The sequence below is a fragment of the Notolepis coatsorum genome (assembly GCF_963971535.1).
Source record: "Notolepis coatsorum genome assembly, chromosome: 4".
Classification (NCBI taxonomy): domain Eukaryota; kingdom Metazoa; phylum Chordata; class Actinopteri; order Aulopiformes; family Paralepididae; genus Notolepis; species Notolepis coatsorum.
Genome location: NC_140168.1, coordinates 73,265,531 through 73,337,619, shown reverse-complemented (window position 1 = coordinate 73,337,619; position 72,089 = coordinate 73,265,531). Strand labels below are relative to the sequence as shown.

At 43.8% G+C, this 72,089-nt stretch overlaps 3 protein-coding genes across 4 annotated transcripts; 1 reads left to right on the top strand and 2 right to left on the bottom strand.

Moving 5' to 3' along the window:
• Positions 1 to 14,216: 14,216 nt before the first annotated feature.
• On the top strand, positions 14,217 to 52,172 carry LOC311227530 (SH2 domain-containing protein 2A). 2 transcript variants are annotated; one of them, XM_084313238.1, is made up of 10 exons: positions 14,217 to 14,295; positions 23,109 to 23,284; positions 30,814 to 30,989; positions 36,461 to 36,550; positions 36,842 to 37,043; positions 39,321 to 39,455; positions 46,330 to 46,435; positions 46,897 to 47,139; positions 49,013 to 49,173; positions 51,284 to 52,172. In XM_084313238.1, the coding sequence occupies exons 1-10, from the start codon at positions 14,268 to 14,270 to the stop codon at positions 51,437 to 51,439; spliced, it is 1,473 nt and encodes a 490-aa protein (XP_084169364.1). In that variant the 5' UTR covers positions 14,217 to 14,267; the 3' UTR covers positions 51,440 to 52,172. The 2 variants fall into 2 exon arrangements, with proteins under 2 accessions (XP_084169364.1, XP_084169363.1); XM_084313237.1 differs by having other exon boundaries at positions 49,010 to 49,173.
• LOC311226967 (collagenase 3-like) lies at positions 23,780 to 25,725 on the bottom strand. The gene has a single exon (XM_084312440.1). The coding sequence runs from the start codon at positions 25,693 to 25,695 to the stop codon at positions 24,178 to 24,180; it is 1,518 nt and encodes a 505-aa protein (XP_084168566.1). The 5' UTR covers positions 25,696 to 25,725; the 3' UTR covers positions 23,780 to 24,177.
• Positions 52,173 to 56,202: 4,030 nt separating the features above from the next.
• ssr2 (signal sequence receptor, beta) lies at positions 56,203 to 65,194 on the bottom strand. The gene is made up of 6 exons (XM_084311698.1): positions 65,117 to 65,194; positions 63,411 to 63,568; positions 58,809 to 58,907; positions 57,542 to 57,650; positions 57,191 to 57,268; positions 56,203 to 56,349 (listed from the first exon to the last, which is right to left on the bottom strand). The coding sequence occupies exons 1-6, from the start codon at positions 65,165 to 65,167 to the stop codon at positions 56,239 to 56,241; spliced, it is 606 nt and encodes a 201-aa protein (XP_084167824.1). The 5' UTR covers positions 65,168 to 65,194; the 3' UTR covers positions 56,203 to 56,238.
• Positions 65,195 to 72,089: the final 6,895 nt, after the last annotated feature.

Genomic DNA, 72,089 nt, shown 5'->3' with positions numbered 1-72,089 from the left:
GGCTTGGCCCTGACTGGCTCAGCAGAAAAGTCAACAAACCCTCTAAACCAATCAAGTGGGAAAAAGGAGGGGTTTATCCGACACCCCCTCCCGAAAAACACACCTTCTATCCCTACACACAGAAAACAACCGTAGCCATTTTGAAAACCTCCGGTAGAACAAAATATATAGCATAAGCTAATACAATGTTAGCTACCCACAAAGTGTAAAAGGGTTTACAACAAAACACAAGTCGCCTGTGCGTGAATCCCATACCCGCAGCCTATGCTACACATAGGAAGACGTTGAACGAGAGTAATGGCTAGGCCATGAAAAGTGTGTACGAGCATTACTGCAACTAACAACACAGCGTTGTGAACACATATACTTAGTTAAAGCAATGGAATACCACCAGTTCTAATTGCATGTGGAGCATCAAGCTAATAGAACCTATTACCGAGTGTAAGTTGCAGACCTTGCTTAAAAACTCGTAACACAACACAACTCATTCCCCCAACGTAACAGGGTAGATTCATAAAACACAACCCCACCACATGATTTGTATTGAAGAAACACACAGTTTGTTCGGCCAAACACAGTCCCCCTTATGTCAGGGAACTTTTTATTAATAAATAAATACGTGTTCAAGGCACAAAATCATAGAGGGGCCGGGGAGGGTGTAGAGGAGGGGACACAGAGGGGGAAAAGTCACTCTCAACGGCGCCTGCCACCTCGCGCCGCTCGAGTCTTGCCACCCCGGGGAGCCCCGGAGGGACGATAGGTAACAGTCTGCTGGACACGACGATCCCTACCGTCTCCTCCGGTCTGGGATGGGCCGGCGGTGGCCGAAGCGCCGCTTCTTCCCCTGGCCCTCTTGGCAGGGCCAGCAGTGGCGGTGGAGGCAGTGGTAGCGGCGACGGAGACAGCTCGACGTCGCGGAATCCTTCTGCCCCCACCGGCAAGGACGGGAGGCGGAAAATGGGGTTGGAGAATGGACCTCTCCTCTGCCATCTCTCTGCATGTTGAGGTCATCAATAGCAGGGCCTTCCCGAACAGGCCAGCGTCGGAGAGGGCGGCCGTCAGAAGAGGGGTTCTCTTCCGTTCCGGCACACGGGCCTGCTCCAGCCAAAGATGACGCTGGCCCAGGGTGGCCAGGGCGCGCACTTTCCCCATGGCTATGGCTAGCACCTGGGAGAGGTGCAGCACAGCTCCCGCAGCCTGGGTGATCTGATCGCACCTCACCTCGTTCAGATCCGCGCCGCCCGTCATTATCCCCGATACAAATCTAGCCAGGTGGGCGATGTTAGAGGCCGCAGCCAGCGACTGTGTACCGGCGATGAATGACTGGTCACCCCAATAAGCCAATCGCCTAGCCGACCTCCCCTGGAGGACCGGCTTGCATAGGGGCTCCCACACCATATCCGGACAGAGGAGCGCGGCCATCGGATTGTCAAGCCGAGGTACACCCTCCCCCATACCTTTGACCAACCTCGACACCCGCGTAACTGGTACGTAGGCGGGAGTTAGTCCCATGATGTTGGAGACCGCCTGACCCCGACGAACATAGGCCCCCATCGATGGGAAAAATGGGTAGACAACGTCCACCCCTCTCACCGGGGGACGCTGCCAGGGATGGCCTATGAGGTCATCAGGGACAGGTGCAGGCAATGGCTGCGGCAGCGGCACACCGTTTGCAGCGGCGGCTACCGCCATGAGCTCGGGGAACAAGGCCCGCAGTTCCCCCTGCGGACCCTCCTCCACCGACCCCGCATCCCTCGCATACAGCAGGCTGCGACTGGTCAAGGAGCCACAATCCGATGCGGCTGACAGTAGGGCATCCTGTCGATGAGGCCAAGGTGGTTCCCCGACATCCTCGAACAAGGCGCCCCGTGGAGCCATTTCTCCCCCCTCCGGGGTCTCCGGAGGAGGGATACTCCCATCCACGGGACCATCATACAAGAACCCGTCCGCCTCCTCCATGAAGTCTTCAGTTTCCATCAGAAATCCAGAGTCGGACGCGGCCTCGCTGGTCTCCAGCAATTCCCCAAACCCAGGCCGTTCGCGTCTGCACGCCACCATGTTACGACGTGAGCGAGCAGACGCAAAAAGTTTTCGTCGCAAATCCTCTGGCTCTAAGACAATCCCCCGTTCATCAACGGGCGATTCCCCAGAAACAGAGGAACCAGAGTCGAGATCAGGCCATCGCCGGAGCGACGGCACCGAACCCTCGGCTCGTCGGTGAGGAAAACTATCCACCGGCAGTCTCCCGGGCTGGGTCAGCAACCACGAGAGTGGCAACAGCCCAGCACCGGAACGCACGACGGAGGCGGGAATGGAGAATCGGTGGTGAAGAGTAGGTCTAGCAGGTCTACTCTCCGCGGAATACATTATGACCCAAACCTTTTTCTTATACAAACAAGTGAGAGAAGAAAAAGGTTAGGCACAATGTAAACCTAGTCACAACTCTTTTCAACTATCAACGACACGTCAAGTGGGGTACTACCGAGGCACTTCCTTGTGGTGAAAGCGAGAAGGAGGAGAGCAGGTGACCACACACCTGCTTATGAAGGTAAGCTGATGAGGGGTGTGGTCAGACTAATATTGGTATTAGAGGTATATTTGTGGTTTATTCAGTGCGCGTGCACGTACGTGAGATAGTGCAGTGTGATGCCAAGCTAAGCCACTAACGATACAGAACAGCCAGGTCTGAACCAGAGAGTAAACCTCAATAGTTCACACAGACACGCTTGTTGATTGATTGATTGATTGATTGAAAACTTTATTAACAGATTGGAGAATGGGTACAGTACAGTACAGCTCAATACATACAATTGTTAAGGGGATGCAGACCAGAGAAAGACTTTCGTCTTGTTTACATCAGGGTCCCCCATTTTCAATTCATCGTAACATATATGACATATATGACATACAGATAGACAGTACTGATACATCTATACATTTATGACATACCAGATTTGCAAATACAGTACTGTTTGTGATACGAAATGAGGCCAGAAAAAATGTAGAAACTGTAGATTGGAGGAGGTTGGGTAGGTGGGGGGGGGGGTACTGTACATTGGAGGTGGTTGGGTGGGTGGGGGGGAGGTTGGGTAGGAGTGGGGGGAGGTTGATTAAGGAGGGGTGGGTGGGGGACACTACAACTGTACAAGCAAAACTGTACATTGGAATATTGACAAGACCATACTTGGTAATTTTTACTGTACATTGTGTTAGGACATTTACAGGGGCCAGTTTCGAATTGCAGTCTCTCGTAGGTGTTTTTTGAGAGTGTTTTTGAAAGTGGGTAGTGATTCACATTCCTTTACAGCTTTGGGTAGGGCGTTCCACATTGATGTGGCATAATTGCTAAACGTGTTTAGTCCCTTGTTTGAGCCGAATCTGGGTTTAACATGATTTGTGGAGCTCCCTCTGGTGTTGTGATCGTGGTATTCACTGACCTTTGGGAAGTATTTTGACATGTACATGGGTACCTTGGTCGTGTAGTGTATCTTGTAGACCAGGCCCATTGCAAGTTGCTGTACTCTGTCGTCTACTCTAAGCCATCCTAGGTTGTCAAAGTGGGCAGCGGTGAGGTGGGTTCTAGGAGTAAGGTCAAGCAGTAGTCTGACCAGTTTGTTTTGAGATGTTTGTAATTTTGTTTTTAGCGCCTTTGAGGTGCTTTGGTACCATGAGGTGCAAGCATAGTCGTAGTACCCTTGAATGAGTGCTCCTGCCAGAGTCTTAAGGGTATTCTTGTTTACCAGTGAGGAGATCCGGTACAAGAATCGAGTTCGTTGGTTGACTTTTTTTATTACATTGGATGCCATTTTGCCATGTTGTCCATGGAATACATCCAGGTGATGAAAAATTTTTTTTAAGGTTAGATCCCTTTGGTTTTTGGCTTTAGGAGATCATGGAAAAACATATTATGTAAACTCTTAAAATGAGTGATATTCTCAACATGTCCTCGTAATCTCCATTATACTCTAGGCTCCGTTTTCCATACTAACTCTGAACTCTGTTGCCTATACTCAATAATGTATCACAACTCATTCAACTGCTATACCCTGTGTAATCATAATAACTACCATACCTCAGCCTATAGTCTCTATACCATATAATACTCTATAGCCATGTACAACACTGTAAATATATGACATGCATTGTAATGCATTGTATTATGCATGAGTAATATGCTAATATAATGTATATATATATATTTGATTAGCATATTACTCAGTGCACAGTAGTGTACCTACCATATTAAATGACGTTTTACCTTACTTACACTGGTTTTATTTTAATTAATTTTAATTTGGGGTGTCTCTTTCTCATTTGTTGGCCACGACAACAGACTATGGAGCCTGGGGGTGCTAAAATATATTAGATTCGATTACAATTGATTGTCATCATACAGCATGTACACTGTACAGTGCAATATACAATTTACAAGTGATTAAATGTTATATATATAGGCCTATATAACAAGCCACTGAATATGCTAAACTGATGTATGTGTACTGTACAGTATAATTGTATAATGTACAGATATAAACTTACTGTAGTAGCCATACTACTAGCCAGCCAGTGGATAATGAGTGGTATGGGATAATAAATACAGACTAGATAATAATGTATATCTGTAGGCCTATACTGATATCGTGCACGGGCCGGGGATATATGCAGATATCCAACAATTGATATACTGTGTATATATGCAACCTGAACAAGGTAAATGTGAACATTTATCCTAAACTCAGCCCGACTATTACTGCAACACAACCGAACATCACTGACAAGACACTGGACTGCAGGCGACGGTTATAAAATAACTGCTTTAACATGATAATATTATTATTATTAAATGCGAACCTACTGTTGTCGTAGAAATTGTTCCGGGTAAACGGGGACCTGATTAATCCCAAAAATAAAAATATGGAGGAAAAAATGTGTCTGTAATTGTAAAAAATAAAAGCTCGTTGGACTGGAACCACGCCAGCAGACTCTTCTCTTTCGACCAGGTGTCAATACAGTGGCCACTTTACTAAACCCGACTGATTCACATACGCGTTAACGCTTATTCAAAATACGTTGGAGTGAATTACTGATATATTGTCACGATTTACACGTAACACGGCCATTGCTTTGATGACATTGACAACGTTATGTACGATATCTGTCACTGTCCACTACCATGGTTACCAATGCAATGCCATTGCCACCATGAGTGGCACGAGTCCTTCCAAAGGCACCCTCGGGTCGCGTGACGACCATTTATTTGATGGGTGCCTCACGCCACTCAGTGGTCATGTTGCATAACTGCATGTACAGTAGTCAGCGCATTCGACAATAACTCGGAGGTCGGAAATTCCGATTTCGTAGTAGGGAAAATCTAATAAATCCCTGAGTAGCCAAAGCAGTACTAAAACAGGGATTATGAGAGAAGATTGTAATCCCCTGAGTACACCAAAACATTACAAAAAACAGGGATTTTTATGAGAGAAGTTTGTAATCCCCTGACCCTGAGTAAACCAACACATTACTAAAGACAGGTATTATGAAAGAAGATGGTAATCCCGAGTAGACCAAAACATTACTAAAAACAGGGATTATGAGATAATATTGTAATCCCTTGAGTAGACCAAAACGTTATTTAAAAACAGGGATTATGAGAGAATATTGTAATCAGTAGGCTACTGTAGCAGTATTGTCTATCTGTATGTCGTGTATGTCATATTATGATGAATTGAAAATGGGGGACCCGAAAGTATTTCTCTGGTCTGCCTCCTCTTAACAATTGTGTGTATTGAGCTGTACTGTATTCCCATTCTGCAATCTGTTAATAAAGTTTTCAATCAATCAATCAATCCCTTGAGTAGACCAAAACGTTATTTAAAAATAGGGATTATGAGAGAATATTGTAATCCGTTGAGTAGACCAAAACGTTATTTAAAAACAGGGATTATGAGAGAAGATTGTAATCCCCTGAGTAGACCAAAATTGGGATTATGAGAGAAGATGGTAATCTCTTGAGTAGTCTAAACATTACTAAAGACAGGGATTATGTGCACCTTTACTTCTTATACAACCTCTAGCATGGCTACAAAAGGAATAGAATTTGGCACATTTCAAATTTGGGAACCTGACATACATGCATACTAATGCAACAAATCAGTGTCCCTTTGTGCACGTTCACTTTCTCAGTCTCTACCACATAATGCAAGATGAGAAAGGATAGGTAAGGTGTAGTGGTGGAGTGGTGCAGTGGTGGAAGAAGTACACAGTTCCTTTACTTAAGTAAAAGTAGAAATACTCAGATAAATGAGTAATCTGGTAAAAGTAAAAGTCCTCCATTCAAATTATACTTACAGTAAGTAAAAGTAGAGAAGTATTTGCTATTGAATGTACTTAAGTATCTAAAGTAAAAATACACATTCTACAAGACGTTTGTGTGTCCATTGACATCTATAGGTTATGTTAAAGTGGTATGTGGTCCAGTTATGCTGCTCTGATTACGTCCTCTTGAAGGTGACAGGCTTCAAATGTGAAAGTATATAATCTTCATAAATCTTTTATTTTGTATTGTGTTTTCTGTGCAAAATCATTTTCTTAAAAGTAACTACTGATGGGTTCAGATAAATGTTCCCTTGAAATGTAGTTGAAATGAGTAAAAGTATAAAGTTCCCTCAAATGAAAATACTCACATCGAGTACATCAAGGTGACTAACCTTCAGAGAGTTATCCACGCTTTCATTTAATCTAGATTAGACTACTGCAACTCCCTCTATATAGGCATCAACCAGTCTTCCCTGTCCCGCCTACAGCTAGTACAAAACGCCGCTGCCAGACTGTTGACCGGAACCCGGAAGAGAGACCACGACATCACCCCTGTCCTTGCCTCCCTTCATTGGCTTCCAGTACGCTACAGAATAAACATTTTAAGGTTCTCCTATTAGTTTTTAAAGCCCGTAATGGTCAGCCCCCCTCCTAGCTACATTTCACATCTCAGACCTCCTATCCCCCTATTCCAACACCAGGTTCCTCAGGTCAGCCGATCAGAGGCTCCTGACAGTCCGGAGGTCTAACCTTAAGCTCAGGGAGGGCCGTGCCTTTGCTATCGCAGCCCCTGAACTGTGGAACAGCATCCCCACCTCCATTAGGCTTGCCCCCTCGAATCTAGACTCAAAACCCACTTCTACCTATTAGCTTTTCCCGATGTTCACTGACTCATGCCCTGTTTTCCTGTGTGTTTGCCTGTGTGCCCACCCGTAAAAAATGGAGATGGGATTGTTGTCTATATGTTGTCTAGATGTATCTATGTGTATCTATACCTCTGTACAGCACTTTGGTTGACATGTCACGTCATGTTAAATGTGCTATCAATCTGATTGATTGATTGATCAAAGGTTTAAACAAAGGGACAAGGTGAGGACCATGATGCTGCCAAGCATAATGCCCTCCACACTGAGCGCCACTGATGTAGAGATTGCTCTAGTGTAGTATGCTTATTGTGGAGGGGTCTGGCATGAACTGGAATATGTCAAACTGATGGCATCGGCAACCCAGTGAGCCAGCCTTTGTTTTGAGATGGCCTTCCCCATGTCGGCTCATCCAAAACAACTGGTCTGACCATTGAATATGTGTTCGGTGTAGCATGACGCCTCCGCTTAGACATGGCCAAACTGCATACCAAAATTGTACTGCACCAGCGGATCAGTATTGACCCCCCCTCCCCCCATTTGCACCAGCTCATCCATCTCAGTGCAAGCAAGTTCCTTTCGAGCCACAAAATTATCAAACAGTAAAACTGTGGCCCACGCTTCCCCTAATATCATGCTGTAGGAGGAGTGCTGTGGGGAATACTCACCAGGGAACCAGGGAGTTCCTTAATTTTTCATCTTAATAAACCCTTAAAATGGTGTTATTATTAAATAAGAATTAAGTAGAATTGTGCCTGGACTAAGTAAAACAAAAGGGCAAAACCCCGGAATTTGATTGTTTTAAAAAACAATTACAACCTCTTAATTTAAATGAAACTCCTTAATTTACCCTGGCATTACTGATTAAGGTGTTTAACCCCTAACTGAAATGAAGGCATGTTTAAGGAGTCTGCAATGTTTTAAGTACACTTAGATTTGTATTACGGTAAGGGGTATGTCCATAGATTAAGGCATTTATTCTTAAGGGATGTTTGTTCCCTAGTGCATATATATGTAACAGACCAATCCAAAATGAGCACAGTCATATCAAAACATCCACTTTAGAGCTTTTACAGCAAACTGATTGGCAGCATAACGTTAGGTTATGACTATAACCAAGTTCTGTTAGTATAGCGACGCTCGGCGTCACTCTCTGCACTGTCCTCGCACACGTGCACACGCACTAAATAAAGACCACAATGTACCTTTAATCCCAATATTTGTCTGACCACACCCCTATCAGCTTACCCATATAAGCAGGGGTGGGGCCACCCACTCGCCTCCTTCCCAAGCTTTCACCATCGGCCGACAAATACACCCAGCTGAAAGCCCCCCACAACCATCAGAACAGGGAGGGCCGAGCCCCCCCGACCCACCCTAATGGAGGGCACCCCCCCTATTGGGGGCTTCACGGGAGGGCGACGGACCCGACCGTGCGAAGAGGCACTCAAGCAACTCAACGCACAGGGTGAGCAGACCGTGGCTTGACCCCACGACTACACACACACACAACCCGCATGCCACCGGGAACGAACGGAGGAAACAACCTCGTTACTGCCCCCAGAATCACGGGGTCAAGGGCAAACCCAACCCCGTGGCAAGGCCGTAGCAGCGGAGCGCGAAGGAAGACCCAGACCCACCAAAGGGACTGGACCCCCTGGAACGGGGGCTCGGAGAAGTCCATGATGCCAGCATCAAGACCCCACCAGGTGGGCACTTAGTGACCCCGCCCCCCACATCGCCAGCGTATTCGGACAAAGGCCCCTCAGCCGAGCGGGCCCTGTCCCCCCAATAGTACACCGCCTGGCACACTGACCCTGCAGAACAGGCAGTCAGCATGGCCGTAAGCACACAAAAAAGGTTAACCAACGGAAGCAGGCAGCGCACCGGGGAAAAACCAGGCAACAGGCTATTAACCCTAGCCTGGAGACTGCGGACGAGACAGGCGCCAGAGGGGACAGCTGAACACAGCCGCCCCGGCGGAAGGAGCGTAAGCTGGCGGTGTTGCATGACCAAGCCTCCATTTAAAAACCCCCACCCAGAGGGGTTGAGGCAGAGAAGGCTGACACGATTGGCAGACGTCATGAACGTGCAGGGGCACCCTCAAACGGTGAACCCGGGAGTTGACACTGCTCCAACACACCAGGGAATCAACCACCTTGGTGTTACCCAATGCGGTGGTTGTTCCTATAACCCCTCAAGAAAAAACTCCAAAACACACCTGCGGGTATACACCGGCTATACCGCAGTACAAGTGTTTCAGTTTTCAAAAAAGGGTTAACCCAGGCCTACGGGTCGACGAAACATTACTTCGGACCGGGCCTGGCGATACGGGAAGCACAGGGTCACCAGAGGAGGTCAAAGACCACCCCAACAGGCCCCTCTTCGCCATGCGTGAGAGAGGAGCGAAAAAGAATGGAGAACCCGCCCCTAAGCACACCGTACTTGGTATTCCCAGGCGGTCTCCCAACCAAGTACTAACCAGGACCAACCTGTGTAGCGGCCGAGATCTGACGAGATCGAGCGTGTACAGGTTGGCATGGCCGTAAGCCATTACGACAGTGCTGAGTAAAAAATGTACCCAACCAGGGTCTCCATAGCGCTTAACCCTGTGACACCCGGACCGACCTGGCATTTTTCCCCCTGAAAAAAGACCAAGTCCCTCAGGGTACCAGAACAGCAGATCTGCATCCCCGGCGGACAACAGATTCAACTGATCCGGACCAGCGTGACCAGAACCAGTCCCGTGCCCTAACCACGCCGACATGCCTACTCCAGGAGAAAGGGCAGATATGCGTGTTGATCTTAACATGAAAAGAAGGCGCCACCCAGACGTTCGGGCGAACCGCGCCCGGTGGCCCACCCCCAGGGCGTGAGACCCCTCTACATATGTTCAGATCCATTCCGTCATCATCCCCCAGACATGAACGAGAATCGGTCGATAACCAACCCAGGTCGTGGGATGTGGTCGTCGGAAGAGGAAAAACCTCCATCCCAGTTGCTTTATAAAAACGCCGTTTTAACCCCAAGCAACCAAGGCGTGCCAGTCAGTCGCCTGTTTACAGCGAGCTAGCACTATGCGTGCGTCGGGACACACCCACATCAATGAACAGGCTATTTAGACCTGTCATTGAATCCCCAAGGCGCCCAGGGGAACGACAAGAGGGGTGTGACACTTCCTAACTCCAACTCTTTTTTAATAGAAAAGAAGGAAGCACCAACGGTATGTATCCCAGTCTACACAGCCGGGGGTACATTTTTTTCACATTTTTACATCCCACCACCCTCCCATAGGAAGGAGACAGGGATCCCCAGAGAGACTTCCCACGCGAGCTGTACAGATTGAAAAGAATATATTGCACCTTGAGCCATGTAAAAAATCGGTTGTAGGGCTCTCCGGGGAAGAGGCACTGAACCCATACACACTCAATAATCGAATTGAATCGAATACATACACAATAGAATAGGACCCTTCTAGAGGGTCCACTCACTTTGACAATCTGAGGAGGAAGGCTCTGTACTCAGATGGAGGCTCCCTCACATGGAAGAAGGAGTCCGAACTCACAGAAGGCCCGAATAGGCGCTTGGTGAGGAGGAGCCCTGACCACCCCCCTGAAACAGATCCATCACATGGACCTGAACAGCACACGGAAGTCCTACCAACAGAGACGCGCACGGTGACGTACTCTATGGCGGGGGAATTCCTGCGGTGCACACGCCCAATATACCAGGCCGTGGGACCAGGAAAACTCCCTCCCCCCCCCCCGTAACGTGCCGAACCGCCACGTGACGGGAACCTTGAAGGACAGGGGGTGTACCCCTGACCGACAGAAACAAGGGGGAGAGGAAAGGTTACCAGTTCACCCCTTTACGACCCCACACCCATGATACGATGTAATGACAAAAAGAGAATATGACACAGTCATAGTCAGCTCTATGAAGCGTTTGACAGCTCCACACAGCGCATGAGCTAACCTGCTATCTGATTTTTACTAAGGAAAAACACAGAATAGAGAGGGCTCTAAGAGCCCCGGTCCAACATACACATGTGCTTCTGTGGCCAGTCCAACCCAGTTGTAGGTCACATGACACACACAACCCATCATCACCTACAAAAAATGGCAAAAACACTCAACAGAGGAACGCCGTTTTTCACAATGAGAGAATACATCATTCTCGATTAGTATCGGCCACAGGCCTTGCTAAGCACACACGACAGCGACCAAACCATTTTTTCTTTTAGGAAAATAAAGTTTCTCCAGCAGATTTAGCACAACCTCAGCAATCAAGCTAAGAGTTACATCGCATCCCTACCACACAAAAGACACAAATAGTGCACAAACATGTTTGATAGGAGGATGAAAAAGTCCCCAGGGAACCGGGGGGAAACACAATCCTCTTATTTTACCCTCAATACGGCCAGTTAAAACAGGAAAACCTGTTAACATGTGAACACACTGTTCATTGTCATCACAGGCTGAGAAAAGAACATTCTTTCACTCACTTGTCACCAAGCATAGCTTCATAGGTTAGTTACCTTAGTTGTGAGTACACGGTACATATAAACACCATGATGTTTCTCACACAACAACCAGATCATTACATCCCGATTTGCACGGAGAAGCTAACTGCCAGTGACAAAAACAGCTCACACATAACCCGCGCCGTATCCCAAATGCATTGCAGCAACACACGTTTTGGGAAAAACATCGTTATTCACAATACATTTAGAAAAGTAAAACCAGAAAACTTGTTTATAAGGTCTGGTCAAACCTGTTCCTACCCGGAACGTAGATCAGCGAAGTGCAGTCACAGACACCGTAGGAACACAGCCGCTCCTGTGTTGTTCGAACTGGGCAGCGTCGCCGCTCCAACCCGCACTACAGTCCTTTGTTGATGCAACCTTGCCATCCTGGCTCAGGGCAGGGTCGACGAAACATCCCCTGTCAAGGATGACGTCGTAGTCAAGAGTGTAAAACATGTTAAAATCAAAGCACGTTCAACAGAATAGCATCAAGCTAACGGCCGCTCCAACCGTTCGGGTGCTACTGCTTCTGCTCGCGAGACGCCGAGCTAACGACGCACGCGATCAGAAGCGAGCTCACGGCGGCGCGCGAGAAGCTAAGCTACCCTGCGCCAGGCCATGGCCTATAGCAGCAAGCTAACGTTACCTAGCGATCACGACATGCTAGCACCGCAGCTAACAGCTGACTGGCTAACAGTAGGCCCAACCTGAGCAGGCCATGCAGCGATCCCAGCAGGCTAACGCAGCAGTTAACAGCTGACTGGCTAACCGTAAGCTAAGCAGCTATCAACTGAACCTGTAAACAATGACATAACACTCACCCAGACAGGCCGCCGTTCTGAACCTCTCCTCACTTTTTAAGAGAAAAGAGAAAACAAGATGTCAACACCGCTTCACAACGGTGATTTTACCAACACCCGACGGAATCAGCACAATACCAACTGGCCTGTGTAGCTGACTTTGAACATGGATCCGCCGCTATCGCACATCCATGCACATATCCCCTCGTGAAGGAATACTCTCATTTGGATATGAAAGATGGGGCCTTAACACGGTGACAGAGAGAATCCACTCGTCCAAAACACACAGGGATCACCAGTGTTAATGGTCGCGGCCCACTAGTTAAAACTATAATGGTCTTCAGACCAAGGCCTTCTGTCGCCTAGGTGGCTGAACAAAGGACCCTAGCCTGGGGCCGGTTTCCATAAACATTGTCAAGTAGCCCCCATAGCACTAACAGACAAGTGGAGCCTGCCAGCAAACACTACTCACCCAACCTGGAATGCACCGCTTCTCACAACAGCGGCATGTCCGACAGTTCAGCTGTGGCCTGACAGGTTTCACCCCAACAAACACAGCAAGGAACTGCAGTTGAGAAGCATGCAGCGGCGTGCTCCCAATACGAAAAACCGGTGGAGGGTTTTTAGAATGATCATCATCTTCTAGACACTCCAGTACGAAGACAATATCGCCGTATTTTCTCGAAAATAGTGAGAGAGAAAATAAAGATATGATGTCAACGTATATCCTTCCTTGTAAACAAACTTTTCTCCACATCAACTAACAACACATCAAGTGGGGTACTACCGAGGCACTTCCTTGTGGTGAAAGCGAGAAGGAGGAGAGCAGGTGACCACACACCTGCTTATGAAGGTAAGCTGATGAGGGGTGTGGTCAGACTAATACTGGTATTAAAGGTACATTTGTGGAATTTATTCAGTGCGCGTGCACGTACGCGAGGAAGTGCAGTAGTGATGCCAAGCAGAGCCCCTAATGAAACAGAACTGGTGTTCAGCAAGGCTGCTGTATGTCAACTGGAGGTTAACCTCACTGTTGCTTCAGAAGCTCTATTTCAGTTGTTGCGTGTGGCTTCTGTTTCTTCCTGTGTGCGGGCGGGCGGGCGCGTCACATGACTTACTGTTGCTTTACGTGGTCTTTGTAAATGTGGTGGGTTGTGGGGGATTTAAAAAATCAAGTATATTTTTGTTCTTCGAAAATATGCTTGTACACCTTGTACATGTGATTGCAGCTACCTATTCTCAGGTAGTTCATCCCCAGTGCTTATCCACTTGGCTGTTTACTACATTGATAATCCAATCCCGAATTTGACCTCTGTCTATTGTTGCACTTTGGATGAGAATATCTGATAAATGTTTCAAACTGAAAATGTGTTTGGTTATGAAATATGGTTCAGGAAAGTTTTCCATAATGCTGTTTGTTTTCATACATTTGATGTAGGTGTGAAAACCAAGCATGTCAGTTAGCAATGGTGTCACAAAGCACAACAAAAATTTAGGTCTTTTGTTCATAACGCCCTCCCAATACAGGCTTTTTCTTCTCCTTTTTTCTTACTTCCTCTCTCTCTCTCTCTCTCTCTCTCTCTCTCTCTCTCTCTCTCTCTCTCTCTCTCTCTCGCTCTCCTCCCTCAGTGCCTCGGTTGTAGGCTTACAGAAACACAGAGCCACAAACATACTATACAGACAGAAAGAAAGAGAGTTGAATGCATCGTGGCGGGTGGAATGAACTATGCTCTTTCTTTGGTCAGATGAACTTTAAGTGACGACATGGACGTTGACCACCATCATATCAAAGGTCAGGCTTTAAATTCTCCTTCTGTGTCTCTGAATCTTTTTTTATTTTTATTTATTTTAGTCTTTACAGAAACTAAATTTGATGGGAAGCAGAAGCATGCACCTACATTTGCATTTACATTGATTGTAGGCATATAAGCTCTTATCCAAAGCAACTTGCAAGAAGTGCAACGGCCTCAGCACAGATTCTAGCATCACACTGCAAAAAACAACAACTTGTGAACTTGTTTCAAGACATTTCCTAGAAAAAAAAAAGTTACAATATCTTGACATTATGCAGTTCATATTCCTTCTGCTTCAAGATAAGTTAACTTGTTTAGATATAATCCTTGATACAGGCTCTTACAGTATGAACAACATGTGAAAGAATATCACCCCACTGGCACTTTGCTCTTGTTTTTGATCTCACCCCCACTGGCACGTTGCTCTTGTTTTAAAACATATGAAAATATCTCACCCCCACTGGCACCTTGCTCTTGTTTTAAAACATATGAAAAGATCTCACCCCCACTGGCACCTTGCTCTTATTTTAAAACATGTGAAAATATCTCACCCCCACTGGCACGTTGCTCTTGTTTTAAAACATATGAAAAGATCTCACCCCCACTGGCACCTTGCTCTTATTTTAAAACATGTGAAAAGATCTCACCCCCACTGGCACTTTGCTCTTGTTTTAAAACATGTGAAAAGATCTCACCCCACTGGCACTTTGCTCTTGTTTTAAAACATGTGAAAAGATCTCACCCCACTGGCACCTTGCTCTTGTTTTAAAACATGTGAAAAGATCTCACCCCACTGGCACTTTGCTCTTGTTTTAAAACATGTGAAAAGATCTCACCCCCACTGGCACCTTGCTCTTGTTTTAAAACATGTGAAAAGATCTCACCCCACTGGCACTTTGCTCTTGTTTTAAAACATGTGAAAAGATCTCACCCCCACTGGCACTTTGCTCTTGTTTAAAAAATAAACCTGCACCAATATAACAAATAGCCAAAATGAGGAGGGTGATTCCACTGTGCCTCGTTTATAACACGAGAATAAGCTATAAATAAAAGTAACCCACAAATGACACTACTGTATATAAAGAGGAAGCAAGCACAGATTTCCAGAGGAGTTAAACCCTGTGAGATCAAGAGGCAGTATAGAGGAGGGGGAGGCAGTATAGAGGTGGGGGAGGCAGTATAGAGGTGGGGGAGGCAGTATAGAGGAGGGGGAGGCAGTATAGAGGAGGGGGAGGCAGTATAGAGGAGGGGGAGGCAGTATAGAGGTGGGGGAGGCAGTATAGAGGAGGGGGAGGCAGTATAGAGGAGGGGGAGGCAGTATAGAGGAGGGGGAGGCAGTATAGAGGAGGGGGAGGCAGTATAGAGGAGGGGGAGGCAGTATAGAGGTGGGGGAGGCAGTATAGAGGAGGGGGAGGCAGTATAGAGGTGGGGGAGGCAGTATAGATATAGAGGAGGGGGAGGCAGTATAGAGGAGGGGGATGCAGTATAGAGGTGGGGGAGGCAGTATAGAGGAGGGGGAGGCAGTATAGAGGAGGGGGAGGCAGTATAGAGGAGGGAGGAGGCAGTATAGAGGAGGGGGAGGCAGTATAGAGGAGGGAGGAGGCAGTATAGAGGAGGGGGAGGCAGTATAGAGGAGGGGGAGGCAGTATAGAGGTGGGGGAGGCAGTATAGAGGAGGGGGAGGCAGTATAGAGGAGGGAGGAGGCAGTATAGAGGAGGGGGAGGCAGTATAGAGGGGGGGAGGCAGTATAGAGGAGGGGGAGGCAGTATAGAGGGGGGGAGGCAGTATAGAGGAGGGGGAGGCAGTATAGAGGAGGGGAAGGCAGTATAGAGGAGGGGGAGGCAGTATAGAGGAGGGGGAGGCTGTATAGAGGCGTGTAGGGAGGAGGGGGAGGCAGTATAGAGGCATGTAGGGAGGAGGGGGAGGCAGTATAGAGGAGGGGGAGGCAGTATAGAGGAGGGGGAGGCAGTATAGAGGCGTGTAGGGAGGAGGGGGAGGCAGTATGACTCTGCTGCCTATACTCAATCTATACCTGCCTACTGCCTTCACTGTCTACAACTGCCTTACTCTGTAATCATAACAACCTATAGTCTACCCATACAACACTGACAACCATGTACAATAATACAGTATTGTATATATATATATTTATCTATATCTGCATATATTCCTGTTTACATTCCTGCACATTTTCCTGTTTATATACACACTTTATATATTATATATATATCTGTATATATCCCATACCTACTCTATTAGTTATACCACTGGCCAGTATGGCTTTATATTTGTATCACTGTACGTCCCGTGATGAAGACCGGGAGGATGCGACCCTCTCTGCGCCGCCCCCTTGCCTCAAATAGCTCCGCTATCAGCTCTATCTTTAATCTTTCCAAATGTTCAGTTGCTATCAGCTCTATCTTTAATCTTTCAAAATGTTCAGTTGCTATCGCTATCAGCTCTATCTTTAATCTTTCAAAATGTGCAGTTGCTGTTCAGTTGCCTGTTTTACTGCAACACTACTATCACCGACATCGAAGGGAGATCCACCCTTGAATGGCCCTTCTAAGGCACATTCCACATTCTCCACATTCTCCACATTCTCTCCTGCACATTGCCTGTGGTGCATTTTTTCCTATTGCTAGGTTTTAGTGAGTTTTTCCTTAACTTTGCGTGGGGTATGTCTGGGAGTGTTGCATTTTATTTTGCATTTATTTGACATTTTCTGGACTTTATGGTGTTCTTGTTTTGTTCTTGACTTATTGTGATGTTTCTTCTTGACTTGTTTAAAGAAGACGTGTCCGGCCCATGGGGACATTAACGTGTGTTGTCGGGCCTTACAAATAAAATAAATTTGATTTGATTTGATTTGATTATACTGTACATACATCCTATTAATATATTGTTATATATATCACATTTAATCACTTGTTACACTGTATATTGTTATTGCACTTTACTGTTACATTTGCACTCTGGTTAGATGCCAACTTCTTTTCGTTGTACTGTACTTGTGCTGTATGATGACAATACATTTGAATCTAATCTAATAAGAGATTGACAACCCTATTATCTGCAGATTGTTGCCATATAGTGTTTGTACGACACAGAAACGTGGCTGGTTAATTCCTGTCAGTTGTACTTGAACAGTGCAGAACAGTATTATACTGTAATAGCCTACATTTTACAGGTTCTAAACTGTCAGGTAATGAATAATATATAATTAATTTGATAAATGAAAAATAAGTTTATCACTGTCCATACATTAGTACATACATTTAGTAATATATACATCAAACAATAGACAGTAGACTATACATATCACTCTCCATACATATAGTAATATGTACACTGTATATAAAAATCTAAACGCAACATTTTAGTTTTTGCTCCAATTTGTCCTGAGTTGAAATCAACGACCTAAGACTTTTTCTATGTACACAAAAGCCCAATTTCTCTCAAATTCTGTTCACAAACCTGTTTAAATCTGTGTTAGTGAGCACTTCTCCTTTGCAGAGAGAATCCATCCACCTGACATGTGTGGCATATCAAGATGCTGATTAGACAGCATGATTATTGCACAGGTGTGCCTTAGGCTGGCCACAATAAAAGGCCACTCTAAAATGTGCAGTTTTATCTTGAAAAGAGACATTTATTAGGCACTGAACTATGGATTTCACAGATATGCAGGGGGCGGGGGGGTCAGAAAACCAGTCAGTATCTGGTGTGACCAACATTTGCCTCACACAACACATCTCCTTTGCATGGAGTTGATTGATGAGGTTGTTGATTGTGGCCTGTGGAGTGTTGGTCCACTCCTCTTCAATAGCTGTGGAGTGTTGGTCCTCTCCTCTTCAATAGCTGTGGAGTGTTGGTCCACTCCTCTTCAATAGCTGTGGAGTGTTGGTCCTCTCCTCTTCAATGGCTGTGGAGTGTTGGTCCACTCCTCTTCAATAGCTGTGGAGTGTTGGTCCTCTCCTCTTCAATAGCTGTGGAGTGTTGGTCCACTCCTCTTCAATAGCTGTGGAGTGTTGGTCCTCTCCTCTTCAATAGCTGTGGAGTGTTGGTCCTCTCCTCTTCAATGGCTGTGGAGTGTTGGTCCTCTCCTCTTCAATGGCTGTGGAGTGTTGGTCCTCTCCTCTTCAATGGCTGTGGAGTGTTGGTCCTCTCCTCTTCAATGGCTGTGGAGTGTTGGTCCTCTCCTCTTCAATGGCTGTGGAGTGTTGGTCCTCTCCTCTTCAATGGCTGTGGAGTGTTGGTCCTCCCCTCTTCAATGGCTGTGCGAAGTTGCTGGATATTGGCAGGAACTGGAACCCGCTGTTGTATACACCGATCCAGAGCATCCCAAACATGCTCAACGGGTGACATGTCCGGGGAGTATGCAGGCCATGCAAGAACTGGGCTGTTTTCAGCTTCCAGGAACTGTGTACAGATCCTTGCAACATGGGGCCGTGCATCATCATGCTGCAACATGAGGCGATGGTGGTGGATGAAGGGCACAACAATGGGCCTCAGGATCTCGTCGCCGTATCTCTGTGCATAACCACAATGCCATCAATAAAATGCACCCGTGTTCGTTGTCCATAGCATATGCCTGCCCCCATACCATAACCCCACCGCCACCATGTGCCACTCTATTCACAACGTTGACATCAGCAAACCGCTCACCCACATGACGCCATACACGCTGTCTGCCATCTGCCCGGTACAGTGAAAACCGGGATTCCTCAGTGAAGAGAACACTTCTCCAAAGTGCCAGACGCCATCAAACTGCAACTGCACTGCCCAGGACAGGAAGGCTCTAGAGAGAGTAGTGCGCTCAGCAGAGCGTACTACGGGGATATTGCACTACCACCCCTGCAGGACTTATACAACAGGAGGTGCAAATCCAGAACCTGCAGAATTATAAAGGACCCTCACCACCCCAACAATAGCCTGTACAAGCTGCTGTGGTCAGGCAAGCGCCTCCGCAAACTTTTTCATACCGTGACCCCATTTTATTTAGGAATTGTTTTGGGGACCCCACATCGTGTAATTTCTCCGCTTGATTTTTCTATGCTTTTCTCCCCATCCCAATTTAGTCGTTATGCCAATTCCCCCCCTCCCCTACCTGGTTGTTGTGCGCATGTTCCCCCTACTGGTCGGTACAAGGGAACCCTGAAGTCCACCACATGCTTCCTCCGACACATGTGGAGACAGCCAGCGGCTCTCTTTTCACCTGGCAGCGAGGACTCTCATTGGTGAAGCGTAACGCGTGGGAGGTCACGCTGCCTTCACCACTTCCTGCCTTTCGCTGAGCAGGCGCCCAAACCTGACCTGTAGGCGTCGCTGTCCACAACGCCAGATTACCACCCACGACTTCCCTCCCGCTAACTCAGCCAAACGAGTTAGTATGACGATCGGCCCAAGCCGCAGGCAATGCTGACTCCGGGAGTCGAGACCGCAGCCTCTTGTATTGGTGACGAGCGCAATCTCCGCTACGCCACCCGACCGCCTTTACATTGTGTAATTTCAACGTGGAATTAAGGAATATCACAATAAAAGCACACGTTGTTGAACTTGATCATGCATATTTATTAGAAAATGTAATTACAGCACTATGTTATCAATACACAGTTATAAAATGAGGCATATTTAGCCAGGATATGTTGCCAGAACATTACATATTTTTTTTTTTAAATATTCTTTAAAAAAATATATATATTTTACTTGCCAATGCGCAATACCCCACTGTCACCTACCCGCGACCCAAATTTGGGTTGCGACCCATAGTTTGAGAACCACTGACATACACGCAGCAAGAATAGAGAGACTCAGACTCAGCTTCTTCCCCCAGGCCATCAGAACACTGATTTAATCAAGATGTGTTTGAATCTTAAAAATAACAATTGTACTGAATTCCTTGGGTCAAACCTGTTTGGGAAAATGTTTTAATTTGTCTCTATATGTTGTCAACTTCAAAAGTTATGCTGTTTTCTTTTTCTTATTTTTCAGGTTTTGGTTCAGGATAGGTGTAATAAAGGGTTAAAAATAAACCCCATGGGACATTATTCCAACCTGTTACCTGTCAGAATCTTAAAATAGACACTTCAAGGATTAATAAAAAACAGGTGGTGAAAAAAAATCCACCCTAGTATGCAGGTGGACCTATGTTTCCATCTAGACTATAGTGGCTGTTCTGTATAATTTAATAGGAGCCTAATACTGCTATTCTAATTAAGGCTCACAATCAGGGACGTGCACAGGACTTTAGAGGGGCAGGTGCTCAAAGGCTGAAAAGGGCACTACACTTGTGTGTATATATTAAGCGAGTGCGCGTAGCGCGCAAGCGCGATTTGTAAGGGCCCTTTTCGGGCGGGGGGCCCCCTTTTTATGCTTTTTGGGGGGTTTTGGTGATCAAATATTGAATATTGAACTATAATAATCAGTGCAGGAGCTCACTTATCCTTGAAAGACACTTTTATCACCGACTTAAAAGGCCCATACATCTCCATAAATGTTCAGGGGGGAGGGAATAAGTGCTTACCCTACAGACCCCAAGAAGTGCTGTATATTCTGTATTGTTTAATATAAATGCATTTTTTATTCCAATCCCGATTTGTATTTGAGATTCCCAAATCCCATCGGACTTGACTTCTTTGTGTCCCTCAATGAGTGTAATACCAGCATTCAACAGCGGTTTCTATCATGATCATCATCACCACCCACGCTATGCATAAAATATATAGGTCCGCGGAGAGGCATGCTGAGGAGGCCGTGCAAACTGCAATGGAATATGGGGCATCTCTCTCTCTTTACCTAATATTTTGATTCTATCCTGACATTTTTCAGTTGGAAGGGCAGTCTATATGTGTAACAGTAAAAAAAAAAAAAAAAAAAAAATATTTTTTTTCAAAAAGGGCACTTTTTTGATGAGGCTCAAAAAGGCAGGTGCTCAGGCACCCCTTGGCCTCTATGTGTGCACGTGCCTGCTCACAATGACCTGTAACAATGAAATAGTATAGGCCTATTATACATTTCCTGAATCCTTATGGTCCTGAGAGTGTTGTAGATATTGTATTTTGTGTCTCTGTTGCTCCTAGATGACACAAGGCTAAAAGATAGTATATCATTTAGGTGAAAAATGTGTGTTGTTGACTGTTCAAAGAGCTCCAGTGACCTCTATATTGGTCAGAAAGATTCACATCTTAGCTTGAATGAAAGATTACATAGTCCCCTTTAAAATGATACCAAACACAATATTGTGAAACATTGACAGATGTCCTCTACGTGAGTCTAAACAGGATATGCGCCAGCATCTGAAATGCAATTTCCTGAGGGGGTGGGTATACTTCATGATGACTTGATAATTATGATAAAGCTACCACTCTGGAACGGCTATCATACCAAAATATCATCTACAGACATAGATCTTTGAAAAAATTATATGTAAGTTTATTCACCCTGAGTGGCACCGACAATTGAAATTTTGGCCTCTGGCCAATGGACTATGAACACTGATCGCTCCACACACAAGCACACATGAACACACACACGCACGCACGCACGCACGCACGCACGCACGCACGCACGCACGCACGCACGCACGCACGCACGCACGCACGCACACACACACACACACACACGCACACACACACACACACACACAGACACACACACACACACCACACATCCTGCACTCTCTCTCACACACAAACACTTTAAACACAAAAAAGGTCACTTTAAAAAACAACTGTATGTTTTTGTATAGTTTATATATAGTATAACTATATTGTATAGTATATTGTATAGTAGTGTATATAGGACTCATTAACTTTCATTCGTAAGCTTAACATTGTATTGTATTTTATCTTAGTACTTTTTATCATGTCTATTTTATTATCTATTCTATTTTATTCTATTATTATTTGTATTTTTTGCACAATCAAGGCTGGCATGGCCACCTTCATTTCACTACATGTCTCGTGTGTGTATGTGACTAATAAATCTCTTGAATCTTGAATCTTGAAGGTGAGCATTTGCCCACTCAAGTCGTTTACGACGACAAACTGCAGTCAGGTCAAGACCCCGGTGACGACGGCGAGCATGAGCTCCCCTGAGACGGTTTCTGACAGTTTGTGCTGAAATTCTTTGGTTATGCAAACCAATTGTTGCATCAGCTGTCCGGGTGGCTGGTCTCAGACGATCTTGCAGGTGAAGATGCCGGATGTGGAGGTCCTGGGCTGGCACGTGGTTTGCGGCTGTGAGATTCTCTGAAACGAATTTGGAGACGGCTTATTGTAGAGAAATTAACATTCAATTCACGGGCAACAGCTCTGGTGGACATTCCTGCAGTCAGCAGGCCAATTGCACGCTCCCTCAAAACTTGCGACATCTGTGGCATATTGCTGTGTGTTAAAACTGCATATTTTAGAGAGTGGCCTTTTATTGTGACCAGCCTCTAAGGCACACCTGTGCAATAATCATGCTGTCTAATCAGCATCTTGGATATGCCACACCTGGTGGATGGCAAAGGAGAAGTGCTCACTAACACAGATTTAAACAGGTTTGTGAATTTCTTTTTAGAGAAATAGGCCTTTTGTGTATGTAGAAAAAGTCTTAGATCTTTGTTCAGTACATCAAACAATGCACAGTAGATTATACGTATCACTATCCATACATTTAGTACTATGTACATCAAACAATAGACAATGCATCTTCAAACCACATGTCGGTAAGTCTTCTGTCTGATTATCACGTCCTCCTCATAACAGAACGATATGATTCAGTTATAAATGGGCGAAATGCCTCTTTTTAATATGTTGTCTTGCAGATGTTGAAAACCTGCGTGGAGAGGCAGTCCAACCTGTCCAACCCCACCAACCCGCCAATCACTCACCTGGCTGCCGCATTCCTCCAATCAAACCAAGAAGGAACCCAAAACTCACCAAAACTCCCCCTGAGGGGGCGGGACCAATACACCAGTCAGCCAGTGACCAGAAGAATGAGGTAAACATGATTACTGTTTACTGTTATTAATATTTGATGTGTGTGTGTGTGTGTGTGTGTGTGTGTGTGTGTGTGTGTGTGTGTGTGTGTGTGTGTGTGTGTGTGTGTGTGTGTGTGTGTGTGTGTGTGTGTGTGTGTGTGTGTGTGTGTGTGTGTGTGTGTGTGTGTGTGTGTGTGTGTGTGTGTGTGTGTGTGTGTGCGTGCGTGCGTGCGTGCGTGCGTGCGTGCGTGCGTGCGTGCGTGCTTGCGTGCGTGCGTGCGTGCGTGCGTGTGTGTGTGTGTGTGTCAGGTCATTTCTGTTCACAATGCTCACATCTAATAACGTCATGCATGGAAATCCAGGCCAAACGTTTAGCCTGGTTTGGTTCTGCAATGTGAGAAATTAACATTTGGTCCATATATCTGAACATAGCAGTTATTATTAAACACTCTCAATGAACACACAAATAAAACTTCATGAAGGTTTTTTTTAATCCATAATATGAAAACCACATACATCTCATAAAAAGGTTTATTCACATGAAAGTACATTAAGTTAGCTGATGATTCAGTTGTGATGAATTTAGTATTTTGACTGTATTAACGTTTTTGAATGATGTTCTTCCAAGAAACTATTGAATATCAATCCCCAGCTCGTATTTACAGTTACCTGTCTTGTACTTCATATTGAACGAGTAAAAGTGGCACAGGGGATATTGTAGGGAACATGGGGAAATATATAAGCCATAAAGTTAACTTTCTAAAACATAAATAACTTGATTTAATTTAAATTAAAGTTTTTTTTATTTATACAGATTGCTTTGAAGACAAAATGATTACATCTAATACTGCATTACAGTGAAAGTTGTGAAGTTCATAGAACTGAACAAGGAAAAAAACAACAGCCTGGCCCTTTAGTAGCAGTCCAGCCACGCGTAGTTCAGCAGAACCCGGTTCACTCGTTTCGACTGGTAGTGGTACTCTGTCTGCCTGGCGCCGTTTGAAAAGTACAAGTAGCCGTGGTTCTCGAAAGCAGCATCTACCTTGAAGCCAATGCCAGGGAAGTCTCTGTAAATATATCTTGGATAACCTTTGTCCATTCTGCCCGCACTCTCGTCGAAGCTCCAGTACTGGTTTTTCACAAAGAAGAGTGTCTTCCCAGTGGATGCGACATGGACGGCGGCATCTACCTTGGTGACGTAGGAGGGAAGGCCCAGGTTGGAGAGGGGCTTCGGGTAGCCGGAGAGGACGGAGATGCCTCTCACCCCCCAGTAATGGCGTCCTTCGAAGAGCAAGGCAACGTCTTTGGCCTTGACCTCGTATGCGGCGTCCACGGAGCTGACACGCGACCAGGTGGAGCTCACCTTCTTGGTCATGACGCCTTGAAAGTAGCCACTCTTCTTCCAGAAGTAGCCGTTTTTGAAAAAGTACAGCTCATTACGGATGGCAGTGGCGGCGTCAAAGACTAGGTCACGGTTGCATTTTGTCGGGGGTTTGGGTCTGGGTTCCGGTTTAGGCTCTGGTTTGGGTTTGGGTCTGGGGTCTGGTTTAGGTCTGGGGTCTGGTTTGGGTTTGGGTTTTGACCCCCCACCGGATGTCGGTCGGACGCCGTATAAAGCCTGTACCCCTCGCTTGTCATCGTCTGGAAGCCTGTACCCTTGTGTGTTCACATAGCTGTATGTGGGGAACATCAAGGCAGAGCGGTCTCGGGAGTGGTCAAGTCCCAGCGCATGGCCGAACTCGTGAGCGGCCACCAGAAGCAGATTAATGCCCCTCTGACTCAGGGTCCATTGTTCATCGTCGTCGAAGTGCGTGTCCCCGCCTTCGCCCTGTCCTGGAGAGTTGGCGTGGGCCAGGACACCGCTCGGCCCATCGAACGGGTAGAAGTCTCCATGGTATCTGGCTTTGAACAGGATCATGATGTCCGCGGTCCCGCTCTGGATCTGCTTGAAGTCCAGCGGGATGACATCGCTGTAAAGCTTGAACGCCTGGGCGATGGTGGCGTCCACCTCTCTCCTGCTCAGGTCGTTGGTGTACAGGGTGATCCTGTAGGTGACGAGCCTTTGCCTCCAGCGAGGCCTCCCCTGGAAGTGTTTGTAGTCGGCCACGTCGGCAACGCCGCACCGGGGCGCAGACATCGCCTCGAGGGTCTTGGCGTCCAGCTGGCCTGTCACCTCCAGCCCGAAGAAGTCCTGCATGTGCTCCAACGTCTCCTGGAAGGACGGCATGGTGATCTCTCTGGTGCTGGAGTTGGAGCTGGAGTTGGTCGCTGGGGCGTCATAGTAGAACTGGGAGAGGTATGCCTCTGCCCGTTCCTGGTCGTTTGAAGGTAAGAAGTCATTTGAGGACGGGCTTGAACTCGCTGTCGGAGCGCCGCTGCACAGCGATAACACCACTGTAGTGAAGAATGTGGTAACTAATGCTTGTTCCATCCTTGCGGCTACAACCTTCTGCTGCAGAGAAGAGAGTCTGGTGAACAGCCCTCACACACCCCCTTATAAGCCCCGCTGAAAGGAACTGCCTGTTCGTACGTGTGACGGATCATGTGTCATTTCCAAAAACCCTTTTAGGAGCGATGGGGCAAGTCCCGGCAATGACGGTGGTTGCGTAAGCATTCCGTCAAGAGAGGGGGAAGGGGGGAGGGAGTGGGGTGCAGTGATTACTACTGTGACATGGGAGAAGATGAGCGGAAGAGGTAGTAAAAAGCGACAATGTTGCATACATGGATTATGCATGGATTAATTTAGTAAACTTCTGTGTTATGCTATGTAAGGTAACATTTTCCTTGAAGGATCACTTTCTGCATTTGCATTCCAAACATTCCTTGAGGCATGCTCGTCTTCGGTTGAAGGAGCACGACCGCTTATACTGCGAAAACATCTGCAGTTCATTACACATAATGATGTATAATATTACATACATGTATACGATGTTTAGAATACCACAATACTTACACAATACTTTTCAGAAAATGTTTCCATTTGGCATCTTTGACCCCAATTTAAGAACACTCTGTACTTTATCCTTGGCAGTCTAGTTGTGTTGTTCTTACTGGCTAATCCGTTGTTTGGTTGACAGCTGACAAGATGAATTGTAATTGCGTGGTTGCGTAAGCATTTCGTCAAGAGAGATGTCATGGAAACATAATTTTTTTGGAACTGTAGCCATTTTGCTATTTACATTTTATATAGTATAATATCTACATCCTGTTATCTGCACTGCACACCCTTTAGAACTGTATATGGTCATCTTTATTTTAGTCATATTTTATCTTATTTTATTCTTATTCTATGCAAATTTTATTGTATTTATATTATTGGATGCTGCAGTGCTATGGTTGAGGAACCACAACCAATTTAATTTCACTCTTTTTTTGCTGTAAGGTACTGAATGACGTGACAATAAAGGAATCTGAAACCTGAATCTGAAATCTGGAATAGTCATGGGACAGTCATGGAATAGTCATGGAATAGATTAAGAGAATACAGTATGATGTGCAAGAGAGGATGTGAAACTAATGTACATGTGGAGTAGGTGTTCACATTTTTTTATAAAATTATTTATTCATGAATTCATTTATTCAGTTTTAAAAGCAGTGAAACTGTAGCATCGTCATGGAAAGTCATGTTAGAGGTCAGGTACAGTAGAGTCTGTCCTGTCCCTCTGAAGTCACTCTCTTCAATCTAATGCCAAGTTTGTCTTTACGTGGCCACCCAGTGAAGACACCTAGTGAAGACACCTGGTGAAGACACCTAGTGAAGACACCTGGTGAAGACACCTAGTGAAGACACCTGGTGAAGACACCTGGTGAAGACACCTGGTGAAGACACCTGGTGAAGACACCTGGTGAAGACACCTGGTGAAGACACCTAGTGAAGACACCTGGTGAAGACACCTGGTGAAGACACCTGGTGAAGACACCTGGTGAATACACCTAGTGAAGACACCTGGTGAAGACACCTGGTGAAGACACCTGGTGAAGACACTTGGTGAAGACACCTAGTGAATAAGACACCTGGTGAAGACACCTAGTGAAAACACCTGGTGAAGACACCTGGTGAAGACACCTAGTGAATAAGACACCTGTTGAAGACACCTAGTGAAGACACCTGGTGAAGACACCTAGTGAAGACACCTAGTGAATAAGACACCTGGTGAAGACACCTAGTGAATAAGACACCTGGTGAAGACACCTAGTGAAGACACCTGGTGAAGACACTTGGTGAAGACACCTAGTGAATAAGACACCTGGCGAAGACACCTGGTGAAGACACGTAGTGAATAAGACACCTGTTGAAGACACCTAGTGAAGGCACCTAGTGAATAAGACACCTGATGAAGACACCTAGTGAAGACACCTAGTGAATAAGACACCTGGTGAAGACACCTAGTGAATAAGACACCTGGTGAAGACACCTGGTGAAGACACCTAGTGAAGACACCTAGTGAAGACACCTGGTGGTGAAGACACCTGGTGGTGAAGACACCTAGTGAAGACACCTGGTGAAGACACCTGGTGAAGACACCTAGTGAAGACACCTAGTGAAGACACCTGGTGAAGACACCTAGTGAAGACACCTAGTGAAGACACCTGGTGAAATTGTGTCTTCTAATCTACACTGAGCCCTGGCAATGTCATTTCCCAGCACCTATATGAAAATGATGTGCGTATGACACATAAATTAGAACTCAAAACTTCCAAGTCAATCTTTGTGCACATTCCAAGCCGGGACCATTGTGGAATATTAATAGTGCATATTTAAATAAGCCCAGTACTTACTGAAAAGCAGGACATGGATGGGCAAAGCTTATAACTCCCCTAAAAGATATGCAGCTCACTGTTTCATAAAGTACATTTTAAGCACATTATTATTAAAGTGCCACGCTTTCACCCACGACAGCAATGATTGTTAGTTGGACTCGAGTTCACAGCGTTTGTTTTGGACTTTTGTAGATAGAAAACATCTTGTTATATTACTTATACAATACGTAAATATATTACTCATGGCTATAACATAACATACACCTTTTTTCCTGCAGTCGATTAGTACTTTATTTACGTTTTCTGATGTTATCTGATGTTTGATGTTATCTTAAAGGTCAAACTGTCACTCTAGAGCCTGGCCCCTAGACAAAGGCTGAACTAAAACCACAACATGGGATTGTTCACTCAGATTCTTTATGTTTACAATTACACTTAATTTGATGTAAGTGTGATCTAAGTACACTTACATTTACTATTCTTTTTTCATCCAAAGTCATGATATATTTTCCCCCAGAGCCAGAGGTCAGTTTCTCAACACGTGTTAACCATGTTTCACAACAGAAATGGTGCACGTTTGACACGTTCACCATACAAGCTGTGCTTTGACCCAGTGTCAGCATATGACATGTGCGTGAAGCTCTGTCACAGAGAGTGACTCATACTTAAACTAAAGCACTGCGTCGTCTTCAGGGAGGGGGGCTTGAGCCGACGTAATGTTTCCACTTCCTCGTGTTAATTTGCACTGCATGTGAGCACAGTCAATTCATTTCAAACCTTTATTTATTCTCAAAAAGGTCAATTGAGGTCACTCTCATTTTCAATGTCGTCGAGAATTACAGACATTTCAATGCATTATTTATTTTACAATATAATAATAATAAATAATAATAACTCTATCTATACAGCACCCTTCACACATGGACCGCAGCCCAAAGTGCCCCACAGCAAATAGCACAAAATGAACATAGGCATAAAATTTGCATACAGTCGCCAGATTAAAAACAATGTATAAAATGCAGACATAAGAATAGGTATAAAAGACAATAAAATTAGTGCAACATAAACGTGCAGACATAAGAATAGGCATAAAAATAGAAAAACAATGTCCAGGCACGCACTCCAGGTTTTTCCAAATTTATTGGCAGCCTGCAATCATGACGTTTCGGTGTGAACACACCTTCTTCAGAATGGCTTGCATGAAGAAGGTGTGTTCACACCGAAACGTCATGATTGCAGGCTGCCAATAAATTTGGAAAAACCTGGAGTGCGTGCCTGGACATTGTTTCCCTATTTTTATGTATGATATTAGAGGTTACAGCACCCAGTGTCAAGTCTAGTGAGGTGAGCGCGTTCTACTACTTTTTTCATAAGAATAGACATAAAATAAGTACAGTGTTGCTCGAAGGCATGTGAACCCCCCCGGAACATGCCACCCCAGTCAAACATCCTGACCAAACGTGATGGTTGTCAACTGGTCAGGATCTCCAACACGAATACCATTAGAATTTGTTTGTGTTAACCAATAATAATTTGAGTGATCTCAACTTTACACCGCAAACCACTCAAAGAATGTTCGACCAGGGGTGCTGCCAGGAGTTTTGGGCCCCATGAAAATATATGACATTGGGCCCCACCGGCAGCCCCAACCCTGCACAATTGCTGTATGCACCTCAAGAACCCATACAAAGCTTTAAAGGGGACATATTATAGAAAATAGGTTTTGCCGAGTCTTTGTATGGATTTGTCTGTCCTTATAAATGTTATTTAGCTGCTGGGAAAAATGACATATGTACTTGTTGCCCCCTGGCCAGGGTTTGAAATCTTCAGACTGACAAGCCTAAACAAGCTGTTCAAAATAGGTTCCCCTCGATGATGTCACAATGGCTTGAATTAATCAATTAGCTGTCCTTTTTGGAGCCAGGAACATTGCCTACCTAATGTACTGCCCCCTGCTGGGGAAATGGCAAGTATGGAATGTGCACCCGCTGCCCAAAGGTTGCCCAGATCATTCTACCCATTACACCTTTAACCGTCGGTTGTGTTATAGTAAAGGGTTAACCTTCTGTCGTGTGGCAGTGAAAGGGTTAACCGGCTGTCGTGTGGCAGTGAAAGGGTTAACCTTCTGTAGCGCAGTGGTGAAAGGGCAAACATGTTCTACAGATTCAAGGAAGTCGTATCAAAACTGTTGAAAAGACACACAACATGTCCCTTATAAATAACTCTCCAATACTTAATGTCCAATATGAATATGAATATGTATGTATAATACTGTGCAGATAATATGCATGCAAGATACAGTGGAATTCACTATTTGATGCGAGACTATCTGATACCCTCTATAAGAAATGCTGTATTTCAGTATGTTCTGTCTATTAATATGATAACAACAGTCCTAATAAACTAACCTACACTGTAGCACTCAACACTTTGATGAACATTGTTACTCAGCTGATAGAGTTGTGCCCTTCTTGATGACTTGTCGTACAGAACTTGTAAGTCGCTTTGGATAAAAGCATCAGCTAAATGACTAAATGTAAATGTGATAAACTGGAAAACGTTGAGGAGTGTAGGGGCTTGGGACATTGTGTGATAAATTACACACACACAACATTTTCTACAGAATACAATAGCTGTCAAAATGTTTTAATATTAAGTAAAGTACTCAAATCGGTACTCTGTATCCTGGTGAGTACTTAAGAGAAAGTATCTCTTTCATCCATTTAGAGCTTGTTCAGCAAATAGGTGGTATGTATGTAACTCTCTCCTCATCTCCTGCCTCCTGTAGACTGTGGTGAAGAGGACGTCCCCGGCTCTGACCCTGGGGGCCCCAGGGCCCCTGGAGCCTCTGTCCCCGTCCCTCAGGGCTCACACGCTGCTGTGGTTCCAGAGGACCCAGCTGCCCCGCCTCCGGCAGCCTGGACGGCCGCTCCCCTGCTGGCTCCACGGCTTCGCCACGCGCAGGTTAACACACGTCCAGACACGCTGATGATGAGCAGACTGTTCCAGGGACAGGGGTCAAAATAGAATAGAATAGAATAGAATAGAAGTACTTTATTGATCCTGAGGGAAATTCAGCACTACAGATTTAGGTAGTCAAAAATCACGAATAAGAATAAAATACCGTCAGGGATATACATTCTGAGATGTGTATATACATTCTAAAATACAGCCAAAGATATACAGTAATATACAGTAATAATAAGTGTACAATTGTAAAATGTCGATTTAAAAGTCCAGAAGATTTGCCAGAGTTTGTACCGTCACTCTGTGCTCAGTGATGCAGTGAGGCACAGTGATGCGTTATATAGTCTGATGGCTGTCGGAATGAAGGACTTCCTGTGCATCTTGGGATTAGTACTTTATTTATGTTTTCTGGTGTTATCTAACACTGAACGTGCTCCTTCTATCAGCCGAGTCTGTGTGTAGTGGATGGAAGGGGTTGTCCATGATGGCATGGAGCTTAGCAAGGCTCCTCCTCTCTGACACCATCGCTAGAGAGTCCACTAGAGTTGTAGAGCACCATACACTAGATGTAACAGGTTGGTGTAGAGGCTGACATGTGAGTGGATTTTGACTCCCGCTCCTTCCCACTCCCACAGAAATAATCCCATCCCATCCCAATCCCAAATGAGAGTTTAAAAAAAATCCCACTCCCTCCCACTCCCACAGAGGACTGATCCCAATCCCGTCCCAATCCTGAGCAAAACTTTTATAGAATCCCACTCCCATCCCACTCCCGTTTACCAATCCTGCTCTGTTTTTCTTCCTCAGTATAAAATATGCAGTAAATGGGTCACATCATGTCTGCCATAGTTAAATATAAAACCACCAAACATTTACATTAGTGATGCACCGATGTATCACTCCCGTCCAAATCCCATTGATTTTGTTGTCATAGTTCCCACTCCCTTCTGCTCCCATTGACTTTTACTCCCGGTCCTGCCCAATCACGTGATTCAAAGTGAAATTGACTCCCATCCCACGGGAATCCCGAAAAGATGTCATCTTCTAGTGTAGAGCATCACACACTAGATGTAACAGGCTGAGCATCACACACTAGATGTAACAGGCTGGTGTAGAGCACCACACACTAGATGTAACAGGCTGAGCATCACACACTAGATGTAACAGGCTGAGCATCACACACTAGATGTAACAGGCTGGTGTAGAGCACCACACACTAGATGTAACAGGCTGAGCATCACACACTAGATGTAACAGGCTGAGCACCACACACTAGATGTAACAGGCTGAGCATCACACACTAGATGTAACAGGCTGGTGTAGAGCATCACACACTAGATGTAACAGGCTGAGCATCACACACTAGATGTAACAGGCTGAGCATCACACACTAGATGTAACAGGCTAAGCATCACACACTAGATGTAACAGGCTGGTGTAGAGCATCACACACTAGATGTAACAGGCTGGTGTAGAGCATCACACACTAGATGTAACAGGCTGAGCATCACACACTAGATGTAACAGGCTGAGCACCACACACTAGATGTAACAGGCTGAGCATCACACACTAGATGTAACAGGCTGAGCACCACACACTAGATGTAACAGGCTGGTGTAGAGCATCACACACTAGATGTAACAGGCTGAGCATCACACACTAGATGTAACAGGCTGAGCACCACACACTAGATGTAACAGGCTGGTGTAGAGCATCACACACTAGATGTAACAGGCTGAGCATCACACACTAGATGTAACAGGCTGAGCACCACACACTAGATGTAACAGGCTGAGCATCACACACTAGATGTAACAGGCTGAGCATCACACACTAGATGTAACAGGCTGAGCACCACACACTAGATGTAACAGGCTGAGCATCACACACTAGATGTAACAGGCTGAGCATCACACACTAGATGTAACAGGCTGAGCACCACACACTAGATGTAACAGGCTGAGCATCACACACTAGATGTAACAGGCTGAGCATCACACACTAGATGTAACAGGCTGGTGTAGAGCATCACACACTAGATGTAACAGGCTGAGCATCACACACTAGATGTAACAGGCTGAGCATCACACACTAGATGTAACAGGCTGAGCATCACACACTAGATGTAACAGGCTGAGCATCACACACTAGATGTAACAGGCTGAGCATCACACACTAGATGTAACAGGCTGAGCATCACACACTAGATGTAACAGGCTGAGCATCACACACTAGATGTAACAGGCTGAGCATCACACACTAGATGTAACAGGCTGAGCATCACACACTAGATGTAACAGGCTGAGCACCACACACTAGATGTAACAGCAGCCTGGTGTGAAGCAACTTCATCTCATCATGTGACTCTGCTGTAGAGACAGGAAGTGACCCAAGAGGTGGAAAAATACATCATGAGCAAAGCAAGCTGACGTAAAAATAAACCACCATCATAAGATTCAGTCTACTATAGTAAGACTTCACTCTTAGACCCACCATCATTAGATTAGATTAGATTCTAAGATATTGTCATTCCAACCAGAGTCCAAATGTAACGGTAAAGTGCAATAGTAATATACAATGTACAGGGGATTAAACTGGATATAAAATATATGAATGAGTACTACTGAGTAATAGCGCTAATCAGATGTATGTACAGAGTTGTAGTATTATTATGTACAGTGATACAGGTATAAAGACACTATGGTAGTAAGCCATACTGGCCAGCAGCATAACTAGTAAGAGTAGGTAAGGGATATGTACAGTTATATATCTACATATATGTAAAAAGGATTATATGCAGGTATATATAGACAGATGTGGATAAATATATATACGGTAAATATACAGCATTATTGTACATGCTATCATACAGAGTTATTTGGGTTATATGCAGGTGTATAAGTAGGTATATAGAAAGGATTATATGCAGGTCTATTCAGATAGATATGGATATATCTGTATACAGTAAATGTTAATATATAAATGTATGTATATGGTATATACAGCATTATTATACATGCTATCATACAGAGTTATGACTAGGGTAGACTGTAGTTTGAGGTAGGTAGTTATGATTAATATGATTACTATGATTACAGTGTAAGGCAGGTGTAGACGCAGGCAAATACTGCGCAGGCAAATACTGCGGCATGGTCATGCTGGACCTACAAAAGGCCTTTGACACGGTCAATCACTCCATTCTGATTGACAAGCTAAAAGCAATTGGTTTTGATAGTCTATCAGTGAGCTGGATGCAATCCTACCTTGAGGGGAGGGAACAGATGGTGGAGGTAAACGGTACCCTATCCCCCCCCCTCACAGTGAGCTGTGGTGTTCCACAAGGAAGCATACTAGGACCGCTACTGTTCCTAATTTATGCAAATGACATGTCGTCAGCTTGTGACTGCAACTTGTTCCTGTTTGCGGACGACTCAGCCCTGCTGGTCTCTGACAAGAACAAGTTACAGGTTGAAAAAACCCTCAGCTCGGAACTAGGCAGAATCTGCATATGGCTCGCTGATAACAAACTATCATTACACATGGGCAAAACAGAGTCCATTCTCTTCGGTTCAAATAACAAACTCAGCAAGACCGACGGCTTCTCAGTTACAGTGGGTGACAATATTGTCACAAGGAAAGATGAAATTACCTACCTGGGTTCCATCCTAGAGGCTAATCTCTCCTGTGACAAAATGGCATCCAATGTAATAAAAAAAGTCAACCAACGAACTCGATTCTTGTACCGGATCTCCTCTCTGGTAAACAAGAACACCCTGAAGACTCTGGCAGGAGCACTCATTCAGGGGTACTACGACTATGCTTGCACCTCATGGTACCAAAGCACCTCAAAGGCGCTAAAAACAAAATTACAAACATCTCAAAACAAACTGGTCAGACTACTGCTTGACCTTACTCCTAGAACCCACCTCACCCCTGCCCACTTTGACAACCTAGGATGGCTTAGAGTAGACGACAGAGTACAACAACTTGCAATGGGCCTGGTCTACAAGATACACTACACGACCAAGGTACCCATGTACATGTCAAAATACTTCCCAAAGGTCAGTGAATACCACGATCACAACACCAGAGGGAGCTCCACAAATCATGTTAAACCCAGATTCGGCTCAAATAAGGGACTAAACACGTTTCGCAATTATGCCACATCAATGTGGAACGCCCTACCCAAAGCTGTAAAGGAATGTGGATCACTACCCACTTTCAAAACCTCTCTCAAGGGACACCTACGGGAGACTGCAATTCAACACTGGCCCCTGTAAATATCCTAACCCAACCCCCTCCAATGTACAGTCATTTACCTAGTATGGTTTTGTCAATAGTTCAATGTACAATTGTGTTTGTTTGTACAGTGTCTCCCCCCCCCCCCCTCAATGTACAGTGTTACTTGTTTATACAGTGTGCCCCCCGGCCCCCCCCCCCCCAACCACCTCCAATGTAAATTACCCAGTATGGTTGTCAATATCCCAATGTACCCAACCCCCCCCACCCAACCTCCTCCAATGTACAGTTTCTACGTCAAATGTATATACTCCCTTTTCTTGACTCCTTCTGTATCACAAACAGTACTGTATTTGCAAATCTGGTATGTCATAAATGTATAGATGTAGCAGTACTGACTATCTGTATGTCATGTATGTCATATATGTCTATATGAATTGAAAATGGGGGACCCTGATGGAAACAAGACAAACGTCTTTCTCAGGTCTGCATCCCCTTAACAATTGTATGTATTGAGCCGTACTGTATTGTACCCATTCTGCAATCTGTTAAATAAAGTTTTCATTCATTCATTCATTCATAGACAGTGAAAGCAGTAGGCAGGTATAAATTGAGTATAGGCAACAGAGTTCAAAGTTCATACAGTATGGGTAACAGTTTATATGGTATGGGCCTGGGGGGGGGGGGGGCTGTCACCGTGGAACCGTGGTCGTGGAGTTCAGAGAGATGACAGCTGAGGGAAATAATAATAATACATACATTTTGCGCTTTTCCGAATGCTCAAAGACACTTTACAGAGCAAAATAAACAATACAGTTTTAGTACAATTAACAATACAGTTTTAGTACAATTTTTTTTTTTTTTTAAGAAGCTGTTCCTGAGTCTTGTTCCCGAGACTTGGAGTGGAGGTTCCTGTAGCGCCTCACAGAGGGGAGGAGGGTAAAGAGCCCATGATTGGAATGAGAGGTGTCCTTGACAGTGCTGCGTGCGTTCCTCAGACACCGTTTGTGATGGATAGACTCAATTTCAGGGAGTGATGTACCAGTGATGCATTGGGCGGTTTTCACCACCCTCTGCATCATACGATTCAGTTTACAATAGTAGGACTTACTTCAGTCTTCGACCCAGCATCACTTACACTTACTTACAAAGTCCCACAGTATAACAGACACACAGTGACAGTTGACTGCCAGTTGTGAACTCTTTGTGTTTGTCGTGTGACGGACAGGGAAGCAGAGGAGCTTCTGAAGGTCAAACCTCAAGGCTGCTTCCTGCTCAGGCTCAGCGAGTCCAAGATCGGCTTCGTTCTTTCATACAGGTAAACAACACACACACACACACACACTCACTCACTCACTCACTCACTCACTCACTCACTCACTCACTCACTCACTCACTCACTCACTCACTCACTCACTCACACACACACACACTCACTCACTCACTCACTCACTCACTCACTCACACACACCCCCACACACACCTTTCTAGTTTGGCATTACATGCACAACAAACATGCACATACATTGCATGCATCGTGCACACACACATGCACACACACACACACATGCAAAAAACAAACATGCAACTCTACATTTCTGTCCGTCAGAGGAAAGGACAGGTGTCGCCATTTCATGGTTGAGGAGGAGGAGCAGGAAGAGGAGGAAGAGGGCGGGGCTAAGGGGAAGGGCGGGAGCTATCTGATCACCGGGGACGAGAGTCGCCATGGCAGCCTGCAGGAGCTGATCAGCTACTACACCCAGAACCCTGTGGGGCCTTTTGACGAGACCCTCACCATCCCCTGCGGCGAGGTAAGTAGTCTGTCATATTGGCATTGAAAATAATTCAAAATATAAATAATGTATGTTTATTTACATAAAGAATTTAAAGATCATTGTGTAGCTTGGAGAATGATTTATAATCGAGGCCTTGCACGGTATGTTTTTGTAGTTCTCTTTTACAAGTTAAGCCCACAAAAATGACGACAGACACTAAACATCGATAGTTTATTAGCAACGATGCAGCAGCCTGATGCAGGCGGCTTGGGGAGGATGCACATGGAGCCGCGTGCTCAGCGGGGATTGGATAATAATAATAATAATAATAATAATAATAATAATAATAATAATAATAATAATAATAATAATAATAATAATAATAATAATAATAATAATAATAATAATAATAATAATAATAATAATAATAATAATAATAATAATAATAATAATAATAATAACTTTTTTTATTTGTATAGCACCTTTCATACAAAAATACATATAAAAAACATCATTGGTTACAGACATAAAACGAGCATAAAAAAAATAGCAGCAAGGTAAGGCAAATCACAGTTTTTCACATTAGGATCTAACATCCTAATAGGCCTCTCTGTTTACGGTTTGATTCAGTTTTAAAATAGGCAGTAATAAAAAGAATAAAATGGAATAGACAGAGTAAGAAAGCGAGTAAAATAAAATAGACGGTAAAATGATGCAGTGCGATAAAATTGTTCTATAAAATAAAATAGCCCTCATTTACAATACAATAATCAGTGTTGATGTAATGAGTCTAGGCGGCCTAACAGGATGAGGGAGGGAAAGGAAAGGGAATGACAATGACTGATCGGTATGTAAACAAAGACACATACCGTACACATATCACGTACCTCAGGGACGTGCACAGACATGTGGAGGGGCTATTGCTCTAACCTGTAAAAAGGGCACCCCCCCCCCCCCCCCCCTTATATATAAAAGTATATAAGGGCACTTTAGCGTGACATTTTTCCACTGTGGCGGCTCATGGTCAAGTTTAGACCATTGGAAGGGCACCAATGGGGCACATCCTCTCGTTTTCGCCACTCAAAAGGGCACTTTAGGGTGACATTTTTCAACCGTGGGGGGACCAGGGGGTGAGGCAGTGTCGCTGTGCCTTCTTTCCCCTCCCTGTATTTGCAGTGGAGCTGCTTTAAAAAGAAAATTTGATATATTTTTTTAGGATTTCTTTGAGCGTTTTTCCAGCTTTTCATTGTCAGACATGACAGACAGGAGAGGGAGAACAGGAGAAGAAGTGGGGAAGACATGCGACAAATTATCCCCCGGGAGCGGGAGTCGAACCCGGGATGGCCACGTACTGTAGGTGTGCGAGGCACTATGCGGTGCGCCACGAGGGCGCCCCTGCTTGTACGTTTTTTAATGTAAAAAAAGAAGAAGAAAAAAAGGCTCTCCAGAGGGGCAACTCAGCCAATCAGAGTAAACAGGCTGTTGCCCGGGCAACAATAGCCTGTACCTGTGCACATCCCTGACATACCTCGTATTTCCTCAAAGAGAACAGACAATGTGGAAGGGAAAGAGGGCATTTTAGAAAGGATACCGCGGGAAAATTGGGAAAATGCAGAGCCGCACCAAAACCACGTTGGTGTAGCAGAATCATGGATTTAATGGATTGGTTTGGTTGGGCTCGATAGGCGGAACCGTGGGAATAGGGGGCAGACCCAGGTACGAGGATACGAAGGGGCGCGTGTCATAGTGTAGGCTTCCTTCTGAAATTTGTATATAATACTTAAATTCTTCCAACATGACTGCCTTTGGCCATTGGTAACCACTTTCAAAAGAAAATGCTTAATTTCTGTGCAAAACATTGGAAGAGCATGATATCACTGTTCTACTGTGACTGGGTAATAAAACACCAATTTGTAAATTCTTTGTTCATATATTTTCTCATATGGCATATCTCAACATATGGCAACCATTGTTTTGGACATAACTTGTTTCTTCCAACATGGAGGACAACATTGACATTCTACACATTCTGTGAAAGGCCTCTATTGTATACATTCTATTATTGTAGACTGAATACATGTAATAATAATACAAATGCAAATTAATGTATCATACTGAGCAGAGGCTCCCGAGAGACAGTGACATCAATGTCCTAAAACTTTGTGAGTGCATGATTTATTAACAGTAATACAGGCTTATAGACTGGTTCTTGACTTTGTGAATGAATGATTTATTAACAGTAATACAGGCTTATAGACTGGTTCTTGACCTTGTGAATGAATGTACTTGTCTTGAATCGTACTTGAAAAAAAGGATTCAGCCCCAGCATTGAACCCCGGTGACAACGATGCAACGGCGCAGTACGCCGTGGTGAGGAAGGTCCTGAAGAAGTCTCTCTCGCAGCCTGAGCCCCGGCCGGCGGAGCCTCTTCTGACGCAGAGGGGAGAGGTAAGGACTACTGCTTGACCTTACTCCTAGAACCCACCTCACCCCTGCCCACTTTGACAACCTAGGATGGCATAGAGTAGACGACAGAGTACAGCAACTTGCAATGGGCCTGGTCTACAAGATACACTACACGACCAAGGTACCCATGTACATGTCAAAATACTTCCCAAAGGTCAGTGAATACCACGATCACAACACCAGAGGGAGCTCCACAAATCATGTTAAACCCAGATTCGGCTCAAACAAGGGACTAAACACGTTTTGCAATTATGCCACATCAATGTGGAACGCCCTACCCACAGCTGTAAAGGAATGTGAATCACTACCCACTTTCAAAAACACTCTCAAAGAACACCTACGGGAGACTGCAATTCGAAACTGGCCCCTGTAAATGTCCTAACCCAACCCCCTCCAATGTACAGTAAATTACCAGACATGGTTTTGTCAATATTCCAATGTACAGTTTTGCTTGTTTGTACAGTGTTTCCCCCCCCCCAACCCCCTCCAATGTACAGTAAATTACCTAGTATGGTTGTCAATATTCCAATGTACAGTTTTGCTTGTACAGTTGTACAGTGTTTCCCCCCCCCCCCCCCCCCCCAACTCCCCCCCACCCAACCCCACCCAACCTCCTCCAATGTACAGTTTTTACGTCAAATGTATATACTCTCTTTTCTGGACTCTTTTTGTATCACAAACAGTACTGTATTTGCAAATCTGGTATGTCATAAATGTATAGATGTAGCAGTACTGTCTATCTGTATGTCATAAAATATGTCATATATGTCCTGATGAATTGAAAATGGGGGACCCTGATGTAAACAAGACAAAAGTCTTTCTCTGGTCTGCATCCCCTTAACAATTGTGTGTATTGAGCTGTACTGTATTGTACCCATTCTGCAATCTGTTAATAAAGTTTTCAATCAATCAATCAATCAATCAAACCGCAGCCTGAGCCCCGGCCGGCGCAGCCTCTTCTAACGCAGAGGGGAGAGGTAAGGACCGACCAAGCACACGGGCGCAAATACCCCGGGGTCCCGGACCATCAGGGGCCACAGTCCAGGGCCCTGAGAGCCCCGGAATTCCAATGGTTTTATTTGAAAGGGGCCCCAGCATACTGTTTAAATGGGAATTTTTTCTCTTTCCTTTAGTGAGTTGTATGGCTGGAGGTGCATGTAAAGCCATAGGGGAGCCACAGAAACAGCTAAGCTACATGTACAATGAAGTGCTTAGGAAGAAAGCTAGGAAGATGGTGGGTGACCCCTCTCACCCAATCTGGGGAGTTCGAGCTGTTGCCCCCTGGTAGTCGTTACAGACTACCTAGGACAAACCGAAATATTTTTTAAAACTCCTTCATTCCTAATGCCATTAAATTAATCGTGCACTCGTTAGACTCGGTCCCTGTTGTTGTTGTTGTTGTTGTTGCTGTTGTTGTTGTTGTTGTTGTTGTTGTTGTTGTTGTTGTTGTTGTTGTTGATGTATTCCTATGTTCTCTGCACTTCCCTGTTACAGATGTATGTATATTATGTATAATGTCTGCTGTCATTGTTGTCGTTTTATTTGTTTGTTCGATGGTGCGACCAAAAACAAATTTCCACATTGTGGACAATAAAGTTAAACTAAACTAAACTAAAACTTCTGCAGAGGTTACAATACAAAGCCCAAAGGGAGTTATTCTCGCCAACAGTAAACGCCTTGTTTGTAATCCAGTCTTTTCTTCCGTTACTTATCTACGTAACACATTTGCAAGAAATAATTTATCCTCAATGGGTTGGCCAATCAATCTGAAATGACACATTAGCAGTGACCTTTGGCATAGGCATTAGCCAAGGCCGATCTTTCCATTTCCCCAAATGTAAGTGAGTCTGAGGTGCTGCACACTCAGCCTGTACTACAGCTGTAACTAGGTGATTTTTGATTAAAAATAAAACATGCAAATGTTTGTAAATAGACCACAAACATTTTGAAAACTGGGAAATGGGCATAATGTGGGCTCTTTAAAGTACAGGGGATTTTGTCAGAGGCCCTAGAAATTAGTATTACAGGGGCTGTTAAAAATATATATATTTCACAGGGGGGCATGCCCCCGGACCCCCCTAGTTATGTCTGTCCCCTGAGAAACGGGGCCGATACAGTACCACTACTTAATCTAGCCATGGTGAGAAGAACAACTGTTTGTTTTGGTTGAATCTGTAGAGGTTCAGCCTACTTGGGCTGGGAGATATGGAGAAATATATATACATCACGATATTAAGACCATTTTCAATAATGAAAATAAAAAACTGTGTGCTTAGTAGGGATGAGTCCGAATCCAAATATGAATTTGGGAAAGCACAGATAATGAGATGGACACAAATATTATTAGTCGGGGGAAAAACTACGTTATGAGCTCCATTGACGCAGCACGCTCCGCCTACAGTAGGTGCACCATCCGTTCACAGCTACAACTACGTGTAGGACTGCCGTCAAAACTTTTAGCTTTTAGCTTTTAGCTATTTAAAAAAGTCTGTAAATGTTTATTTAAAAAATGTTTGAGCACATTTACATAGTCAATGGGTCCTGTTGTTCAGCCTCACAATGCTATTGGATAGTAAATGTGTTTATAGGTCCCACATTTTGGCCTCTGAAGTTGCAATTTAATCTGGGACTCTCAATTTAATTTGGGCCTCTTAAAGGAACACGCCAACTTTTTGGGAAATTAGCTTATTTGCCATCTACCCTGGAGTTAGACAAGCAGATATATACCCTTTTCTTCTCTGTGCATGCATTAGGCTTAGGGAACAGCCGCACCGTTAGCCTAGCTTAGCGGCATTCACTGGAAGTAGGTGTGCCAGTGTAGCCTAGTTCCCAACAGTCACTCCAAATACAACTCCAAAACGTTCCTGGTAAACATGTTGTGACCTGTGTATTTACCACGTGGAGAAAAAAATTTAATGTATTAGACATTTTCGTTTTCTAAGCAGATATATACTTGGAATAAAAATTTTCCGAACCACTGCTGCCCGGGTGCAGTGATTTCACGCATCACCTGAAAAGCCCTGTTTGATATCCACTTCACTCAGTGAAAGCACATTTCCTGGTTAACAGGGCTTTTCAGGTGATGCGTGAAATCACTGCGCCCGGGCAGCAGTGGTTCGGCAAAAAAAAATCTGGGTAGATGGCAACTAAGCTAATTTCCCAAAAAGTTGGCGTGTTCCTTTAAGGACCTTCTTCATTGGACCCACCGAAATATCAATAATAATATAAGTCGTGCATCAAATGAGAGAAAGAGTTTTCTCTAGTATCTCTGCTGCACAATGACAGCAAGGGCTCCCCTACATTTCCAAAAGCCTAGAGAAAGCTTGTCTTAAATCGTCCTCATGAGTTATGCATGTGAAATGAATGATGTATGTAAAATGTAAAAACTAATGATTAGAAGTATATTTTGAAGGCGGAAATGATGGCCAACTATCAAACACGTAAAACTACGTGATTGGAACTAGGGTGGTATCCACTCGTCCTTTCATGTATGGAAAATCGCCCACGCATTTCATATTTAGGCTATTTATCATTCTTATGTATGAATAATTTGTTATAAACTTTAGAAACTAAATCTTGAACATGGGCCAATTTAAATTTGTAAACGAGACGTGATAATTTTTTTAAGATTAGTTTCCCACACTCATAAGTATCATGCATTTGTTTATTATTTGTCACAACAAAATACAGAATACTTTATGATGAAATTCTTGTTTCTGTTTATACAACGGCATGCAAATTTCTCGATTCTGATTGGCTGAAACAGTCAAGTTACACATGGGTATTTGTAATAACCAACGCTCTTGGTCCCAGGACCCACCCACAACCGAATTACTATAAATCCGCCGTGCAAGTGTTTAGAAGTGAAAGCAAGATGGCGGACACGCTGGACAGTAAACGTTACGAAAGGATATGTTGATAGGGTCATAAAGACTAAATGAAAAACGATTCTGTCACGGCGAATGTGTTAGTTTCTTAAACAATGTTGGATTATGTAATTGATGGGTCATGAGTCATTGTGGAACAAAATAAAAATCGCGTGAATTGATTGATTGATGAATTGCACATTTAAAAAAAATGTTTACCTACTTTCTATAGAAGCAGCTGGGAGGTGCGCTGTTTTAAGTGAGCGTGGATTATTGAATTAATTGATTGATTAATTGCACATTTTATTACTGTTCACCTTGTTTCCAACTCGTTAAGCTTGGCGACTCTTTCGAAGTCGCTCTCTTTCGAAGTTGGTTAAGGTTAGAGTTTGTCTTTAGAGCAGGGCGATAGACCACCAGCCCTGATTCCAAACTCTAACCTTAACCAACTTCGAAAGAGAGCGACTTCGAAAGAGTCGCCAAGCTTAACCAGTTGGAAACAAGGCGGACAGTAATAAAATTAGCAATCAATCAATCAATTCAATAATCCACGCTCACTTAAAACAGCGCACCTCCAGGCGGTCAGGTGGCGTAGCGGAGATTTCGCTCGTCACCAATGCAAGAGGCTGGGGTCTCGACTCCCGGAGTCAGCATTGCTTGGAGCTGATCGCTATACTAACCCGTTTGGCTGGGTTAGGGGGAGGGCGAGTCACGGGTGGGGATCTGGCGTTGTGGACATCGACGCCTACAGGTCAGGTCTAGGCGCCTGCTCAGCGGAGGCAGGACTTGATGGAGGCAGCGTGACCTCCCACACGTTACACTTCACCAATGAGAGTCCTCGCTGCCAGGTGAAAAAAGAGTCACTGGCTGTCGCCGCGCGTATCGGAGGAAGCGTGCGGATTACTTCAGGATTCCCATGTACCGACCAGTAGGAGAACATGCGCACAACAAACAGGTAGGGGAGGGGGGGAATTGGCACAACGACTAAATTGGGATGGGGAGAAAACAGAGAAGAGATCTAAAAAAAAGAAAAAGAAAAAGAAACAGCGCACCTCCCAACTGCTTCTATAGAAAGTAGGTTTAAAAAATAATAATAATAATTCTCTCTTATAGGGCAAAGAAAACTTCTTTTTTTCCCCCTATACGGCAAAGAAAACTTTTTTGTTTGTTGTTGTACCTACTTTCTATAGAAGCATCTAAGAATGAAGTTCTATAGAAAGTAGGTTAAAAAAAAGAAAAGTTGGATGTGTTAGTTTGTTGGATGTCTTAGTTGAAAGACAGTTGGATGTGTTAGTTTGTTGGATGTCTTAGTTGAAAGACAGTTGGATGTGTTAGTTTGTTGGATGTCTTAGTTGAAAGACAGTTGGATGTGTTAGTTTGTTGGATGTCTTACTGAGAACAGTTGGATGCACTTCCGAGCTGCTTTCACATAGGTTAGGTTAGGTTTACTTTATTTGTTCAAGGGGGACAGTGTACATTAATAAAACATTTTACAGATGTAAATGCACCCAATTTTAGCCAAAAGGCTAATTTCCATTGGCAGTCCCCCTGCCAGAAGGTACAGGCTAAAATCCTGTGTAAAAAAAAGGGTTAGCAATAAAAACAGAATAAAATCAAGATAAATAACATTAGAATAAAAACACAACAAAAGCACATAGACATAGTAGGGATACAGGTCATAATACAGTCATGGACACAAGGACAGAGCACATCATGACATATTAAGAGACCCAGACATGGAGGCAACTTCTCTTTTTTTTTTGGGAACTACTTTTTCTGCAGATGGTTTTTTCAATAAATCTTCAATTAATGTGTGTTTATTGTATAGCAATAAGGTTGGATGAATGCGCCAGTTGTCTAAAAGCCATAACACCACGTGCAGTCGTGGGTTGTGAGAATTAGACCATGCCTAGGGGGTCTAACGACCACCCCTAGGCATGGTCTAATTCTCACAACCCATTCATGCGCGTGATGTAATGCTTTAATGAGCCCCTGAGAGTGTGCTACATACAGTAAAAAAGTAAGTAAAAAAAAAGTTATTAAGAAGTAAGTAAAAAGTAAAGGAATGTTCAGTCAATATACATATACAATATACAATACAGAGTAAAATGAGTAACAGTGAGGTACAATGCAGAAATGAGATGAGGTACAAAACCTAGGGTAGGGTGCAAATGAGGTATGAATGTAGTGCAAATCTCTTTAATAATAGATAAATATAAAGTGTGTTAAAGTGTCTAAAGTGAGTAAAGTGGTATGGTAAGGTGAGTGTTTGTTTAAAGTGAGTGTGTACATGTGGATGTGTGTGCAGTGAGTGTAGATGATGGGTTGTTACATAGTGTCATTGTCATTGAGCATCCTGATGGCCTGGGGATAGAAGCTCCTTTTGAGTCTCTCTGTACAGACTCTGGTAGCGCTTGCCTGACCGCAGCAGTTCAAAGAGGCAGTTGTTTGGGTGACTAGAGTCTTTGATTATTCTCTTAATGCCATCAAACAGCGACCTCTAGGCAAAAGAGCCCACCATTTAAACAAAGTGCAGTACTGAGTGGGACTCCAAGAGGTTACTGTTTGACGGCATTACAGATTCTACCTTTAAAGCAATGCTAAATTGTGTATATTGATTCAATACGATATTCATCTGTGTTTCAATCTCAAGTCAGGTAAATATATCAACTGTTAGCTACAGTATATGTAGCTACTGTCGTATATTAAGTCAATACATTAGGTTAATTACAGTGCATTGAGGTTGCCAACTAGAGGGAGAGAAGCCCAGAGGCAAATAAACTCTTTGAGTTGAACTAGAGCTCTGTTGTCTGGCTGCACAGTTTATTTCTCTACTGGCTATTTTTGGGAGTCAGATGAGGACCATGTTTCTATCACTCTCCTTCTCTCCCTCTAGTTGGCAACCTCAATGCACTGTAATTAACCTAATGTATTGACTTAATATACGACACTACCTTATTTATTGGGTGTGACCCATTTTTTTTACCCAGGAGCTCAATGTGCCAAACTGTATGAAACAAGATGACCTCAGCGTGGCCGGGGCGTGTGGAGGGGATGTCCAGTACGCCAGGGTCAACAAACTGCCACGGTCCCAAGGTAATAAGACATGGCAGGTAATGAAACCAGAGAACTAAAATGTCCTACCAATGGTTCAGGAGGTAGAACGGTCATCTGGTAATCAGAAGGTTCCTGGTTAGATTCCGACTCCATGAGCAAGACACTTAACCCCTAACTGCTCCCAATGAGCAGGTTGGCACCTTGCATGGTTGCCTCCGCCCTGAATGTGTGAATGTGAGGCAGACATTGTAAAGCACATTGGTTAAAATAGCTATATACAGTAAATGCAGTCCATCTACCTACCACTGTAGGCAAATAAGGATATTTACATGAATTACATTTAAATACATCTATCGTTAGATTTATCAACTGATAACGTTTTTATTCTCCCTTATTTTATTTGATATTATCTTTTTAATTAAAGATAATTGACATTTACATTTTATTACGTGTGTTATCGAGACACTGGTGTGACCCCACCTCGCTCTCCGCTCCTATAGCCGCGTCCCCGGGAAACAAATCCCCCTACGTCAACATCGGCTTCCTCTCAGAGCAGCAGGGGCCCTCGTGGCCCTCTGTTCCCCTGGTGTGGCGAGGCTCCGCGGGGGACCTGGGACACTGGCAGCCGGAGCCCCTGGACACCTACGAGGAGCCCCCTCGCTTGGTCCAGCGGGAGCAGGAGTCCCAGGAACAGATCGACTTCTACGCCGTGGGAAGGTGGAGGGACGTGGAGGGGAGCGCAGGTGAAAAACCAACTCGCGGTTTGGTCTCAGTCGACGGAGGCTTTAGTCAATTGTCTCTTTCTATGCTTCTTTTCAGTTATTTCCTGAAGACACTACCCTCGACTCTGGTCCGAGATGCAAAGAGGTCCTGCTGCATTACTGTGGGAAACAGCACTTTTAGAGATGTGTCAATGAAATCAACTAGTCAACAAAGTCCTATGACTATTTACGACTGAAAATGTCTTAACTCATTGACTGCCAGCTATTAGCCTTGGCCCTGTGGTAGCATTGCCATGCTTTAAAAGATAGGAGTGAGTCACCTTGTTTGTAGAGCTATAACTATATTCTATATTATAGCTATGGATACAATACTATGGCCCATTTGACATTGAGTATCTATTGTTCAATATGTGAAAAAGAAATAATTTTTTCATCCATACATTCCCGTTTTATACTGTGGTGAATATGAGTATGGTTTTAGATTGGTCTGGGGTAATTCCCGAAATGCTGAGGAATAGCCTTATGTGTGTATTATACTATAACCGTTGCCGTTTCTTGCCTGGACCCGCTATTATTCTTTTTTTTGTGATCAAATCTTTGACCCGCTATTATTCTCAAATCTATATCATAGGTATTGTTTCATCATGAATGCATGAAAGGGGGGGGGGGGGGGTAGCTTTTGATGCTTTGATCGTCACCAACGGCATACGTTGTGGAGTAACGTTACACACACACACACACGTTCGGATCGATATGAAGACATGGTTGATCGCAAGATTGATCATATAGCCCTTACCTTGACTAGGATGTACCCCAAAAAGAATATTCCTATTATCTGATCGCGATTCCAAGTATTGATGTCCATCGTGTCGCCAACATAATCCACCACACATCATGGATCAGGAGCATTTGATCCTTCTCACTCCGACCGTTATAACCGCTCAGATTACCACCAAAAAAAAACGACGGAGACATTTGATCGACGCACAGGCCAAGATATAAGGTTTCAAAGGGTGCTCGATACCGCCACCTGGGAGGATCTGGCCGGTACTGCACCCTCGGCGTCGCAGTATGCCTTCTAGGTCCCTGACATTGAATAGGATATTAAAATCTGAAAAAAGGAAAAACGATCAAATAGTCGGCCAAACACATATATAATCGGAGCTGGCGGCCATTGAGTTAAAGGGACACTTCACCAACAAACAATGCTGATTTCTTTTGCACATAATCTCACACACATCCAAAAATTCTAAGCAATTTTGCACAGATGTCGTGTTAATTATTACTGCTCAATGAAATGATAAGGTAGCAGTCTCTATAAGACAAGGTATTGCTATTAGATTTCATGGTGCTGTAATTAACACAACACAAGGATTCAAACTAATTTACTCTCAAATTATAACCTGTCAAACTAAATGAATGTGTGCAAAACCATTTTGTTTTTGTATGTGTGTTTTGCCGATTTATTCATAGTTCCTTGCATCTTAATGAGGGTAAATGTGTAGAGATGCTGCAATGCCCTTTTCAGTAGTTTATTGTTAAATTGGGTGGGAAAGAAATAACATTAATACGAACTGTTATTCAAAATAAACTTTGTTAGGGGTTTCAAATACATCTGGAGGGGAACTTTATATGTGCTATAGATAACTATAGACAGCTGTAGATAGAGCACCAGCATTTAATTTATGCAATCAGGTGCATTCCACGTGAGAAATGGGAAGTAGGGAGGGGATACATTGATTTTGGACCTGCACCTTTATAAAAGCTCTGTAGATGTATTATTTAACAATCTATAACACCTTTAAGGGTTTCAAATACATCTGGAGGGGATGTTAAAAAAGACATTTCCTCTCACCAGTCCTAACCAGAAGCCCTGCTTACCTGTCCTCAGCAGACTCCACCCACCAGAACCTGTACTCCCAGGTCAACCTGAGAGGCTCAAGAGAAATCCCACCCGCTCACATGGCCTCCCCGGTCAGAGCCGCCCTCTGCCTGCCCTCAAGACCTCCAACCACAGCTTCACACTGTCACGATCAGCAAGAAGCAATGGCTCAGGTGGGCTAACAGCTGGATATTATCAGTGGTGGAAAGTAACTAAGTATTTTTACTCAAGTAATAATAATAATAATAATAATAATAATAATAATAATAATAATAATAATAATAATAATAATAATAATAATAATAATAATAATAATAATAAACTGTATTTGTATAGCACCTTTCATACAAAGATTGCAGCTCAAAATGCTTCACAACAGAAAAAAGACAAAGAAACAAGCACATAAAGTGCAGACATATAAAATCACAGGCCACCTTGTTTATGGTTAGATGCAGTTAAAAATAGACAATAATAAAAAGAGTAAGATAGAGTAGTAGAATAGAATACACATAAAATGAGCACATAAAGTGCAGACATATAAAATCACAGTTTTTTACAGTGCAATAAACATTTTATGGATTACTGTTTAACAGTTTAAAGTCATCTTTACCTTCTCTGTTTCATATCCACAGTTTAAAACATGACAGTCTTCCCTCCTGTTTGATACCCACTTTGACCCTTCGAACCTCCCACTCAGGGAAAACCTTCCTCTCAGGGTGCAGTTCCCTCTCTCAAGTACTGTACTTAAGTACATTTTCGAGCTATTTGTACATTATGTGAGTATTTACATTTTAGGGAACTTTATACTTTTACTCCACTACATTTCAAGGGAAATATTGTACTTTTTTCTCCACTACATTTATCTGAACCCATCAGTTACTAGTTACTTCGAAGACAATTATTTTGCATAGAAAACATCATATATACAAAATAGAAAATGTATGAAGATTATAAAATTTCACATTTGAAGCCTGTCAACTTCAAGAGGATGTAATCAGAGCAGCATAACTGGACCACATACCACTTTAACACAACCTTTAATCAGAGCAGCATAACTGGACCCCGACCACATACCACTTTTAACACAACTTTTAGAGGTCAATGGATATACAAACGTGATGTAGAATGTGTACTTTAACTTTAGATACTTAAAAGAACACACCAACATTTTGCTTATCGTCTTCTCCAGAGAGAGACAAGAAGATAGATACCAGTTTTCTCTCTGTGCATTCAGTATAAAGCTATCTGGCTGCACGTTAGCCTAGCTTAGCACAATGAATGGAAGCAGCCAGATAGCTTCCTACTGAACGCACAGAGAGGAAACTGGTATCTATCTTCTTGTCTCTCTCTCTGGAGAAGACAGTAAGGTAATTTCCCAAAATGTTGGCGTGTTCCTTTAAGTACATTCAATAGCAAATACTTCTCTACTTTTACTTAAGTAGAATTTGAATGGAGGACTTTTACTTTTACCAGAGTACTAATTTTCTTTTACTTAAGTAAATGAACCGTGTACTTCTTCCACCACTGGATATTATATGCTAATTCATCCCAGCATTAAAAGTCTCAATCTGTAATCCAGCCGAACGAGAACGTGTCTGCTAGTAAACAGTGATAGAAAAGTCCCCCCAAAAGGCCAAAAATATATAGAAAAGCTGAAAGATGATGGAACACGCCAATATTATGGGAAATAGTGATGTGACATTCGCAAACGATCCGATTATTTTGAACAGTTCTTTGGTAGAAACGAAGGGAACCATGTCATACTTGGTGGGAGCTGTTATGAGCTGTTCATTGTGCCCATTTCACTGCCTGCCCTGAATCGATTTCCCTGACATTGCAACAAGCATGATTTATTTCCAATCTAATTTCCCCTTCTGCCTTCTATAACGCAATAAGGATATTATATCAGGGACATTTTTGGGGACATAATATGGTCGAGGACAGATGACTTAATTCAGTGACTGTCCCTGAAAAATGGGGTCAGACAAGAAGATAGATACCAATTTCCTCTGTGCGTTCAGTCGAAAGCTATCTGGCTGCAAGCTAGCCTAATTTAGCACAAATTAATGGAAGCCGATATGGATCAGCTAGCCTAGCTTAAAACTCCGGGAGGTGTTTTTGGCCAACAGCTAGGCTAGCTGGTCCATATCCGCTTCCATTCATTTGTGCTAAGCTAGGCTAGCTTTCTACTGAATGCACAGAGAAGAAATTTGTATCGATTCAAGGAAGTCATCTAAAATAGTTCCCTTTAACGTTTTTCACCGACCACTCATTGTTCCACAGGGAGGCACTCTGATGACATCAACCTCACCGTCTCGACAGAGACCTTTGACCGGCCGCGACTCTGGGAGTGACATCTACGGACAGATCCCCGAGAGGCCTGCGGCGTCAGGCTCCAGACCACCGCTACCTCCACCCAACCCTAAAAGAAAACCCTAGACCTCAGCACTCCACGTCAATGGCTTTCATCCAGAGACATCTCTGTAGCAGTCAAATGATAGTAGAATTCACTTAAAACACCAAGTATGTATGTCATCTGTTCCCAAGGACTCACTATAATCTAACTGTATTGGATGTGGAAATGAGTTTGATACCTTTGTGAAAAGGTGTCATGGTATTTCCACCATTTCTGGTGACCAAATTATGATGGAAATATCATAATACCATAGATATCATGGTTTAAATAGGATTATATCATGTTATATTACCATAGGTATCGTGGTTTAAACTGGATTATACCATAATAATAACATAGGTATCATAAATAATCATTATACCATGGTATTACCATATGATGGTTTAAATTGGTTTATACCATGATATTACGGTTGGGTATTTTGATTAAATTCTTTATACTGCACTGACTTCATGATTAATGTCAGATCTAGCAAATACATACATATATAATGTATTGGTTGTTCACACCATTGAACAGCAGACCTATTGTCACACCAGGGCCCTCATTCATCAACGTGTTCTACGCACGGATCTGTGCTTACCCTGTGCGTACGATCATTTCTAAGCAAAGAGTGGGATTCATCAATTTCGATTTGAACTTGACTCCGTGCTTACATCTACGCACAGGTCAGACCAGGCGTACCTGGCGCCCAGTGGTAGAATATATTATTACAACAAGGAAATGAGCTTCTGTGCATAATAACACTGGCATGTTCTGTACGAACCGTAGTTCATTATAGTTCATTGTAAAATAGCAACAGTAGTGTAATTATGGTCAAAACCCTATAAATAGCATTTCGCTGCTGTCGGGCCAAAACCTCATAACTCCATTTTTTGAATTTTTTTTTTATTATATAAATCAACTCCGTAGATCATCCTCCATATGTGTGTGTGGGTTTTACAAAGTTTAAACAATGGGAAAGCATTAAACCGATCATCTGTCTAAACCTCCTAACTCTATTCACCCTCAAATCTGTGTTAGTTTTTTTCATCTGCTGAAAAGTTGGGTTTTTGGAGTTATGAGGTTTTGTCCCGACAGCAGCGATTTGGAATAATAGATCTTTCTCTCAGAATGAATGCAGCATGGTTTATATAGCGTTATCGGAATATACGGGGTGTAGGCTACTGACTGACTGCGCTCCGCGTAGCTTGATTGATTGATTGATTGATTGAAAAGTTTATTAACAGATTGCAGAATGGGTACAGTACAGTACAGCTCAGTACATACAATTGTTAATTGGGGATGCAGACCAACTTTCGTCTTGTTTACATCAGGGTCCCCCATTTTCAATTCATCATAAATCATAAAGCTCAACTCGTTATTATTTTGCGCAGACCGCAGAAACACGGGAACGTTTTGATTATATTTAAAAGGCTTTACGTTAAACGAAACAAGTGGAATTTCGAAGCTGTAAGCAGAATACAAGTCATATGAATATAGTGTTCTTCCCCCTTTCTACTGTATAAGAAAGAATAGAAAACGCATTGCAATGACACTATAGTGGACAGACTATGTATATGATGGGATTCAAGTTCGCGTTTTTGTTGATCATAGGCATGCTGTCAGAGTATGATATCTTCAAACATTCTAGAACATTTGTCGTCACAGATCATGTCCTAATAGAACATAGGCTATGGCATGGATCGTGATATTGTGTGGACTGTAATTATTACTGTACCGGTACCACCCATTGTGACAACAGCCTTGTGAGTCCCGCACACAAACATGATGGAATTCAAGTTCATGTATTGAAAGGCAGGCTACATCATACATGCAGTGAGATTCATTGTTCTTGTATATGCTCTCTATTATTGTTTATATAGGCTACCCAATACTGACATCAAAATAGATTGTAGTATGCCTCTAGAAATCATATGCAGCAGGTAGAAAATTGACGGGAGATCCATCGCGATTTGGAATAAAATTGAGGAGAACTTTAATCCCTGGGTATTAATCAAACAACACGGGAAAAGGCAGTCATATTCCAGCGCGGTCTTTATTAGCCGACAACAAAATAGATGCCTCTAAAAATCATATAGCCAATCGAACACAACTAATAAAGGCATTCATATTACAGCACGGTTATAATGACACACAACCAACGCCAAACAGTGGTCAACGAACGGTCTTTATTAGTATTTTGAGCTGTCCAGGCAGAATTGCAGCAATGGTCTTAGGGAGCCGTTGATATCTGACATCACCGTTTACAAGTCCGCCTTTTATTTATCCCATAATACGCAATAGTGTCTTCTTGGTTCGACAGCAGTGAACAATCTTCGTGGAGTTTCTCAGAGATCCGCTCGGGTCAGTCCATTATTTCACATCCCATGGGGGGTGTTTCCTCATTTTCATGACCATATATGGATAATCATGCACGCGCATTGACGGTAGAACAAAGTGGTATTCATCAACACGGAGGAGCATAGAGCCTGCGTACGCACCGTGTGATGAATCCCGACTTCCCTGTGCGTACACTAGTTCTACATTCCGTGCTTACGTGTGGAAATAGGACATGTTCTACGCACACATTGATGAATGAGGGCCCAGATATTTTGCACTTGTTCAAAGGCTGAGTGAGATTGTTTTTTAATGTTCTAAGGGTAGCTACAAAAAAACTATTCTCTATTGCTCAAACTTATGCTGAAACAAACTTTGACTGTAATTAAAAGTCTGTTGTTGAAGGACCAGAGCAGTCTTTTGGACAAGTGGGTTAAAAAATCAAGGTACTTTTTTCATCATATTTGACCGTTAATGAAATATTTCATTTTCTGCTGATTCACCACTGCCATTAGCTTCCATTCCAGTGCATCTGAAAATGTGTCTTCAACACCAAATAAACTGAAGAAAGTCACCACATCTGACTAAAATGATCAGATGTTGCCATGGCATTTTAGTCAGATGTTAGCATGTTATTTTAGTCAGATGTTAGCATGGCATTTTAGTCAGATGTTAGCATGGTATTTAGTCAGATGTTGCCATGGCATTTTAGTCAGATGTTAGCATGGTATTTTAGTCAGATGTTAGCATGGTATTTTAGTCAGATGTTAGCATGGTATTTAGTCAGATGTATTTAGTCAGATGTTAGCATGGTATTTTAGTCAGATGTGGTGATTTTCATGGGTTTATATTTTGTTTAAGAAAATTTTTCAAATAGAATGGAAACCTATGGCAGTAGTGAATGGGCAGGAAATAATATTACTCAGCACCGGTAAAAGATGAAAAAATTCAGGTCATCCCTATGTTCCCCGATTGATTGAAAATTTTATAAATTTTTATTAATTATTAATGTCCGCCTTGTTTCGAACTGGTTAAGCTTAGGCCCTCTTTCGAAGTTGGCTAAGGTTAGAGTTTGGAATCAGGGCTGGTGGTCTGACTATCTATCGCTACCGGGGAACATAGGACCCGGGGAACATAGACATGCTCCCGAAAAATTAAGGTCAACTTGATTTCTGTATCAAGGCAAGAATGACTTGGAAGCCACATGTCAAAAACACCGGTGTACTTTCCTTTTTATTTAATTCATCGTTTGTTTTTTCCACTTTTGTTCATCAACCATCCATGTACAAAGGTATAAAAGAATGCATGCGCTCGCCGAGCTATCTGCTGTATAAATAAAGGTATGGAATTGTATTGTGAATGCATAAATTCATTTATAAAAATAATTGGGACCATCGTGATGCTTGAAATAAAAAAAACACAGCACACAACTTAGTAAAAACCAAGCTTGTTTTAATTTCATTCAAAACAAGACCAAAGCCCCACTTCAGACAGACTCAAGAATCCACCGTTTCATAAAAATTACCTCGAGGGTTTCAATCAAATTAATTACAATACAAACAAAAAAAGAAGATTAAAGGTATAATCTGTACTACCGTCAAACAGTGACCTCTAGGCAAAAAATCCCCACTTGGCATTGCACTTTGCACAGTAAAGTGCAGTACCAAGTGGGGCCCTTGACTAGAGGTCGCCGTTTGGCGGAAGTACAGATTATACCTTTAATGCCGTCACTGCATTGTGGCTGTTGTTTGGACTCTCTGTATGCATATTAAGGAATTAAAAGACCAATATCGACAACGATACCAATCTAGAATTCCCGACCAACCCCGGTATATTATCTGCAGATATGATTGGGAGCTTCAGGCAGTGGGACCTCATCTCCCAAACATGGTTGGAGTTCCACACCAGACCTAAAGTCCTGCACCGGGAACTGAGAAGGAGTTGGCAGCCAAAGTTCAGTTTCCCACTTGCTTTTGGTCTTGCTCCCTTTCACCAATCCAAAAAGAAACACGCCCCAATGAGTATGTTTACATGCACACGGTATTCCATTATGACAATATCCTGGTTAAAATTTGAATCCCAGTAGATTGAATTTTGCGAATACCACCACGAAAATAGTATATCGTTATGGAATATAATGGTATAAACAAGATAAGGCGTTAACATGCCTCAGTGTCCAGGCCATCATAATCAGGTTCATCTTGAATCGTGATATGAGCTTATACCCTAGCCATAATCAGGATATGAGCTTATATTAATGTGCATTTAAACATGATCACTGAAGCACAAGAAAAAATATCCTTGATCACCGTGTGTTTTCCTTCTTCCTTTACCCCCAATATGGGTAATTAAGATACTAAAACGTCCTGGTTCCCTCCCTCCGATTGGCCCCTTTATTGCCCCTCCCGACCTGAGTTCCGTGTCGTCAACCCCGGCCCCCAACCCACACCCTCAACCCCCACCCACAACTCCAACCCCCCCTGAACCCAGTGGTGTTGTGGCTCTAGTTCTTCTTGACTTTGGGTGAGTCGTACTTCCTCTTGCTGGAGTACCAGAGAAGCAGTGGGATGCCGATGGAAGGGAGGGTCATCACGCCGAACGCCGCCCAGTCGAGCTAGAGGGAGGGAGAGAGAGAGAGAGAGAGAGAGAGAGAGACACAGTGAGGCTAAGAACAGAGGGCGGGGTCAGGTAGCCCGTTCCATTTTGGAACCAGTTATTTCCAATTGAGTTACTTCAGAAATATTGTGTCTGTTACTATGCTTGAGTAAATTGCAATGAACCAAAGGAGAATATAAATGATTATTATATAATAAAAAAAAGTCCCATCTTTGACGGTGAATAACACCATGCTAACATTGACCAAAAGTCAGCACCTTCTTGAGATCAAGTGTACCAAATATCTAAGCAAATGAACAAAGGGCAGATGATTTACGTTTTTTTTTTGGATACAGTACTGAATTTTGCCAGCCAGACACATTCAATATGAATATAGAATATCAGGCCTATAAATGACCTTATTATGGCCATGTCATACATCTATGGATCGGCCCAAATATCAGCTTTCCAATGGCAGAGTTAAATCTGGATTTAGTACCACAAGGTGCCCGTTACAGGGCAGCAAAGACCGTGAATTAAATCTACTGTAAGTACAGTTACTTTTGTATAATGTCCATAGCTCCGCCATTTATTACCGGATTGAGATGCGTTTTTTTCCTAGACGTTCACAGAAATGTAAATAAACAATATACATTGTATTAATGTTACCATCTCCTTAAGGAATATTTTCCCATTCCATTTTCAACAAAATACAGCTAACAGGCAAGAATTATCAATAGCCAACAAAGTACTAGGTGAGTACGCCAAACAAAAGTACTGAGGAAAACGTACAATCTCTGCTCAACAATCTGCCTAGTAAAATGTATTTTCTAATAGATATTTTTTAATACACCACTTACATAGTGAGGAGAGAAGCGCCTGTCAAACTCCCTCTGGGCCAAGATACCTCCCTGACCAGGAGCACTGGTGTAGCCAACCTGTAAGAACAGAGACAATCTCAATACATCCAGCTAAATCCAAAAAGACTTCAGTCTATAAAAGTCCAATCTCTTTTTATCATGAACCCAAGATGTTTCTGTCCATCCAAAAATAATTGTGTAAAGTTCTTGCTCGAGTGTTCATATACAATAATGGAAAAAAGGCGTATTTTTGTATCATGACAAGAACGACTTGGAACCCACATGTCAAAAACACTGGTATGGTCGTTTAATCCCATTCCTGGTTCATCCGGACAAATGTATTGGTCTTACCACAACCTGTCCTCCCTCCTGGGCCAGGTAGCTGACCGTGGCAGAGGTGAAGTTAAAGTATCCGGCCTTCAGCGGGCGCAAGACCACAGTGTGAGAGACGTTGCTGGCGCTGTGGGTGCAGCGTTAAGGTCGGTCGCAGAAACAAGATTTAGTCTACCAGCTACAAACTAACTCACTGAAAGATCTAGTCTAGCAGCTACAAACTAACTCACTGAAAGATCTAGTCTAGCAGCTACAAACTAACTCACTGAAAGATCTAGTCTAGCAGATACAAACTAACTCACTGAAAGATCTAGTCTAGCAGCTACAAACTAACTCACTGAAAGATCTAGTCTAGCAGCTACAAACTAACTCACTGAAAGATCTAGTCTAGCAGCTACAAACTAACTCACTGAAAGATCTAGTCTAGCAGCTACAAACTAACTCACTGAAAGATCTAGTCTAGCAGATACAAACTAACTCACTGAAAGATCTAGTCTAGCAGCTACAAACTAACTCACTGAAAGATCTAGTCTAGCAGCTACAAACTAACTCACTGAAAGATCTAGTCTAGCAGCTACAAACTAACTCACTGAAAGATCTAGTCTAGCAGCAACAAACTAACTCACTGAAAGATCTAGTCTAGCAGCTACAAACTAACTCACTGAAAGATCTAGTCTAGCAGATACAAACTAACTCACTGAAAGATCTAGTCTAGCAGCTACAAACTAACTCACTGAAAGATCTAGTCTAGCAGCTACAAACTAACTCACTGAAAGATCTAGTCTAGCAGCTACAAACTAACAGACTTCAACTCCAGTCTACCAGCTACTAACAAAATGTAAACAATGTGTGGCATGATGTTGAGTACAGGCTATATTTCACTTTAACACTGAGAAAGGTAGCTCTGCGCGGCCTCCTCTGACCAAGCTGATGCCTTTTCCAAGACGGAAAGCTCAGGGTCACATAAAACTAAGGAAATGGTTGCAAAACGTACATCATATAAAATATTATAATGAGTTACATAGGCCAGTTACGCATGTAACTGGGCAACTTAGATGCACAAAGTAACGTATTATAATGTTTGATACAATGTGCGCTTTACAACTATTTTCTCAGTAGAACATTATGAAGACACGCATCCGATTATACTACAAAGCTTCCCGTTTTCACTTATAACATGGAGCTGCAGACGGCGTGTTTTGCTTAGCAAAACCCACTGTGGAATTGAAACATGCTAAATACTCAAAGTTGTCCCGCAAGTTCGGACATTAAGGTTCAAGGATACGGAGCGATGCGGTCCCATTTGACGTTCAGCATTCCCGAAACAATCCCGAAGTCCTCAGGGGGGAAGGAATCGTCAGAGAGCTCCACCTCCAGCGCGGCACTGTAGAGTTGGACAAAGATTTGGTCAATAAAATCCATGTACGGGAATCAAACAATACACGTTGAGACAGAGTTCCAGGACAACAGATAAACATGGTACATGCGTTTAAAGAAAATAAAAAAATAAAATAAATTTATTTTTGCAGTGAAATCTTGGGGCCAGCTTAGAAACGGATGCATCATTATCTAATACATGATTGCTCTGCCCTCTGTGTGTGTGTGTGTGTGTTTTTACGTTCAACTTTAAACTATTGTGCAACCCAATACCCTGTACTTAAATAACTAACTTGCGTTTTCCATTTTATTTAAATTATGGTTTTAAGTTGCAGGAAATTACAGCAAATGGCTTTCTTTATTGCATTTCTTTCTGCCTCCGGGAGGCAGGGCACAGCCCCCCGCGGACCACCCCCTAGTTGCGACTCCACAACGTATGGACCAGTGCTGCTGCTCCTACTAGTACAATGACCTCCTCCTGAATCCTACTGAGGACGGCAGCAGTGATAGCAGAGCTAGCTCCCATCTTCAGGGCCGCTCCACAGCACCCACCTGAGCAGCATGTACACACCGCGGAACCTTTTACGGCCCGCGTTAACGGGTGAGAGCGGCCACACAGCCTTGTTAATTGATTGAAAACTTTATTAACAGATTGCAGAATGGGTACAATACAGTACAGCTCAATACACACAATTGTTAAGGGGATGCAGACCAGAGAAAGACTTTCGTCTTGTTTACATCAGGGTCCCCCATTTTCAATTAATCAGGACATATATGACATACAGATATACAGTACTGCTACATCTATACATTTATGACATACCAGATTTGCAAATACAGTACTGTTTGTGATACAAAAAGAGTCCAGAAAAGAGTATATACATTTGACGTAAAAACTGTATATTGGGGGAGGTTGGGTAGGTGGGGCTGTACATTGAGGTCAGAGTGGCCACACAGGCCGTGTTAAGAGGTCAGAGCGGCCACACAGCCGTGTTAAGAGGTCAGAGCGGCCACACAGGTCGTGTTAAGAGGTCAGAGCGGCCACACAGGTCATGTTAAGAGGTCAGAGCGGCCACACAGGTCGTGTTAAGAGGTCAGAGCGGCCACACAGGTCGTGTTAAGAGGTCAGAGCGGCCACACAGGTCGTGTTAAGAGGTCAGAGCGGCCACACAGGTCGTGTTAAGAGGTCAGAGCGGCCACACAGCCGTGTTAAGAGGTCAGAGCGGCCACACAGGTCGTGTGAAGAGGTCAGAGCGGCCACACAGGTCGTGTTAAGAGGTCAGAGCGGCCACACAGCCGTGTTAAGAGGTCAGAGCGGCCACACAGCCGTGTTAAGAGGTCAGAGCGGCCACACAGCCGTGTTAAGAGGTCAGAGCGGCCACACAGCCCGTGTTAAGAGGTCAGAGCGGCCACACAGCCCATGTTAAGAGGTCAGAGCGGCCACACAGCCCGTGTTAAGAGGTCAGAGCGCCCACACAGCCGTGTTAAGAGGTCAGAGCGCCCACACAGCCGTGTTAAGAGGTCAGAGCGGCCACACAGGCTGTGTTAAGAGGTCAGAGCGCCCACACAGCCGTGTTAAGAGGTCAGAGCGGCCACACAGGCTGTATTAAGAGGTCAGAGCGGCCACACAGCCGTGTTAGGAGGTCAGAGCGGCCACACAGCCGTGTTAGGAGGTCAGAGCGCCCACACAGCCGTGTTAAGAGGTCAGAGCGGCCACAAAGCCTGCGTGAGCAGTGTCATCCTAGAGGTCGGGCGCAGAGAGACCATATTCTAGTGTGATACGCAAAGCACTCTGCAAAACAGGACAGTGAACAAAACTGAACATGCTACATTGGTCACGTCGTTGGCGCGGATGCGGGGAGTGTGAATGTGATATATCACCAGGAACTACTACTAACCTCTACCGTCTTTAACTATGAATGAACACAACACTCCAACTTATCATCTTTAGATAATAAAGTACTCAACCTCTACTGTCTTAACAATGAATGAACACACAACACTGTAACTTACCATCTGTAGATAATAAAATACTCAACATCTACTGTCTTTAACTATAAATGAACACAACACTAACTTACCTTTCTTAAGATAATAAAAGTACTCAACCTCATTGAACCTATATTTGAATCTAATCTAATAAAATGTTGATCAGTCACAAATAGATTTTGCATTGCCTGTGGTGTGTGCACACGGTCCTGTAGTTGCATGCTCTTATAAAGAGCTGGTGGGGCGTTTATGTATGCAAATTCAGGTGTACGGGAATGCGCATAACATTTTATGAATCAGTGGCATTCTTCATTCAGTTGCGACTCCACAACGTATGGACCAGTGCTGCTGCTCCTACTAGTACAATGACCTCCTCCTGAATCCTACTGAGGACGGCAGCAGTGATAGCAGAGCTAGCTCCCATCTTCAGGGCCGCTCCACAGCACCCACCTGAGCAGCATGTACACACCGCGGAACCTCTTACGGCCCGCGTTAACGGGTGAGAGCGGCCACACAGCCTTGTTAATTGATTGAAAACTTTATTAACAGATTGCAGAATGGGTACAATACAGTACAGCTCAATACACACAATTGTTAAGGGGATGCAGACCAGAGAAAGACTTTCGTCTTGTTTACATCAGGGTCCCCCATTTTCAATTAATCAGGACATATATGACATACAGATATACAGTACTGCTACATCTATACATTTATGACATACCAGATTTGCAAATACAGTACTGTTTGTGATACAAAAAGAGTCCAGAAAAGAGTATATACATTTGACGTAAAAACTGTATATTGGGGGAGGTTGGGTAGGTGGGGCTGTACATTGAGGTCAGAGTGGCCACACAGGCCGTGTTAAGAGGTCAGAGCGGCCACACAGCCGTGTTAAGAGGTCAGAGCGGCCACACAGGTCGTGTTAAGAGGTCAGAGCGGCCACACAGGTCGTGTTAAGAGGTCAGAGCGGCCACACAGGTCGTGTTAAGAGGTCAGAGCGGCCACACAGCCGTGTTAAGAGGTCAGAGCGGCCACACAGGTCGTGTTAAGAGGTCAGAGCAGCCACACAGGTCGTGTTAAGAGGTCAGAGCGGCCACACAGCCGTGTTAAGAGGTCAGAGCGGCCACACAGCCGTGTTAAGAGGTCAGAGCGGCCACACAGGTCGTGTTAAGAGGTCAGAGCGGCCACACAGGTCGTGTTAAGAGGTCAGAGCGGCCACACAGGTCGTGTTAAGAGGTCAGAGCGGCCACACAGCCGTGTTAAGAGGTCAGAGCGGCCACACAGGTCGTGTTAAGAGGTCAGAGCGGCCACACAGGTCGTGTTAAGAGGTCAGAGCGGCCACACAGCGCGCCCACACAGCCGTGTTAAGAGGTCAGAGCGGCCACACAGGCTGTATTAAGAGGTCAGAGCGGCCACACAGCCGTGTTAGGAGGTCAGAGCGCCCACACAGCCGTGTTAAGAGGTCAGAGCGGCCACAAAGCCTGCGTGAGCAGTGTCATCCTAGAGGTCGGGCGCAGAGAGACCATATTCTAGTGTGATACGCAAAGCACTCTGCAAAACAGGACAGTGAACAAAACTGAACATGCTACATTGGTCACGTCGTTGGCGCGGATGCGGGGAGTGTGAATGTGATATATCACCAGGAACTACTACTAACCTCTACCGTCTTTAACTATGAATGAACACAACACTCCAACTTATCATCTTTAGATAATAAAGTACTCAACCTCTACTGTCTTAACAATGAATGAACACACAACACTGTAACTTACCATCTGTAGATAATAAAATACTCAACATCTACTGTCTTTAACTATAAATGAACACAACACTAACTTACCTTTCTTAAGATAATAAAAGTACTCAACCTCATTGAACCTATATTTGAATCTAATCTAATCTAATAAAATTTTGATCAGTCACAAATAGATTTTGCATTGCCTGTGGTGTGTGCACACGGTCCTGTAGTTGCATGCTCTTATAAAGAGCTGGTGGAGCGTTTATGTATGCAAATTCAGGTGTACGGGAATGCGCATACATTTTTATGAATCAGTGGCTTTCTTCATTCGGGGGAGCGCAGCTGAGAACACTTTGGCTGTTTACGAACACATTTTCACACGTTCATGAATCCAGCGGGATCTTTCTTGGGTTTGAAGTTAATAAGAAGATATTTAAGAAAATGTTTTAGAATGAGGTCCATTGTTACTCTGAAGGCCTGATGGCTGAAAACGTTTTGTGCTTATACAAATTGTGTATATTAAAGGGGACATGCATTGCTATTCCTACCACTATTTGGGCAACTTTACATAAATAAATAAAAACAACGACTTTCCTCGAGTGCGGTCCCACTCCCTACTCCCTTTTTTGTGACTTAATTAATGTTGGACTACGCACCTGTTTGAGCGCAGTGGTTACCCTTTTTCTACTTACAATTACTCTGAAAACTTAAAATGGACTTATATGGTTCTTGAGGTACTGGTTATTAAAGTAGGCTAGAGAGCATAGACAACAGGTCCAGTACCTGGTGCCCACGTTGTAGATGTTGTACTGCAGGGTCAGGTCACGTCCCTCCACAGCATAGCGGTTCAGCAGGGCCTTGGAAGCCAGCAGCCGGGCGCCCTCCTCTCCTGCTCCCAAGCCGAGCAAGGTCAGCAGAGCAAACGCATACAGAGCCCTCATCTGCAAGGGAACCAACCAGGCCAGGATTAGGTCTCCATTCTGGTGCATCAAACCCCCCCACGTTGTATGTTATCCTTTGCGTGAATAATGTAACTATGAGTTTAAATGGGATAAGTCATCTGTTTAAGAAGTAGGTCATGATCTACCATTAAAGGGTTAAATTAACTAAGAAGTCAAGATTATGTCAGAAAGTCAGTGTTTGAGATTAAATGATGCAATCTTACAGGCATAATCTAAATATGATTTAGTTGAATTTCCATTGCTCCATAGGCCAAAATTGTATGTGTAAATCTTTCAATGTATTAGATGACCTGAGAATTCAAAGTCCTGTCCAAGTTTGAGACAAAAAATTATAATAATAACTTGGTTACTGCATCTACATTTAATTCTTCATTTGGTCACTTTTATGAAGACTGGACATTGTTTGTGCTAGTTGTTCAAATGCATAGTGTCATTTACAGCCATATGTGTTTTCCTGGGACTGTGGACAACATTTTGGGACCAAATGAAAATCCCCTTTCAAGTCAAGTCATCACTGGGGAGGTTTGATTGATTGATTGAAAAGTTTATTAACAGATTGCAGAATGGGTACAGTACAGTACAGCTCAATACATACAATTGTTAAGGGGATGCAGACCAGAGAAAGACTTTCGACTTGTTTACATCAGGGTCCCCCATTAGTGTGTGGTGATTTTTGTGTAATCTGGACATCAGAGACATCTCTTTTCTGGACTATTTTTGTATCACAAACAGTACTGTATTTGCAAATCTAGTATGTCATAAATGTATAGATGTAGCAGTACCGTCTATCTGTATGTCATGTATGTCATATTATGTTATGATGAATTGAAAATGGGGGACCCTGATGTAAACAAGACGAAAGTCTTTCTCTGGTCTGCATCCCCTTAACAATTGTATGTATTGAGCTGTACTGTACTGTACCCATTCTGCAATCTGTTAATAAAGTTTTCAATCAAGAGTTAACCGTTTATTCAGAAAGGTGTCTCAATTCACAAAACACGTATTCTCATGAACACATACAACCAGATAGAGATAAGCTAACGTTACCATTACATCACCATTATAATCTCTCTCTCTTAGTTAATGTTGCTTTGATCTAATGACACGTATCGTCATCAGCCACAACGTTACTACTGTCAGGGACCCGCTGGACTACGTGTACATTTGAGCTTGACGCTATTATTGCACGTATGCATCGGAATGACTCACTAAATCGTGAAATGTCTGCCGGTGAAGATACAAAAACAAACGAAGCTAAAAGATAAACAAACAACATGGCTCGAAAAGATTAATATTATTCCCTCAGAAATTGGACAAAAGGTGCGCTGCGTTACGCATACGTGTACTTGTTTGAGCACAGCATCCACTCACATTAACTGTCAGTTTGACGGCGATTTAGACTAGTTTATGTATAACATTTACAAGTAGCACATATTCTTCGCTTATCTTATTCATTTCAGATGCAAATATAAATAATAAAACATGATTATTCCATGAAAAACCGCAATAGGAGAGGCTGCTTCTTACCGTTGTGTCTTCTGTCCGTGGCACAGATCTGTAAGGAGATGACACACGCATGCGCAGAACGTTTCAGCTCCTCTTTGGAATGACGTGTGAATGAGAGGGGAATCGCTGACCCCTAAGCAAACAGCGCCCCCTAGCTGCTTGGCGAAACCACCCTCGGGTGGGCAATAAATTTTTACAAGGGGCCACATAAGAAACCTGAACTGTGTTGGAGGGCCGAACCAATGATAACTTGAACTTAACTCAATATTCATTATCTCCAATTGTAAAAATTGACAGTGAGCCGGACACGGATGCCCAAAGGGCCGGAAGTGGCCCGTGGGCAGTAATTGTCCAGGTCTGCGTGTGAATGAATGAATGAATGAAAACTTTATTAACAGATTGCAGAATGGGTACAGTACAGTACAGCTCAATACATTAAGGGGATGCAGACCAGAGAAAGACTTTCGTCTTGTTTACATCAGGGTCCCCCATTTTCAATTCATCGTAACATATATGACATACATGACATACAGATAGACAGTACTGCTACATCTATACATTTATGACATACCAGATTTGCAATTACAGTACTGTTTGTGATACAAAAAGAGTCCAGAAAGAAAAGAGTATATACATTAGGCGTAGAAACTGTACATTGGATTGGGTAGGTGGGGGGGGTGGGGGGGGACTGTACATTGGAGGTGGTTGGGTGGGTGGGTGGGGGGGGGGGGGGGGGGGGGTTGGGTAGGAGTGGGGGGGGGTGTTGGGTAGGAGGGGTGGGTGGGTGACACTGTACAACTGTACAAACAACACTGTACATTGGATTATTGACAAGACCATACTTGGTAATTTACTGTACATTGGAGGGGGTTGTGTTCGGACATTTACAGGGGCCAGTTTCGAGTTGCAGTCTCCCTTAGGTGTTTTTTGAGAGTGTTTTTGAAAGTGGGTAGTGATTCACATTCCTTTACAGCTTTGGGTAGGGCGTTCCACATTGATGTGGCATAATTGCGAAACGTGTTTAGTCCCTTGTTTGAGCCGAATCTGGGTTTAACATGATTTGTGGAGCTTCCTCTGGTGTTGTGATCGTGGTATTCACTGACCTTTGGGAAGTATTTTGTCATGTACATGGGTACCTTGGTCGTGTAGTGTATCTTGTAGACCAGGCCCATTGCAAGTTGCTGTACTCTGTCGTCTACTCTAAGCCATCCTAGGTTGTCAAAGTGGGCAGGGGTGAGGTGGGTTCTAGGGGTCAGGTCAAGCAGTAGTCTGACCAGTTTGTTTTGAGATGTTTGTAATTTTGTTTTTAGCGCCTTTGAGGTGCTTTGGTACCATGAGGTGCAAGCATAGTCGTAGTACCCTTGAATGAGTGCTCCTGCTAGAGTCTTCAGGGTATTCTTGTTTACCAGTGAGGAGATCCGGTACAAGAATCGTGTTCGTTGGTTGACTTTTTTTATTACATTGGATGCCATTTTGTCACAGGAAAGATTAGCCTCTAGGATGGAACCCAGGTAGGTAATTTCATCTTTCCTTGTGACAATATTGTCACCCACTGTAACCGAGAAGCCGTCGGTCTTGCTGAGTTTGTTATTTGAACCGAAGAGAATGGACTCTGTTTTGCCCATGTGTAATGATAGTTTGTTGTCGGCGAGCCATATGCAGATTTTGCCTAGTTCTGAGCTGAGGGCTTTTTCAACCTGTAACTTGTTCTTGTCAGAGACCAGCAGGGCTGAGTCGTCCGCAAACAGGAACAAGTTGCAGTCACAAGCTGACGACATGTCATTTGCATAAATTAGGAATAGTAGCGGTCCTAGTATGCTTCCTTGTGGAACACCACAGCTCACTGTGAGGGGGGGGATAGGGTACCGTTTACCTCCACCATCTGTTCCCTCCCCTCTAGGTAGGATTGTATCCAGCTCACTGATAAACTATCAAAACCAATTGCTTTTAGCTTGTCAATCAGAATGGTGTGATTGACAGTGTCGAAGGCCTTTTGTAGGTCCAGCATGACCATGCCGCAGTATTTGCCCGCGTCCACCTCTTGTTTGATGTGGTCGTTCAGGTAGAGAAGGCATGTGTCCGTGGAGTGGGATGTTCTGAAGCCAGATTGGAATTCGTAGATTAGATTTTTTTCCGCGAGGTACTTTTCGATCTGTTCGTATACTATTTTTTCCATGACTTTCGAGATGGATGTAAGGATAGAAACAGGGCGTGTGTGTGTGTGTGTGTGTGTGTGTGTGTGTGTGTGTGTGTGTGTGTGTGTGTGTGTGTGTGTGTGTGTGTGTGTGTGTGTGTGTGTGTGTGTGTGTGTGTGTGTGTGTGTGTGTGTGTGTGTGTGTGTGTGTGTGTGTGTGTGTGTGTGTGTGTGTGTGTGTGTGTGTGATTGATTGATTGAAAATTGTATTAACAGATTGCAGAATGGGTACAATACAGTACGGCTCAATACACACAACTGTTAAGGGGATGCAGACCAGAGAAAGACTTTCGCCTTGTTTACATCAGGGTCCCCCATTTGTGTGCGTGCGTGTGTGTTTATAGTTTAGACAGAGCTAAAACACAGTCCGGGTTTTGTTATTTATGACCATGTATCATATGACCTTATTGTTGACCTTATTGTTAATTATCTTTATGTCGGTGGTAAACCTTTTTCTTTTTTTTTGATCAAATTTTTTATTATTAATTACACGAAACAGGACAACACAATAACCACAGTAACAAAAAACATAACTTCACAGGAGAATAACAAACAATAATAATACAGAATAATAAATTATAAAGACAAAAGAAAAGAACAGCGTCCAACCTATCAAATACAGATGGCAATTTCAATAACAAAAATGTCTTCAAACATGCCAACCTTTACAAGTGGAGTGACTTAAAAGATTGTTTATGAGAGTGTTGCCGCAGATTTATTGTAGATAGCCTAGGTCCCTTACACATGTTCAAGACTGCCAAACTCGCAGAAGGTAAAGTGTAAGAAGAAAGAAATTCTTCCTCCAAGTTGGTTAACAGGTCAATCAGTCTGCCAATATTAGTCCCTTGGGGAGATGGCATGTGAATTGACATATAGCGCAGAATAGCTAAATACCTACCCCAAGGGTAGTGTCGTTATATCGTTCAGGAGTAGCGTAACAGCTGTGAATGGGATAGTTAAGCCACACAGATCTGAAAGTTTGTCCGTTATTGACCTCCAGAAGCGGGCCACTGGTGGGCAATCCCAATACATATGCATATAAGTGCCAGTGGCCTTTTGAGAGCACAAAGTGCACCGAGAGTCGGTTATCAGTCCCATAGCAAATAGCTTCCTAGGTGTAAGATAGGTCCTATGAATATAATTAAAATTAATTTGCTGGTGATTGGGGTTGCGGGAAGATAATGCCACATTTGCCCAAACATCATCCCAGTCAAACTCGGGGTCCAACTCCGGGATATCCACACGCCAGATTGTATCCAATGATACATTTTTATACGTGGATTGAATTAAGAGCGTATAAAAGTCTGAGACAAACCCTCTGGATGTCGTCCTGTCCACTATGAGCCTGAGGAAGGGGTGTGGGTGCAAAGCTTGAGCCCACGGTACGCCATGCGCCCTCAGTGCTGACCTTAGTTGAAGGTAAAGAAAGAAGGACTCGCCGGGTAGATCATAAAATTCTCTTAAGTCCTGAAACGCACGGAGGCCGTTCTTATCATAAATATCCTCCAGAGTATGCACTCCCCTCCTTTGCCATTGAGGAATATTAACCGGCTTGTGCCCAACAAGTAATTGCTGGTTATTAAAAATTGGAGAGTCCAGGTGCCATGGGCATTTAACCCCACACGACCTCTGTACATTACGCCACGTTTGGATCACGTGAGTTATGATCGGTCCATACCTCAGCCGGCATTTCGAAATAGAGACAGTGGAGTACACTACATCCTGCAATCTTAGCGGAGATACCGCCGCCGCTTCTAAGGAGCGCCACGATACAGCCTCTACAGGGTCTAGCCAGCACATCAGAGGTCTCAGTGAAAAGGACCAGAAATAAAGTTTAAAATCAGGGATTGCGAGGCCCCCATCTTGTTTTCTACGTTGAGTAGTAGCCCTTTTGATTCTCGGGCGTTTGTTATTCCAGATAAACTTAGATACCATCGATTGTACCTTGCGCCAGTGGTCTATTGGAGGGGGCAGGGGGAGCATTGAGCTAATAAAATGTATCCTAGGCAGGATGTTCATTTTGATTATGGAAGCCCGGGCTTGTAAGGAGTTAGGAAGGGACGACCACCTGTCTAGATCCTGGCGTATTTTATCATAAGTACCCGTGAAGTTGTACTTAGTAATTTGGTTCAGCGTGGGGAATATCTCTATGCCCAAGTATTTAAAATGTTCTACTATGGGGATATCAGCTGGTAGTCGTACCGCCTTGGCCAGCTCATTAAGAGGTAGGCAGGCTGATTTGTTCCAGTTAATCTTAAAGCCTGACAATTTACCAAAGTCGTCGATTATCCTCAATAATTTTGTGGCCGACCGGGATGGGTCGTCCATGAAAATCAGCAGGTCATCCGCATAGAGAGCAATTTTGTGTGGAGTATTATTGACCATTATGGGGACGATGTCCTCCGATTGCCTAATAAATTGGGCCAAAGGTTCGAGGGAGAGCGCGAACAGTCCTGGGCTCAGAGGGCAACCCTGTCTAGAAGATCTGGAGCCTGGAAAGAGTGTGGAACAGTTTTTGCCTGTCAGTATCATCGCAGACGGCGAGGCATACAGGACTTTAATCATATGAATAAAACTCTTCCCAAGACCCATGACCTCAAGTACCTTCCACAGGTATGACCACTCAAGTCTGTCAAACGCCTTCATGGCATCCAAAGACAGAACTGTGGATGGAGTTGTATTGTCTTTACTGTTATCGATTACATGCAACAGCCTCCTAAGATTATCTGCAGCCAGACGCCCCGGGATAAAACCAGTTTGATCGCAGTGTACCAATACAGACATAAATCTCTGCAGGCGACGGGCCAGCACCTTGGCAAACACTTTTAAATCGGCCCCGAGAAGACTCAAGGGTCTATAGCTACCACAATCATTGGGATCTTTGTCCTTCTTGAGAAGTAAAGAAATCAACGCCATATTGACATCTCTTGAGAACTCCCCTTGTTCGATAGCGTAATTGATCATGTCGAGCATCAATGGACCCAGTTGGTCCCAGAAAGCTAAATACACTTCGGGTGGAATACCATCCCAGCCTGGTGCCTTACCCCTCAGCATTTCAACAATCGTCTCCCTCAATTCCACGAGAGTAATCGGTCTCCCCAGTTCCTTGGCCTCTTCCTCAGAAATGTGGGGTATCTCAAGCCCGCCAATGAACAATTCAAATTTAGAGTCATCAAGATTACCCTCTGAGCTATATAACTGTGAGTAAAACTCTTTAAAAGTGTCATTGATCTTTTTCGAATCAGTAGTGACTACACCCTGGCTCGTCCTAATCGAGGGGATATCCGAGAAATGATCATTTGAGCGTATTTTCATTGCCAATAGATGGCTAGGTCTGGAGCCGTGAAAATAGTAATTTTGTCTTGTCCTATGTATCAAGAACTCAGACTGTTGTTTAAGTATGGAGTTTATTTCTTTTTTGACTATCTTACGTTGTGTGTTTAGTCGTTCATTGTAGTTAGTCTGCAAGGACGCGTATAGGTCCGCATATAATGATTCCAGTCCTTCTAGCTTTTTTGACCGGGATTTTCGCAAATTGGAGGCAAATAGTGTGACATGACCCCTGATAAATCCTTTCAATGCGTTCCACAGGACCCTAGGGTCTTCTACTGTGCCAACGTTGATCTGCAAAAATTCAGCTAGTTTACTCCTGAACTCAGAACAGAAGTCATCGTTCTTTAGCAAGGTCGAATTAAAACGCCATCTGGGAGCTCTTGCGGAGAGCCTGCCAAAGGTTGCCGTAAGGAAAATCCCCTTGTGGTCTGAGAGAGCCAAGGGAACCAATGAGACATCGAAACTATCAAACATATTAGGGGACGCGAATGCATAGTCAATTCGAGAGAAGCTTTTGTGTCTGGCTGACAGGTGAGAGTAATCTTTGAGGGTGGGGTTGGATAAGCGCCAAAGATCTGTGAGCCCCGTGTCCTTGGCCCACATCCTAAGGGCCTTAGAGGCCCGTTTTTGGTCGCTCGTTTCAGAGGGCCCGGACCTATCCATCTCCGCATCCCAGCACGCATTAAAATCGCCACCCACAATGAGAGCGTATCCATTAAGTTCCAACATATTCTTCGTGATTGTATTATAGAACGCTGAATCAAATGTGTTAGGAGCATACAATGCTATTATAGCCATCTTCCTATGCAAGAATTCAACTTTTGCTATAGTAATCCTTCCCTCCGTGTCCGACCATACATCCAAGACTTTGATATCAAGGTTACGTCTTGTAACTATGACTACTCCTTTCGTCTTATCATCGGCTGAGGATGAGGAGATAACGTGATATTGCCGATTTGCCAGTCTTGACACGTCACCTACCAATAAATGCGTCTCACTAAGGAGAGCAAGGTCAATATTTCTCCTCTTCAATAGCCAAAGGACACTGGCACGCTTGTGTGGGGCGTTAAGCCCTCCTGCGTTCCAAATTAAAATATTCAATTTAGCCATGGTCGAGCTCGTCTAAATGCGTAGAGAACATACCAGTGCAGCCAGGCTGAGTACAGAGGCGCCGATCCAGGCGGGCCCAGACGGTCAATCCCAGGAGTTCAGAGGAGGAACAATTACACACATATAAGACAACAGTACATAAAACACATAAAAATACCACCCCAGCTACAACCCCCCCTCCTTCTACTCTAAACCCTAACCCACCCGTCCTATTATAAGCCCCCCTATACCCACTCTCCAATCCCCACCCTATGCCCCATCCACTGAGGATGGTCATCTTCCTATCACTTCCCACTAGAGACATGGATCCAAAAAGACGCTCCCCACTCCAACCCCCCTCTAGTTAAACCCCTGAGT

Bases quoted from the DNA above. Each gene is read 5' to 3' on its own strand.
- LOC311227530 (XM_084313237.1), top strand. From the start codon at position 14,268: ATGGACGTTGACCACCATCATATCAAAG. The intron at 36,551-36,841 runs GTAAACAACACA...TCTGTCCGTCAG, and splicing joins GGCTTCGTTCTTTCATACAG to AGGAAAGGACAGGTGTCGCC. The intron at 46,436-46,896 runs GTAATAAGACAT...CCGCTCCTATAG, and splicing joins CAAACTGCCACGGTCCCAAG to CCGCGTCCCCGGGAAACAAA.
- ssr2 (XM_084311698.1), bottom strand. From the start codon at position 65,167: ATGCGTGTGTCATCTCCTTACAGATCTGTGCCACGGACAGAAGACACA. The intron at 57,651-58,808 runs GTATCCTTGAAC...CTGCACCCACAG, and splicing joins AAATGGGACCGCATCGCTCC to CGCCAGCAACGTCTCTCACA. The intron at 57,269-57,541 runs GTAAGACCAATA...CTGTTCTTACAG, and splicing joins AGGAGGGAGGACAGGTTGTG to GTTGGCTACACCAGTGCTCC.
- LOC311226967 (XM_084312440.1), bottom strand. From the start codon at position 25,695: ATGGAACAAGCATTAGTTACCACATTCTTCACTACAGTGGTGTTATCG.